Raw genomic sequence first — 70,766 nt, forward strand, 5'->3', positions numbered from 1 at the left:
TCTTAAAGACCTTAATCATTTATTTACAAAGACATGAAATTATTTCCATTTTGAAAAATGGACTAAATCATATAAATGGAGATTATACTTATCACTAACAAAGCAGATTAATCAGGACTAGACATCTGACACATAATAACTTCAATATAATTAATGTAAATTGAAGAAATTCCCCCATGCCAAGTAATACTGAATCCCCCTCTCCAATCCTACCACATCACTAACAAAAGACGAAAGTGTCTGACTGGAAGAAGCCAGGCTTTATAAAAATGCTTGAAGAATAAAATTTCATTAATATTCTTCTGGGTGTTCAGAATCTAAAGCATTCACCATTTTTTTTTAGTTATTCTAAAATCTTAAACTTTCTAGTGAAATGAGAATAGAAAAAGAAAAATAGGAGAAAATTTCATTCTTTTTTGGGGGGGTGGTGGTGGAGGGTGGAGTTTACCCTTTGAACTATTCGCAGTTGCATGAAAATTCATTCCAAATTAAAGGATATAAATAACTATAATGCCTGGACTGTGAACGTAGTTCAGTGGTAGGATTCTTGTCTATCATGCCAGAGACCCGGGTTTGATTCCCGGTCCATGCATTTCCTAAAAAACACACAAACAAGCAAAAACAAAGAAACAAAAATTCAACAAATGCTGTGGCAATAACGGGATACTCATATGGAAAAAATGATGAAATGTGACCCCGCCATACAGAGTACAAAACAAAAGTCTACAACGCCTCTCATTCTGTTTTCCTACTTGAAGCCATGACAAGATATGTAGATTATCATAGGCCACTTTGTTTACTTACCATGATTATTACTCTTCACAATGAATTACCTAAAATCTGAATGCATTGGTAGGCCCTTCCTAATCAGCTACTTCACTCAATTCCTACCAGATTCCAATTAAAAAAGAAGACAGCTCTTGGAGACCATTAGGAGCAATTACCCCTCCCACAATTTATAATTTCCTTATGGGCAATTATGTGATGTAACAATAGAATAATTAGACTTGTTTCTCTATCTGTGTTTGTGTGTGGTCTAGTCATGCCACATCTGCTAAGTTTTATTTTTAAAAGGCCAATTAAAATTGGTCAACTCTACAAATGTCATGGCTAAAAAAGATTTAAATTATTGCAAAGTTTGTGGCACTCAAGACTGTTTTATTTTCTTTCTTCATCACTGGAAAAAAATAATTCAATACAAAGTATGTACTGAGTTATTGAGAACTAGACACTGTTGGGAAATAAATAAGCTAACCTAATGTGGAAGTCATCATTGAGGTTACAGTACCAGAGAAGAGAAAAACATTCCTTATAAACCACATAAATAAATACATATTACAAACTAGGATGCATATGATGAAAGAAAAAGTACCCTCTTCCAAGAGTGGTTATAGCATGATATCAGAAGCTTTCCCTGAAACAGAAACCTGTGAGCTAAGATTTTAAGGAAGAACAGGAGTTAATGATGAAAGAGAAAAAATTCTCAAGGTAGATTCATTTGAACAACAGTAAGTTTTAACTTCCTTTTATGGATGTCAAGGAATTTAGCAACTGATGATATCTCATTTTTCTATTCCCTTTACACGTTCTGCATTCAATTAACCCTACATTTAAAATCCCTTTTGGGGGACCCACAGGTACTCCATTGTCTATTTTTTTTTCCTCCAGTGCAGAGTTATTTGCTTTGAGATCTCCAGCAGTGCAATGCAAGGAGACACTCTAAATCTATTCTATTCTTTTTGCCACCAATGTGAGACAGAAATATGCCATTTTTCCTTTTTTCTCCTTAGTATCAGATGGTATCTGAGGGTTTAAGAAGCACAGTTCCCAGGCCAAACATTAATTCTTATAGATAGTAGAGAATAAAGGTTACATGAGGAAGAAACCTAATTACCTAATAATTTGTGAAGCCCAGCTTACCCACCATAAAATAAGTAATTTACACTGTTAAGATTAGTACTGTATACTATTATGAAAAACAGTCTTAGAAAGCCTTCTTCCAGACAAGAGATTTATGGGAGAAAGGAATGGGGAGAGAAGGGTGTAGTTGGTGTGGGCAGGGGGGATTTAATGACAATCAACATTAAATTTCTGTAATTTATACCAATTATATTTAAGGTTTTATATTATCTGTCAAACATCTCTACCTTGTTAATTTACTTTGAACAAAATGAATGAATATATCCGGTTAAGAAATTTACTCTATTTTATGTTATGGAAATAAACTATTTCATGTCTTCATGTGAAGTGATTAAAGTCTTGAAGCCTAAATTTTTATTGATTTTGAATGTGACTATACCACAATTTAAAAAAAAAATCATCTCCCATTTTCCATTGCATCCTTTTGGATTTATAATAAATTTTAAAACTGAGTTCATTTCTAAATTGTGTACCTTTTCATGATTGTTCCCTTAACTACACAAAGACTTAGCTGAAGCTTAAAAGTTATTGCGTGTTTAAGAGCCTTAACCAATTTAACAGACAAGTCATTTAATCTTCTCCTTTTTCCATGACTTATGAAGGTAGGGGAGAGAAAGGGATAGGAGAGGAAGAGGCAGGAAACAGAGGAAAGGATGACAATTTTCTCCTTCCAATTATATATGTGCATGTATGTATTATAAACTCCATGATTTAAATATTATGAAACTATACTCTTAGGTTTTGTGTTGCTTTTTTTTTTCATGGGCAGGCACCAGGAATCGAACCCGGGTCTCCAGCATGGCAGGCGAGAATTCTGCCACTGGGTCACCACCACACTGCCCTATAAACTTAGTTTTAACAATATTATTTAAGTTCTGTTACTGATGTTTCCACTGTCACTTGAGAAATTAAAAGGTTGAGTGCTCTCAAAATACTATCTCAGTTTTGCAAATAGATAGAACTTCATTTGAGTATATTATAAAATGGGAAAGAAAGTTTCTGTTACTTGTCACATGAAGAGATTTCTATAACATACTTATTCCATTGACTTACCATGGAAATTTTCCTAGAATATTGTGCTCATTAGCAAAGCATTTTACTTGGTTTGACACCTGTCACTTTAATTATATTTTTTGTATTTTAATGAACCCTTGTTATCTTTCATCTATTTTGCCTTTGGATGAATGAACTATGTCCATTTGCTTTTATCTTTTACCTATGATTTGTAAGGTTAACACCCTGTTTTAAAGATAATCTTAGATGATTATATTAAAATTCTTTTTTCCTAATTATGCCAACAATAACTGTTGACTTCCTCTGATGGATGTCATAGAATTTAGTACTGATGATATCCTCATCGTTGCTATTTTCCTTTCACATTCTGCCTTATATTCATCTGGAGTTTAAAATCTCCTTTTAAAGGAAGACTTTACACTTACATTGTCTTACTTTTGTTGCTATTATTACCCTCAATGATCTAATTTCCTTCTTATTATTGGTTTGTGATTTAGAAGTTATGTTGTTTTGTGTTTTATGTATTCTACAATTTTAGATAGTTTCTTTCTCAATCACTACTTCCCTAATGATGATTGCTATTGCTTATTTATCTCTTAATTGTTTGGAGTACATTTGTATAGTGTCTTGTTGGAGAACAGATTTGAGTGATACATTTTCTAAGAATTTGCAGATCTGAGAAGGTTCTCTTCTTGCCTCCTAAAAAGAATAAGCCTTTGGCTCGGGATATACTGTTTGAGTCTATATTCATTGGGGATGTATGAGGACTTGCAAATAACAAAAGTCACAAGTACAGTTTATTTTTCTCATGTAGCAAGGAGTTTGGAGGTGTGCAGTTGCTGACATTGGCTTTTCTGTCACATGGCAATACACATCCTGGCTTCCCCTTTCTCTTCCAGATTCCATCAACTTCCAGTTTCTGGCTACTTCCTCTGGCTTTCTCTTTCTCTGTGATCTTCCCTGTAAGCCTTCAGTAATAGGATTAAGACCCGTCCTGAATCAGCTGAGCCACACCTTAACAGGCATAACTTCATCATAAGGTCCTATTTACAACAGTTCACACCCACAGGAATGGATTGAGTTTAAGAACATATTTTTATCCTGGGGTATACAACTCCAAGCCACTATATTATACAGATGAGCATTTGACACTTCTATTGGGCAAAATTTTGGAGAAAAAAAAACTCCAGCTTTTGGAAAGTGAGACAGGATCTAGAGGCCACAGGACCTTAAGATATTTCTGTGAGGGGCCTGGGCTACTGTGTAATTGTGCATCTAAACTATAATATAATGTCTTAGAATAAGGGCTTTGGGGACTCTGCAGATTTCTTTATTGTCTTTTTCCAGAATCTCTTTTCACTGAAGTTATTTGTGAATGTTTTTGTTTATGTTAATATCAGCCTACTTTGGCTGTTTGTTCTAAGAGGAAATAAGGAAGAAGAAAATTGTGTGTCCTGGGGCAGTGATAGTTATTGAAGAGTGAAAAACCCAAGGAGGTAAAAACTCAGAAAAAAAGAGACAGAACCGTTCAAAGAGCAGTCTCATCCCACCTGGAGATTTCTACTCAGGATCTCCTTTTGGCTCCATACTAGTTTGATTGATAGTTGTGTCCCATTTTAATGAATTCTGTTAGCCCCAAACTTGATTAGTTCTGCCCTTCAGCCCACATTATTTTTTGTCATTCATTCTAAGACAGTTCTAAGTACCTGAAGTGTGCCAGGCTCTGAGCAACTTATGCAAAGATTTATATCCAACTTTAAAAAGGAATTCATTATTTTGTTCTGTAATAGCTGCAGATTGCAGTATAACTTATGAATGCTTACTGTTCTGTATACCTACCATTAAAACTTGGTTTGACAGCGCAGGAGATTATGATACAAGGCCAAATTAAATCTCTGCATCTTGAGTACAATGGAGCTTTCTTTGAAGGCTGGATGTCTCTTAAAGTTAATTAACAAAAGAAAAATAACTAATTACACAAGTCTTGAACAACAAAAACTGTATTTCATCTTACAAGCACCTAAATGGGTAATATAAACAACGAGCTATTTCATACAATGATGCTATTCTTATTGCAATGTCAATACATGATGTGTTGCAAATTACTAGTGGAATTTCTGGGTTTTTTTTTTTTTTTAATTTTTTTATTAATCAAAAAAAAGAAAAGAAATTAACACAACATTTAGAAATCATTCCATTCTACAAATGCACTCAGTAATTCTTAGTATCATCACATAGATGTATGATCATCATTTCTTAGTACATTTGCATCGATTTAGGAAAAGAACTAGCAACACAGCAGAAAAAAATATAGAATGTTAATATAGAGAAGAGAATTAAAATAATAATACTAATAATATATATATATATATATATAAAGGAAAAAGAAAAAAAACAAAAACAAAAGATACAAACACACAAACAAACAAACAAAAAACCATATTTCAGGTGCAGCTTCATTCAGTGTTCCAACATAGTTACATTACACTTAGGTATTATTGTGCTGTCCATTTTTTAGTTTTTGTATCTAGTCCTGTTGCACAGTCTGTATCCCTTCAGCTCCAATTACCCATTATCTTACCCTGTTTCTAACTCCTGCTGGTCTCTGTTACCAATGATATATTCCAAGCTGATTCTCAAATGTCGGTTCACATCAGTGGGACCTTACAGTATTTGTCCTTTAGTTTTGGGCTAGACTCACTCAGCATAATGTTCTCTAGGTCCATCCATGTTATTACATGCTTCATAAGTTTAGTCTGTCTTAAAGCTGCATAATATTCCATCGTAGGTATACGCCACAGTTTGTTTAGCCACTCGTCTGTTGATGAACATTTTGGCTGTTTCCATCTCTTTGCAATTGTAGATAATGCTGCTATAAACACTGGTGTGCAAATGTCCGTCTGTGTCTTTGCCCTTAAGTCCCTTGAGTAGATACTTAGCAGTGGTATTGCTGGGTCGTAATCCATTCTGCCATTCTATGTCTTTTGATTGGGAAATTCAGTTCATTAACTTTTAGTATTATTACTGTTTGGATAATATTTTCCTCTACCATTTTGGCTTTTGTATTATATATATCATATCTGATTTTCCTTCTTTCTACACTTTACTCCATACCTCTCTCTTCTGTCTTTTCGTATCTGACTCTAGTGCTCCCTTTAGTATTTCTTGCAGAGCTGGTCTCTTGGTCACAAATTCTCTCAGTGACTTTTTGTCTATAAATGTTTTAATTTCTCCTTCATTTTTGAAGGACAATTTTGCTGGATATAGGAGTCTTGGTTGGCAGTTTTTCTCTTTTAGTAATTTAAATATATCATCCCACTGTCTTCTAGCTTCCATGGTTTCTGCTGAGAAATCTACACATAGTCTTATTGGGTTTCCCTTGTATGTGACAGATTGTTTTTCTCTTGCTGCTTTCAAGATCCTCTCTTTCTCTTTGACCTCTGACATTCTAACTAGTAAGTGTCTTGGAGAACGCCTATTTGGGTCTATTCTCTTTGGGGTGCGCTGCACTTCTTGGATCTGTAAATTTAGGTCTTTCATAAGAGTTGGAAAATTTTCAGTGATAATTTCTTCCATTAGTTTTTCTCCTCCTTTTCCCTTCTCTTCTCCTTCTGGGACACCCACAACACGTATATTTGTGCGCTTCATATTGTCATTCAGTTCCCTGATCCCCTGCTCAAGTTTTTCCATTCTTTTCCCTATAGTTTCTGTTTCTTTTTGGAATTCAGATGTTCCATCCTCCAGTTCACTAATTGTAGCTTCTGCCTCTTTAGATCTACCATTGTAGGTATCCATTGTTTTTTCCATTTTTTCTTCTTTGTCCTTCACTCCCATAAGTTCTGTGATTTGTTTTTTCAGATTTTCTATTTCTTCTTTTTGTTCAGCCCATGTCTTCTTCATGTCCTCCCTCAATTTATTGATTTGGTTTTTGAAGAATTTTTCCATTTCTGTTCGTATATTCAGCATTAGTTGTCTCAGCTCCTGTATCTCATTTGAACTATTGGTTTGTTCCTTTGACTGGGCCATATCTTCAATTTTCCGAGCGTCATCCATTATTTTCTGCTGGTGTCTGGGCATTTGATCAGATTTCCCTGGGTGTGTTACGCAGCTGGTTGAAAGCTTTTTCTGTGAAATCTCTGGGCTCTGTTTTTCTTTTCCTGCCCAGTAGGTGGCGCTCGTGGCGCTCATCTGTCTGCACCGCAGTTGGCCCGGGAAACCGCGCGTGGAGGTGGGGGTCGCTGGCCGCCGCGGCTTGGGAGAGTGCCGGTCCTAATTGCCCAGCTGGCCCGAAACGCCAAGAGTGACGGGAGGGCCCCGCTATCCAACGTTCCCAGTCAGGCCGGTGAGCCACGTGCGTGGAGGGGACCCCAGTCGCCAGCCGCCCCGGCCGGGAAAACGCGCGCCCCTCGGGTAGCTCACCGCAGCAGATTCTCCCTGCCCGTTCAGCTGTTCCAGAATGGGGCACGCTGTCTTTTTGGTCTCTGTCGTGACTCCGGGAGCTGTTTCGTATTGTTTCTGTTTCTTTAGTTGCTTTTCTGGAGGAGGAACTAAGACCCGCGCATCTTACTAAGCCGCCATCTTCTCCGGAAGTCGAATTTCTGGGTTTTATGAAGTAACTTTTGTGTTTTGATTTTTTTAATGTAATCATTTAATTTTTTTGCAGGGGGCAGTGCATGATCTGGGAATTGAACCCGGGTCTCCTGCATGGAAGACGAGAATTCTACCACTGAACTATCCTCTTGTGCACCCTCTTGTAATCAATTAATTTTTCAAATATTTTTTATTGAGATATCTTCATGCACCACACACGTCCATCCAAAGTATACAATCAATGACTCATGATATCATCACATAGTTGCATAGTCATCACCATGACCATTTTTAGAACATTTACATCACTCCAGAAAAATGAATAAAAAGAAACAAGAAAAAAACCCATACATCACATATTCCTTAGCCCTCCGCAGGGAGGGCATAGGCCACTAGTATTGCAATCTACCCATTCCCCCATTATTTATTCATTTATCTACTTATTGTCTTTTTTTTTTTTTTAACTTTTCTATCCATACCCTGGACAAAGGGAGCATCAACCTCAAGGCTTTCACAATCATATGGTCACATTGTAAAAGCTATATAGTTATACAATCATCTTCAAGCATCAAGGCTACTGTAATGCAGTGCAATAATTTCAGGATACTTCCCTCTAGCCACTCCAAAACACCATAAACTAAAAAGGGATACTTATATAATGCATAAGAATAACCTCCCGGATAACCTCTCAATTCTGTTTGAAATCTCTCGGCCACTGAAACTTTATTGTGTCTCATTCCTCTCCTTCCCCTTTTGGTCAAGAAAGCTTTCTCAATCCCATGATGCCCGGTCCTGGCTCATCCCCAGGAGTCATGTCTCTTGCTGCTAGGAAGATTTACACTTCTGGGAGTCATGTCCCACATAGGAGGGAGGGCTGTGTTTTTGTTTTGTTGATACTTTAAATGTTGATACATTTAAATGATACTTAAATGTCATTTAATTATATGCTTTATTTTCTTTCAGTTTCCAATATACCCATAGCTTCCTGGCAATGCATCATGTTATCATTTCTAGGATCATGAGTTATATAATACTACATAGGACGTAAATTCAGGTTTCTTCATAAAAGACATTGGAAGCCTTGGAGACAATTGATTAGGAAATGAAGGCAGTCCCTGTCACCGAGCTTCAGCACAAAGGGAAAGAACAAGACTATAATTAGAAGAAAGACTCACAGGTGCACATGGACTTATTAATGGTGTCCAAATACAGAATCAGTCAAAACCAGTAAGCTTATTGATTTCAGATATTAAGGGTGAATCTCTTTGTCAGGTGGAGACCAGCTATGTAGGCTTTATCTTTCTTTCTATCACTCATTAAGTCAATTCATTAGTCTGTTGTCTCTCCAAGGTACCACATAATGAGTTTCATTGTTTTGTTTATGTGAGCTGGCTCATACACGTCCTTCCCCATTGGTTTTTAAAGGCTCCTGAAGTACCAGTTTTAATCAGCCCATTTGTGGCTAGGACTTTAATATAGCGACTTGAATAAATGTAGAAAGTAGGAGAATAAGATGGGTTTTGAGGAGATACGGGGAGAAAAGGAAAGCCAGAGGAAATTCCATCAGGTGCCTGTGTTCCTTGAACGAACCAGCAGGTGGTAGCAACACTTCGTGGGAGGACCCAGAATAGCTCTGTAGGAACAAAACAATAGACCCCCAAACTATTCCTTGGTTTAAGAAGAGGTTAGGTGTGGGCGGAAACGTTTCTCCTTGTGGCACGCCCTCGGTTCCTTACCCCGTGCCTTCCCCTCCTCCCTTTTCAAGCATCAGCTTAAAGTACCTTTTTACCACTTCTCATCATGTTGGGTAGGTTCTCTCTGGAGAGCGTGCGAGGTAGGAGGCACCCAGAGGTGCAACGACTTGCCCAGGTATTGTAAGAGCCAGGCAGCGAAATCGGGACTTTCCCCTTTCAATTCCAGGCTTCCCCGCCCCTTGGGAAGGAAGGTTCCAGTCAGAAGCCCAAAGGATGACCAAGACTTAGGGACAGGAAAAGGGAGAAGAGCTTAAGGGTACATCAGAAACCCCTTCGCACCCAGGTCCCTCCCTAGACGCCCCCTCTCTTGCTGCCTACGACCTCGCCCCCCACCCTGTGCCTTCCTAAATTTCTCAGTTTGCTCCCACCGCCCCCTTTCTTTTCCTTCTTTCACTTTCTCTGCGCAGCTCGCGCCCACCTTAGTTCAAACCTGAGTAGGCGCTCCACTGTTTTAGTTCCTAGAGTTAAAGAGGGAAAGGAGGGAGGCGGGGAGGTGCGTGTGTGAGGGTTTGGCCGGCTGCAGGCTTCTGCCCTACCCAGGACAGCAGCCGCCCGCCCGTGGCGCCTCATTCTCCCGGCATCAGAGCTCAAGACCCAGGGCTTTTAATCACGTCTCGGAGCCCCTTCCCCTTCGCGCCTCCTCCAGGCGCGTCGCGCGTGCCATTCCGCCCTGCCCACGTTCCTCCCACACCGCCGATCCCGAGGGAGGAGGCAGCCCCCAACCCCAGCTCCAAGGCGGGGCCCAAGGGGCGAGTCCCGCGTCTCCCCTTCTTTCTTCCCGGTCGCGCCGGGGCGGAGGAGGGGGCTCCGCACACTGGCCGCCTAGGCCGGGAAGGCGGGCTCGACTCCCCGGAAGAGGGTAAAGGGAGGGAGGCCGAAGGGGCCTGAGAGGGGCGGGCCGGACTGGGAGGGAACACAGAGGGGGCGGGGCGGGCTGCTCTCTCTCCAGCCGCCGCTCGGGAGCAGCGGGCGGCGGGACCCGCAACCCAGCTTGGTGACTAGGATCGCGACGCGGGCCGCGCAGGATCTCCCGGCGTCCCGCCCCCAGAGCAGCCCTCCCGCCACCACCCCACGTCTGTCCCCAAATCAAAGCTAACCGCGGTGCGGGGCGGAGCAGATCCCGGCTGCGGGGGAGCCGGGTGTTTGGACCTGAGTGGGGACGCAGGCGGCGCCGGGCGAGCACCGGGGGGTCGCCGCTCCACCGCAGGGCCTCTGGGACGCAGACCTGCGGAGCTGCGGCCGGTGGGAAGGTAAGCCTGGGGATCGCGGCGGTTTTGGAGGAGGCAGGGAGCCTGGGGACCGAGGGTCTTAAGGTTTGCAAAAGTAGAGGGGCCCTCCAGACAGGGCCTCTGCAGATCCTAGGAAGACTCCCGGGGGACTACCGGGTGTCCCTCCCCCAGGCAAGAGCCAGGTTCATGGGATGCAGAACTGGCCAACCTGATTCCCCACCCCTGCACTTTTACCAGCTGTCACTGACACCCCCAATCACCCTCTACTAAGATCGCCACACTCCGATCCCAGGCATTCCTCTGACTCTGGCTTAATGGTGCTGGGTTGAGGGTCTTTGCAGAGGCCTGGCTGCCACTATTCTGTAGATTGCCTATCCCTCTGATTCTAGTGGCATCTCTCCCATCTCTTGGAGCTGGGAGATAGGAGCATGGGGAGTGATCCTACAGCTGGCCCCAGCTCCCTCACAGCATATCCTGTCTCTCTCCTCTGGGAGCCACTCCAGTTGCCACGTTTAAGCCCTGTAGGTGGAGAGAAGGCTCAATTGATGCTCCCAGCCGTAGCCCCAAATTCCACCTAAAGTCTGCTGGGTGCTGCTGCCCAGCTCCACCCACCTCTCTCTACATCTGGGTGCTTGGCCCTGCCTTGCCCCCGCCCACACCCACCAATCTTGGCTGTCTGGCATCTTCTTTCCTCCCATCCCTGGGGGAGCTGGCATGGGCCCAGCATAGCTGATGTTGTAATGTCCCTGGCAGTACCCATGGAGAGAAGTGGCTGGGCCTGTTCCCAATCAGTTAATCCAAGCCCTCCACCCACCAGGGGAAACTTGATTCAGACTCTAGCAGGGGACATACTGGTCCTGAGTTGAAAGATCATTGGAAAAGGAGTTGTGGGACCGTTTGCATACAGTCCAGGGAAACTGTCCAAGCCGAGGGACATTAGGGAATTGGGACTTGCTGTCCAGTGCTGCTCCGTGGAGCCACTTGCTCCTTTTAGAGCAATGGACATTTTTTTTTTTTTTAATTCTCACTGGAAGATTAGTGGCTTGGGAAAGAGGTCTACTTTGGAGTCTGTTGGTTCATTCAGGGTACAAGAAGATGACTGGCAATGACAGTTGTGTCCCCAGAATGCTGGGGAGCAGCAGGCATTGATTGGCTGGGCATGGGAAGGGCAGGAACATTCCTCTTTTGGGGACAGCTGCTCTCCCAGCCCACTACCATCTCCTGACCTAGCCCTGTGCCCCTACCCCTCCCTATTCCATACTGAGAGCAAAGTAGAGAAAAGGTGGAAGAGGGGTGGCAGGGTTTGGAGAACCTCAGGTTTCCTTTTCTTCACTTCCCTGCATAGCTCCCTGTGCCAGCCCAGCATCTCTCCAGAAGTAGCCCCTGACATTCACTCCCAGCCTGCAGATTGGGGATAGAGGCAGAAATGAGGGTGAGGAAGAACAGTTCCCAGGCCACCAGCCTGAGGACTATTTCTGAACCAGCAGTGACCTGCGTGCCCTCACGTGCACACAAACACACCTGCGGGCACATAGCATCCCTGCTCCCACCTTCTTCATCTCAGGCACATCCCCTTATACACCCTGTCATGCAGACACGTTCTCAGGCTTTCACTCTCAAAGGCGCTGGTCCTGGCACTGACGGGCTTTCTTCCACGACCTTTACTTGCTCATCTCTCAGGCACATTTGCTTACTGCCCCCATACCCTCCCTTATGCTCTTCTCCAGAGCTTCGAATGTCCTCGATCTGTACAAGCTGGTGGTCAGTGCAAGCCGATGTGGCTCATTCTAAATGGCTGTCTGACTAGACCCAGACAGACATTGCCTGCATCTTAAAAGCCTCCCCCACCTCCACCAGCTGGAGAGGGAGGTACATTTGTCTAAATCTGTGTTCTCTGGAGGATAGTCTTTGGACAGAACAGTCCTCTGCTAGGCAGGCCACGAATTGGCTTCTCCATCCAGGGCAGCAGGGGATAAAATAGTCTCCCTGGGAATGCAGGGCCAGAGGACAGCCACCTCCTCACCATTTGCCCTGGATGCCACCGTAAAGCCTGTCGCATCCTTTTCAAGGCAGGAGGCCAGAGTATGAAGAGGGAACTATTGAGAGGATGTCCAAGGTGGAGATTAAAGGGTAGAATACTAAGCTAAGTGAAGATGATCCTGGCATTTCCGGGGCATTTTAAGAGCTGCAGCACGAGACAGAGGACAAGGCCAGTGGTACTGACCCCTGCCATCCTGACCGTGTGGCTAACAGGTATAAGGAACAGCCCAGCAGCCACACGACACATAAAGGCATAGGCCTAATTGCCACTGAAGCCTTCTTTTTTCCCACTGGACTCTGCAGCGTGCTTCGCCCAGAAGCCCACTAAAATCGTTCAGGTTTGGGCTCACCTTTCAGTAATGCCCCTGCTTATGAGCTCCCTAAGCACTGCCCCTTCTTCCTTCTTTTCCTTTGAAATCTCAGCCTGTTGATTGCTATTGTGTGAGAGAAATATAATATTATCAGGGGGACAATTTGAACTCCTGGGGAGAGAAGCCTAAAGAAAATTCAAGGATAAAAGTTATTTTGCTTCTATTGTCAACATTCTTTCACTCATTCATTCCCAGCTCCTGCTTTCTCTCCATCACTGCTTTCCTCTAATAGATTAAAATTTCTACGTGGTTTGAAACCTAAGAGGGTAAGGGAGGATGGAGGATGAAATATAAACATACTTGTTTAGTTTTTAAATATATTTTCCTTTTTTAATTTAGATCTTAATTATAAGATTTTGGCATAATTATACAAATAAGTTCTGCTTGTTGAAATCAGAAAAACGATTCAAATATGTATAAGACAAAGTTAATAATCCCCCCACCTGCAATCCACTGTTTCTACCTCCTACAGTAGCCAATTTTATTAGCCCAGTATATCTCCTGCAATTCCTTCCTCCAAGCTAATCTGTCTTACGTTATTCAATTTTTGTTAAAATTACTTTTTGATTGAGGTGCATAAATTATATTAAGTAAGCTTGATTTGTTCATAAAAGTATTATATTTAACATTTTAATTTGAGCACAGTTTAAATATTCTCACAGACTTACTGATTTAATTTACTTTTAAACCTTTCATCTTTTTATAGGTAATAGAATTTATAAGCAATGAAATTTTAAAATTCTAGAATCTTTAATTTTTTTTGATTTGTATAAGAACAAACCAACAAAGAAACCTTGATGCCTAAGGATCAGTCATATTTCTTGTAAACCAAAGAAATGTATCAGGCTTGTGGATCTAGTATCCCCACTATATTGAAAAAATATAAAATGATATATCCAGAAAAGGGGCTGAGACTAAGTTAAATGAAATCATTGAATGCAATTTTTGCCACAAGAAACTTTGTCTAATCAGTCTCATTTTCTGAGCTACCATTTTTCCATCAATATTTCCGCTGTTTCTTGTGCTTAAATGTTTTTAAAATCTTATATATAGATCTAAAATTTTAATATTTTCCTGATCGAGATAAGTTTTCTGCCTTTTCATACATTAGAGGATTTCTAAACACTGACCACTTTCTTTCATGAACTGGAGAAGAGAGTGGAATTTCAAGTGGGCTAGGAGAAAGAGGCATGAGAGACCCAGTTCTGCAGAAGCCTCTTCCTCATGTGGCTGTAGGAATGAGCTGGGTGTTTCCAGGCTGCTCACCAAGACCAAATGCAGAAAGATGCTCTATGTGTACAGCCAGGGAAGGCACCTCTGAAAATCAAATTCTAAGTCCTGCTTGTTCAGTTTTACAGGTATGTGGAGTAGCCATGCTCTTGTCGCTTAAGTTTCTGCCTTTGAAATTTGCTTCGGAAGAATCTGCAGCGGTATGAATTAGTTCTCAGCAATTTATTCCATATCTTAAGAAAGTGATCTCCCTTCCTTACTTTTATTCTTGCAATGGAGATATGCTCAGATTATATAGGCACATGCACACACACACACATATATACACGTACACATGCAGTTATATATATATATATATATATATATATACATACACATACATACGTATATATATATATTTATAAATTTATATGATTTGAATTTTTCTGTTTTGTTTGGTAAGCGAGAACAGACCTAATTGCCTTGTCAGACTTAGCAGCAATTTTTTTCTGAAGAAATTGTTTATAGCCTTCAACCTTCTTGTTTTGAATTTTAAAAAGGTTCTCATCAGATATCAGAAGTACGCTTCTGGGTACTCTGAGATCCTCCACCATTTGTTTGTAATAAGTATCTTTGTTCTTAGTGAAATTTCAAAAAATTACTTGTGTCAAGCCACGTGCAATGTCACCATTTTATTCTTCACTTTCTGGTTTGTCTTGAAGATGGAAGCCGAGGGGCTTTAATATGTTTCACAATTGCTTTTGCTCTTTTCTGGATCTCCTAGAGAGAGGCCAGCTTCATGTTTCCATTGAGATGCACGTGAAGACTTTGTGTGCACACCACAAGTGACTGTGCTGCTGGTATGGGGAGCCATAAAGCAAACCTCTTGTCATTCCTCATCCTCAAAGATGTCCCATATGGCACAGCTGATATCGTCTGCACCTTTTCTCTCTTGTTTTGCTGTCTCACAAAACGAATTCATTGGACTGTTACAAAAACATTTATTATTCCTTCCCATGATTATTCGTCTAGTTATAAATATAGAAGACTCAGTGCTTATGATTTCTTCCTCATACAGATTCTATAACCCATCCACATTCTCACTGAAAGGGGATATTTGAAAGAACATCTTCTGGACAAAAGGTATCATAGCATTCATTGTATAGAAACCTCCTGCTGGTATTTTCAATTTTTGATAACAGAGTTCCGGAAGCCTATATAACTCTGGAAAGAATCTGTTCTGCTTTCTCCTGGTATCAGTCATGTTTCCAAATTAAGAGGGTTTGGAAGTTGCAGCCCACAACGTGAATTACTTCAGGATATTTATTAAACTGCTCCTGGTGATGGTGTCAGGGTTATAGAAGAAAAGAGCTTTGCATGCTTCTTACTTTGTAAAGCATTTATTTAATCTGAGAATGTTTCTAATATCACTGGGGATAGTATTTGCAAATAAACTCTGTTTCTTGGGAATAATTTATCATATAGAAATGCTTCTTACATGCCTCCATATGCTGTAATTCTCTAGTTCACAAAAAAGGGGAATGAAAATATGAAAAGTAAATTTAATGAGTATTTGACATCTGTCCCCTATGTATCAGCCCATACATATGTAGAAATGGTGTTCCTTCCATGATAAAACTGCATAGAAATGACACTGAAGGCTTCATCTTATGGTATAGCCAGTGTTACCAGAACAAAATTAGATTAGTGGTAATCAAATTATGAATGGCATGTCTTTCAGCATTAAATATAGTTTGTTTGAATTCAGTTTCATTGTGAAATGTGTAGTTTTCAATTATACTGAAAACCACAAAGCCACATGTATCCAGCAGGAAACAGATTCTAATTTCCCTTCCAATTTGTCCTCCCCCCACTCCCTGTCCCCATCCTATATCTTTGGAGGTATCAGGACAACATGCCTTTTGTTTTTCTTCTCAACAGAAATATATGGATTCTTCTGCTCTCGTTCACATGACTTACAAACTTTTGAAACTTAATCAAGAGGAGAGAACGATCAGCACCAATTTCTAGATCAACTCACAGAGAAGGTACTGAGCCTGTTTGTCTTTAGTGTGTCTTCTGACGCAGCTGTGCATCTAATTCATACATCGCTGAGCTGAATTGGCATTCCTTCTAGAGGCTTGGGAAGGTGTTATGTAAAAGGGTAGCTTATTATCTAGTCCTGAGAAATCATTTTAAGAACACGAATGACATTTTGATTCATTTTATTAAACAGCTATCTACATTTCTTAAAGGAAATATTAATTATTGCTTTAATTAAATAGTTAATGTATAGGCAATATTTTTAAAATGCAAACAGTGAAAATAAGTCTCCCTTTCATTAACCTCCAAATCTTTTTCCTTTCTTCCCAGTTTTTTAATATTCTTCCATAAAATTTCTGTTAAACATAATTATATATGCATGTGTGTGTATGTATGTGTGTGTACATAGAAACACGTATGTATGTGCATACCCTTTTAAAGTTAACAAATGGAAGCATATTATATACTGCTTTGCACTATGCCACATTCACTTGGAAATTATTTTTATATCAATACATAAGCTGTAACCCCATATTCCTTTTTAAGGATGCACCATAATGTTTTTAACTATCTGTTTATTGATGGACAGTTTACAGCCTTTTCACTTACAGACAATTGTGCAATGAATATCCTTTTTCAAACATCTTCGCAAACTGATAAAAGTATAAGGTACCCGAAAGATTCTTAGAAGTGAAACTTCTAAGAATACTTAGAAGTTTCTAAGAAACTTCTAATAATTTGGTAGATATTACCAAATTATTCTCCTGAGAGAATATGTCAATTTCCATTCAAAAGCACAGTGAGAAAACCTTTCTCTGTATCTTCTCTAACATGACATCTTATCAATCTCACGGGGAAAAAATGGCATGCCACTATTGTTTTAACATGGCTTCCTTTAGCTGTGAGCAAAATAGAAGCAACTGTTCATATGTGTAAGCAATTCTTTTTCTATAAGCCCTAGGCAAAACATCTCTTGTGGGGAGCTGGGTTGGGGGTGGGGAGAGGACTTTTGTTCACAAAATGCATGCCAGACCTATATAGCTCTATCCCTTCTCTGCTCTGTCTCATATATCAGCACAATCTCTTTATTCCTTTGTTATTTTTGCATCTGGTCTTGCACCCTCCCTCGCCTTAATGCCCCGCAGCTATCCTTCTACAGTCCCTCCCGCTTCACTGCCTCTCTGAAAAAGTCTGCAGTATGCAGGTCTGACAGAGGGAGGGGTTAGTGTTGGGGGTGGGGGGTGGGCTCCCTGCTGGCTGTTATCCCACAGATGGGAGGAGCTGGAGCAGTTTGAGAACTTGCAGGAGATACAGGGTGAGGTGGTTGGAGCCTGGGCTATGTATGAAAAATGCAGGTTCTTCCCATCCGCCCACTTGGTCTTCTATGTCTCTCTAGGAAGCAAGCTTGGCTTGTAGACCCCCAGGTGTGCAATAGCAGCAGCCCTGCCTGGGAGCAGGGTGGTGGCTGGGGCGATGTTGGGCGTCCTGAAGATGCCCCATGGCGACTGAGGGGGCTGCCGGGTCAGGGAGCAGAGCGGCGGGCATGGTGCTCAGCCTGGGCGTGCTGGTCCTCGTGTCCTCAGCTCTGGCTCTGGAAGGTAAGAGGGAAGGGAGACAGGGAGCTCTTCTCCCCACCTGCACCCCTACTCCCACCTGCCAGTAGAGACTCAGGACTAGTAGGAAATGGGAAATATTCAGAAAGAGTGAAAATATCAACAGAGGGACAGGCATGGAGAAGGGTAATCTGGGCCTTTATCAGGGGGTTCAGGGGAAGGGTCCTGATAGAAAGCAGTGTCCCTCCTGCTGGCAAACCAGATGTACCAATGAAGGGAATCCTTTTTTTTTTTCTCCTCTAATCGGAATCGGGTGGGGTGTTAGCATTGGTGGCTGGAAGCTTGGACATTGTGTGGCAATTCTTATCTCTGTGCAGAAGTGTTGCTGGACACCACAGGAGAGACATCTGAGATTGGCTGGCTCACCTACCCACCAGGTGGGGTGAGTGCCACTGCTTTAATTCTGAACCCATTGTTCTTCCCTACCACCTGTTCCCAAATGTGAGATTCTGGAAGGTAGAGACTGATGGGATAAGAACCCCTCCCGCCCCCTCAGGGGAGCAGGACTTCAGGAGACCCCCACCCTGCTTTGCATATCATTTGATTTTAAATAGCACTGGAAGGGGTGTACCCCAACCCCCCAAGCCCTGAGCAGCCAATGCTATCTCTTGGCCCTCCCTGCAGTGGGATGAGGTGAGTGTCCTGGATGACCAGCGACGCCTGACTCGGACCTTTGAGGCATGCCACGTGGCAGGGGCCCCTCCAGGCACTGGGCAGGACAACTGGCTGCAGACGCACTTCGTGGAGCGCCGAGGAGCCCAGCGGGCTCACATCCGACTGCACTTCTCCGTGAGGGCATGCTCCAGCCTGGGAGTGGGCGGGGGCACCTGCCGGGAGACCTTCACCCTTTACTACCGCCAGGCCGAGGAGCCCGACAGCCCCGGCAGCATTTCGGCCTGGCATCTCAAAAGCTGGACCAAGGTGGACACAATTGCAGCAGATGAGAGCTTCCCCGCCTCCTCGTCTTCCTCCTCATGGACGGTGGGTGCGCGTGGAGCAGAGCAGCGGGCCGGGCTGCAGCTGAATGTCAAAGAGCGCAGCTTTGGTCCTCTCACTCAGCGGGGCTTCTATGTGGCCTTCCAGGACACAGGGGCCTGCCTGGCCCTCGTGGCAGTTAAGCTCTTCTCCTACGCCTGCCCCCCCGCGCTCAGGGCCTTTGCCTCTTTTCCCGAGACGAAGGCCAGTGGGGCCGGAGGGGCCTCCTTGGTGGCAGCTGTAGGTACCTGTGTGGCTTATGCAGAGCCAGAGGAAGATGGAGTGGGGGCCCAGGCAGGAAACAGCTCTCCCAGGCTGCACTGCAACGGGGAGGGCAAGTGGATGGTAGCTGTGGGCGGCTGCCGCTGCCAACCTGGACACCAGCCTGCGCGTGGAGACAAGGCTTGCCAAGGTGAGAACCTACCCCCCTCGCGCTTGCCCAAGATTTCTCTGCCTCTTTCAGACCTCTCCTGATCATCCCCTACTTTCATTTTATCCCCAGAGGTCTGTAATAAGTTATTTTAGGAAAGGATTTTTTGTATCGTTTGTTTAGCCTAATTTTATTTCCTAAAGTGCACAAACTGCTCCCTTCCACTCATCTGAAATTTCTGGAGCCTTCCATGGCAGTTGCTGAGGATCCTAGGGCCGTGAGAAAAGCGATAGAGGTCAAAAGGAGTTAAACTCCTGGGTTAGCTTGGAGTGGGGTCCTGACATGGGCTTTTGTCCCTTTTTGTCCCTGTTCCTGCATATGGGTGGAAGCAGGCAGTGGGTCCTGCCACCGGAGGCTGCGGAAGTGAGCCTGCTGCTGAGTGGTGGCAGCAGGCCGAGGGGTGGGGCGGGCTGCAGGCGGTACCACGGAGGGAGAGTATGCAGTCGAGCAGGGGACACCTACATCTGGTCCCTGGCCTTCCTCTATTCACCTCTAAGCTTCGCTTTTAACATCAATGGAAATACAATCTCGTTCCAGCTAAACGGCAGAAGTAATCTCTGCCTGAGGGAGGGAAAGCAGGAAGAGGTGGGTGGGGGTTAGATGTCCTGAGGCAGAAGGAACAGGCCCCAGGAAATGGAGAGGCTGCCCAGGAGTGGAAGGGGTGAGGGTGACACCTCCCCTCGCTTTGCCTCCTCAGCTTGCGCAGTGGGATTCTATAAGGCCCTGGCAGGAAACGCCCCCTGCTCACCGTGCCCTGCCCGCAGCCATGCCCCCGACCCTGCAGCTTCCGTCTGCCCCTGCCTCTCAGGCTTCTACCGGGCCGGTTCCGACCCACCAGAGGCCCCCTGCACTGGTGAGTCCCACTCCAGAGATGGAGATGAGAGTGGTAGTGGGGCCAGGAGGGGGGACACCTGAGGACAGTGGTTTGCATTTAAAGTGACTTCTCTTTCCCCTGTTTCCTTGCTTTCCTCCCCCTGCTGCCCTGCACCTTGCTCCCTTGCTGACCCCGTTCTCACCACGCCCCCTCCTGCCTCTCTCCCCCCAACATGCCTCCTCTGCTTTTTGTTTGTTCCTCCATCCACATGCTCTTCTGGTCCTTTCTCTCTGAACCATCCTCCGCACCCTGCCTCCTCCTTCAATCCCTCCTCCTCCCACCCCACCCCATACTTCCTACCTTCTCGGCCCTACCCTCTGGCCTCCCAGGCCCTCCTTCAGCTCCCCGAGAGCTTTGGTTTGAGGTGCAAGGCTCAGCACTCATGTTGCACTGGCGCTTGCCCCAGGAGCTGGGGGGAAGAGGGGACCTGCTCTTCAATGTCGTGTGCAAGGAGTGTGGAGGCCACCAGGAGCCCGGCAGGGCCACCTGTCGTCGCTGCAGGGATGAGGTGCACTTTGACCCCCGCCAGAGGGGCCTGACTGAGAGCCGAGTATTAGTTGGGGGGCTCCGGGCACATGTTCCGTACATCTTGGAGGTGCAGGCTGTCAATGGGGTGTCTGAGCTCAGCCCCAACCCTCCCCGGGCTGCAGCCATCAACGTCAGCACCAGCCATGAAGGTGAGCCCTTGCCCTTGGCGTGAGCACCTTACCTCAACTCCTTAGCCCACCCTTCCTCCTCCTGCTCTCAGCTCACCTGTCCTCTAATCCACAGCCCGAGCTTCCCTAGGGATGCTCCTGCCCCCAGCCCTTGGGCTCCCTCTATCAATCCCCCCACTCCAGTCCCCTCTGCAGTTCCTGTGGTGCACCAGGTGAGCCGGGCATCCAACAGCATCACGGTGTCCTGGCCGCAGCCTGACCAGACCAGTGGAAATATCCTAGACTATCAGCTCCGCTACTATGACCAGGTGGGCAGAAGTGGGGCACCGAAGCAGGGTAGGGCAGGGGAGCTCACCGTCCCCCACAGTGGAGGCTGGAGAGGTGCAGCATGGGGCTACCAGGAAGGGGCTCGGGCTGTGGCAGACCTCCCCCCAGTGCCGCCGAGGGCCCTTGGGTGTACGAGCAGGGACGACAGGGGCCAGGATGGGGCTGGGCAGGGAGTGAGTGGCTGTTACCCCCAGGCAGAAGATGAATCCCACTCCTTCACCCTGACCAGCGACACCAACACTGCCACCGTGACGCAGCTGAGCCCCGGCCACATCTACGGCTTCCAGGTGCGGGCGCGGAGTGCTGCCGGCCACGGCCCCTATGGGGGCAAGGTCTATTTCCAGACGCTGCCTCAAGGTGAGGGGAGGCCTCGATGGGGAGGAGGAGGCTCCCCAGGGTGTGGGGCGGTGGTGAGGAGCAGCCAGGCCTTGAACCCTGACTCAGCATGCTCCCGACCAGAGCCACGCAGGGAGAGGAGAACCTGGGGAGAGCGTTTGTGGCTGAGCAGCTATAACCTTAGGATCCACTTGGGGGGATGTGGGGGGACAGGTGCACACCTGTCAGCCTTGGTGGCTGTTTCCTCAGGTGAGCTGTCTACTCAGCTTCCTGAGAGACTCTCCTTGGTGGTCCGCTCTGTGCTGGGAGCCTTGGCGTTCCTCCTGCTGGGGGCCATCACGGTGCTGGCTGTCGTCTTCCAGAGGTGAGGCCCCGCCCCGGCCCCTCCCTGCCTCGGCACCACTCACCCCGCAGCACCACCCAAGTCCCAGTAGCCCCAAAGGCCCCTGAGGAAGTGTCCCCTCCCCCATCATCCCTATTCCCACAGCCTCTGCCCCTCCCACCAGGCCCCATGCAGAGGTGGAAAGAAGGGAGTCCACACCTCCCTCACCCCATAACTAGAAGGCCTGTGAAGGGGCAGCCAGAGGGAAGAAATGTGAATGTCTTCCAGAACTCTGGTTTTCCCCCCAGGAAACGGCGTGAGACAGGCTACACGGAGCAACTGCAGCAGTACAGCAGCCCAGGTGGTGGGGTGAGGGAGGGAGCGGGGCTGGGAGTGGGGGAGAACAAATAGACGGGGGGTTTGGGTCTGAGCGCACACCAGGCAGGAGTTCAGGTCCTCCAAGATTCCCTTGGCACCATGTTCTGGAAGTAAGGGAGTGTGTGCAGGTTGTACATCAGTCCAGCCTCACGCCACCCCGCTCATCACAACCCCACACCTCCACAGGACTTGGGGTGAAGTATTACATTGACCCGTCCACCTACGAGGACCCCTACCAGGCTATCCGAGAATTTGCCCGGGAGGTAGATCCTGCTTATATCAAAATCGAGGAGGTTATTGGGGCAGGTACTTCAAGGGCACAGGGCAGGGGCTGGGAGGGACCAGGGCACCCTCGTGGCCCTCCTCTGGCAGGGCACTGTGAGTCAACTCTTCAGCGCACACTTCTTCTCCCAGGCTCCTTTGGAGAAGTGCGCCGGGGCCGACTGCAGCCCCGTGGACGGCGGGAGCAGGCTGTGGCCATCCAAGCCTTGTGGGCAGGGGGTGCTGAGAGCCTGCAGATGACCTTCCTGGGCCGGGCTGTGGTGCTGGGCCAGTTCCAGCACCCCAACATCCTGCGGCTGGAGGGTGTGGTCACCAAGAGCCGGCCCCTCATGGTGCTGACAGAACTCATGGAGCTGGGGCCACTGGACAGCTTCCTTAGGGTCAGTTTGGCTTGGGAGAAGGAGGAGAGTTCTTGGGTCCAGGAAAGTTTGAGCTTTCCCAGGAGATGGAGACCTATAGCTTTGTTCCCTCCCACTCCACCTCCTAGTCTCTGTCCTTCATTCCCAGTCCATTTTCTGATTCCCAACATCCTCCCTCTCCCCTCCCCCCACACCATGCTGAGATCAGCTGTGCAGTGTGTCACTGACCTCTGTCCTCTGCCCCTCAGCAACGGGAGGGCCAGTTCAGTAGCCTGCAGCTGGTGGCTATGCAGCGGGGAGTAGCTGCCGCCATGCAGCACCTGTCCAGTTTTGCCTTCGTGCACCGTGCTCTCTCTGCTCACAGTGTGCTGGTGAATAGCCACCTGGTGTGCAAAGTCGCCCGGCTTGGCCACAGTCCCCAGGTAAGAGTGAGGCCTTGTGGGGCTCAGCATCCTACAGCAAGCACTGGAGGATGGGCTGGAATCTGGGATGGGTGCATCAGGTGGAATTTCTTTGGAACCATAGTGTCTAAAGGGGTGGAAGCTCACCTATGTACTGGGGTGATAGAAGCCTGGGTAAGGGAGATTGAAAGAGTTCATATACCAAAGCCATTGGAGAAGAAAGGGATCTGGGGAGGGCACAATCCAGAAGCACCTCCTGTCCTTCTCATGACATAGAAGTTACATATGCAGACTCGAGTCAGAGCAGATGGATAGAAATACTAAATACACGACTGCCAAGCTGTGTGATCTTGGACAAGTTTGTATTTCTCTATACCTTATCTTCTCATCTGTAAAATGGAAAGAATATAATCAACCCTACAGGGTTGTTATGAAGATTAAATGATATGCTTCGTATAAAACTCTTAACACCCAACCTAGCACATTGTAGTTGCTCAATAATGCAGCTATTGCTGTTATATTACTTTTGGTGCTTTTCACTTCCCTCTTCAGAGCCCAAGTTGTATGCTTCGCTGGGCAGCCCCAGAGGTCATTACACATGGAAAACATACAACATTCAGTGATGTGTGGAGCTTTGGGATAGTAATGTGGGAGGTGATGAGTTATGGAGAACGGCCCTACTGGGACATGAGTGACCAAGAGGTGAGCTCTTCTCCAGGTCATTGCTGATTCCCCACCTCTGATCTCTGCCAATCTACCAACCTCTGCAGACTCACACATTCTACGACTTCTGTTCTTTAATTTATTCATCTTGCAAGATCTCATGGCTCTCATAATGCGTATTTTTGCATCCCCTTCCAACTTCATGCTTCACATGACTCCTGCCTACCCCTTTACCTAGGATTGTACTCCTTCCCACTGGTAATAGCTTTCCATCACTGTATTCTTCTGATCCCTAGGTACTAAATGCAATAGAGCAGGAGTTCCGACTGCCCCCACCTCCAGGCTGTCCTCCTGGACTACATCTGCTTATGCTGGACACCTGGCAGAAGGACCGTGCCCAGCGACCTCACTTTGACCAGCTGGTGGCTGCATTCGACAAAATGATCCGCAAGCCAGACTCTCTACAGGCTGGCGCAAGCACCAGGGACAGGTCTGGAGCTAGAGCCCAGGAAAGCCAGGGAGGGTGGTTGCAAACCAAAAAAAAATAAATTGAAGAGAGGGTGCTAAGATGAAGAGGGGACCCTGATCTGCTTGCCCCTTCCCCGTTAGACCTTCCCAGGCTCTTCTGAATCCGGTGGCTCTGGACTTTCCTTCTCTGGACTCACCCCAGGTCTGGCTTTCGGCCATTGGACTAGAGTGCTACCAGGACAACTTCTCTAAGTTTGGCGTCTGTACCTTCAGTGATGTGGCTCAGCTCAGCCTAGAGTAAGCAAGGAGGGTATGGGTGGGGATGGATGCTCTCAGCTTTAGGTGAGGGGTCATGTCTGGGATCTTGGAGAAGTTGGCCCAGATTTGATCACACTCCTTCCCCACCAGAGATCTGCCTGCCCTGGGCATCACCCTGGCTGGCCACCAGAAGAAACTGCTACACAACATCCAGCTCCTTCAGCAGCATTTGAGGCCACCAGGCTCAGTGGAGGTCTGAGGCCAGGGCAGAAAGCTGTGAACTGACAATGCCTTTGACACAACCCTGGACACGGGCCCAAGACTGGACGTGGGAGATGTGAGCCAGTCTCCGTCTTGGCCATCATCAGAGGTGTCCAGCACATTCAACCCAACCCTCTACCCATGTCACTCTTCTATCCTCTACCACCCTCCCCCACATTAAAGGGAAAGAAGGGACTTTGCAATTTGGAGGTGTGATGAGCAAGTCTTCAAAGAAGGGCTAGGGAGGAGGAACTGAGGAGCAGGGCTGGACAGGTGATAACTGTAAAGCAGAGAAGCACACAGAGGCACAGAGAGAGCAGGAAATGACTTTATTGGAGGATGGAAGATGGAAAAACTCAACCTAGCTTCACCCCACCCCCAAAGTCATACCTGTCCCCCTCCCCTACACACCCATCCACAACCCCAGTGCTTTCCCCTACCACAGTCTGGAGCACCATGGGAGGGCTCTATCCCTTCCCATTTATGACACTGGGGTATAGACTGGTTGCCTGAGAAGACAAGTCTATCCTTAAAGTGCGTTGCTCTGATAGTGCAGTGGTACATTTGCAAGGGGGTGAAGAAGGGGCAACAGGCCAGGGTCCTCATACATGCTGTACCCCCACACTTGCAGCAAGCCTCGGAACACCTCACTGGTTTCCATTTGTCCCAGAGCTGAAGAAGTAGTTGAGACCCAGAACACAGTTATTTCCAACATGCATTTCTTGGCGCTCATCTATTCCCTTGCGTGCCCCCCACCCCGGACCTGAGAGATTACAGCTCTAGTTTTCTGTTTTGTTTTGTCTTGTTTGATGATCTCAGGAGGATGTGAGCAAGTTCTGGGAACTGAAACGAGAGCATTTGCTCATATCTGATATTCCCAGCCCTCCCCATCCTCCAGCCCCCTGTTGATCACACCCCTCAGGTCTCTTCTAAGGGTCCCTTGCCAAAGTCTTTCCCAGTTGGTGCTGCTACGGGAGGTACTTCGAGAGACTGAGGGTGTAGGAAGGGACAGGTGGGGGCGGTCCAACTCCAGTTTTTCCACTGAGCTTTTGTCCAAGTTGTCAGGGCCCAGTCTGTGGAAGGCCCGAGTATAGCGCCGGATACGCTGGTGGTTGAGATCCTGCCTGTCTTCCACCCTGTGGGGTACAGGAAGACTTGAGAGACAGCCAGGAATTGACTGGCTGATCCAAGACCGGTGCTGCTCTCCCCTTCCCCTACCACCACCATTATTGTCTGCAGCTGGTGTTGACAGAGGGGAATGCCTGCCCCTCAACAGCCAGGTGTCAGGAAGCTGCATGTTCTTGTCCACCAAGCTCTGCAGATGCATGAAGGGATTCAAGCACCTGGACCCTTTCTCTTCGCAGCACTTTCAGCATGGGGCCTGGGGAGCATGCAGGCCTCCACAGGGCCCTGGGAACAGGAGGGTATCTAAGCAGTGGGACAATGTGTGGACACGGCTGCTCAAAGGACCTCCAACCCCATGCTATCACTCACCGCAAGTACCAGCGGTCACCTAGCCCGTACTCGCGCCCACAGATCCCAGAGCGGGGCCACAGGCAGCGAGGCAGCTTCCGCTCCAGCATCACCGTGGTGGCCACAACCTGCATGTGGGGATAGAAGGCAAAGTGAGAATGAGGCTGAGTACAGACTGAGAAATAAGACGTGGACTGAGAAGAAGGTTGGAGGAGAGCAGAGGGCACTTGGCAGAGGCAAGACAACTTAGTTACAGCAAGGCAACTGGGGAGTCATAGTTTCTCAGAAGTGATGAACAACACCTCCAACCTAGGAAAATTGATGAAAAGGGTAATGGTGAGTGGAAACTTTGGTCACCCTCTTCTGTGGGTGATAGCTGATATGGCTTGAGCCCCACAATTCTTCCCCAAAGACTATGTCCATGGAAATACCAAGCTGGTTCTATAGGAGTTTGAGAACCTTGTTTCTGAGAACAGAAAGGAGAGCAACGCAAATAGAAAGGGGTCCTGAGGGCTTTAGGATATTTTGACCCTACGGACATATTGACCATTTATAAATAAACACTCTATTTGGAAATCGACTGATAGGAGTAATTTTCACAGAGCAAATATTTTCCTGAGCGAACAACATTTAGCCAATTTAGCTTTTAATTCAGTTATCTACATATCACAGTTTAAATGCCTTCCAATTTTTAGAATTTCCATTTTTATCTTGCTGAAATTATTTTTGTTGAGATAATTCATTTTCTAAGTATATTTTATCATGAGGATTTGAGTCATTTAATGTTTTTTGTCCCCATCATGCTGATCTAACTGAGGATATCTTTTGTTACCAGAGGAAGTTTTTGTGACCATTATTTTTGACAAGTCCAATTTTTCTGGGTCAGATTTTATAGATTTAAATATCGTCAAGAAGACTTGATACTCCAGTTTTTATTCTGTAACAAAATTTACTGCATGCGGTTTTAGTCACTGTTAGCTTATGTCTTGTTGATTATTCTAGAAAAGACAGAGATTTTAAATTTTTTCTTAGCTAATTGTTGAGAAAACTATGAGGAATCCTTTCAGCTGTTCAAGTATTGCTGGAAAGTGTTGGTAGCACAATTCTATATATCTGCATTCTTTTGTATACTAGTAAAAACTGCCTAAACACAGGCAGGGTCAAAATATCCTGCTTCTTTTGAGCTTGGCCAGTTCCTTGGCAGGAAGGGAACGATTTGCACACACCCCACCAGCCACCAGGGGGCTCACCTGTGCCCTCCACAGTTCATCCCGCTCGTGGGCTACGCGCCAGTGCGTGTCACCCATCATGGCGATGAGGAGGTTGAGCATGAGCAATGCGGCGATGATGGCAAAGGCAGCATAGGTGATGCTATACATGAAGGGCAGATCCACATCATAGTTGGCAGGGCCATCAATGATGGTGAGAAACAGCTCAAAGGTGCTGAACAGTGCCATGGGGTAACTGTAGAAATGGCCCAGCTCACTGGAGTCCTCTGTCTGGAAGATGATATAGAAGGCTGCTCCACCCAAGGGGGTGAGGGTTATCAGGGCAACCATATAAGTAACCAGTGGACAACCAGCCCTTTGCTGCCCATTTCAATCCTATTACCCTCTAATATTATCCCCCAAGCTTCCCATACTTTATACTTGGTGGTCTTAATTTCTCTTATTTTCCAGAAGGCTTATCTTCCTGAACCTAAGGGCCAACTCTCCCAATTTTCTGTCCCCTCAGGATTCTAACATCCCGTCCTCTTTAACATAAAGAGCACTGCCTGCTCTTTATCTAGTAGCATTTTAGTGCTTTATAGTTTCTTCCAGGATCTTGCCCCCATGGCCCCCATCCTGTACTGATTGTTTACCTGAGGCAAAGCCCAGGATAACCACAGCCATCAGCCAACAGAATCGCATCAGGTCTCCAAAAATCATCTAGAGAAAGGAGGAAGGAGGGAGAACATCTACACACCTGTCTCGGAGCAATTGTACCCTCTAGCCTCTAACATGTCTCAATGCTCCATCCTCTAGAAAAAGACTGTCAAACTATAGCCTGAAGACCAAATAGTAAAAGATTGTGAAGGAGGGGGAGAAGGGAAAGGAACAGAGACTATGTGTGTTCCATAAATCCTAAAGTATCTACTTCACACAAAGAGTTTGCTCACTCCTACTCTAGAACCTTTCTCTGGTAGCAAAGGTCATGTGGCTGAGGACTTAGTAAACTTGGGGTGGGAGGAGGCACAAACCTTCTGGATCATGATGGTAAAGGGCCCCAGCATCTGGAATCCTCGAGCAAAGTACATGACATTGCACCAGCCCAGCACCAGGGCAAAGGACATGGGTACCACCTCCCCATTGGCGTTGGTGAGCCGCATTACCATGGTCACCAGTACCATGCAAGCATAGGTGATCCTGGGGGGAGTAAGAAGGGGAGTGTGAAGGGGGTTGGGATTATCCTGGGAATCCAGCCATAAGAGTGCATAACTGATAGAGTACTCAGGCACTCAAATTCAACCTGTATAAACACAAAACACAGGGACATGCAGACACACACATACACATCTCTGGAAAGGGACCTCTGAAGTTAAGGTTTTCTAGAGGTAAAAAATCCAGGGAGTGGATGGGCCACAGTGGCTCAGCAGGCAAGAAGGCTTGCCTGCCATGCCAGAGGACCCGGGTTCGATTCCCGGTGCCTGCCCATGTTAAAAAAAAAAAAATCCAGGGTGTGAAATTGGAGTACTAGTGAGGGTAGGGGTGAGGGTGAGAGGAAGGACACTCACATGAGGACATGGAATGGCCCCCCAAGGATGGTCTGTCCAAAGAAGCGAGTGACCCCAACCCTGAAGATATCTGAAATCTAGAGAAAGGCAGGGAGACAGAAAGATACTTGTGTTTTGGAGCTGAGGCTGTATCCCTTGGGCAGACAGCCTTACCCAAGATCCCATCTATACCTCACCTCCACAAGCAGAATTATCACAGCCCCAATGACTGTCACCATTTCTCCCACCAGTCGGATGTCATCCCCGGGGGTCACATAGGCCTCCTGAGAGGAGAGAGGATGGTCAGAGCACTCAGGGATGACATGCAAATGCACTATGTGGTCTTGTAAATCAGTGTCCTTTGCCCAGGAGTCCCCAGCACAGTCAAGTTACTTTTAACTTACTAAGTTTGGGTCTTTTCAGTTTTGGGCCTTAGAGTAAAAGGGTAAATGTGTTTCTTTGTGTGCATTTTGAGTTTGTACCCAAGTATAAACCTGGGGTAAGGGAGGAATGTGGATTTAAGGGCAGGAAAGTGATACATATTAGAGAAAGGGCAGAGAGCTGAATCCTGCCCCAATGTTCTGCTGCTTCTAGGGTTTCACCTGAAGTCGCTTCTGCTGGTAGAGTGTCTTGTCTCTGGGGTCAGTGTTATTACTGGTCCTGGGCTTGAGAGGGCGGTAGACACAGCACATGGTGAAGCAGATGATGTATAGTACATATATGGTAGCCAACATACAAAAGTATGGACGTCCATATCTCTTCCACTTGAGGCTCACCAGCTCCTTCACTGGCGTCTGGTCCAGGATTTGGCGAGCCTGAAGCAGAAAAAGAATAAAGCAAGCAGGACAGAGACTCAAACATCCCTTACCAGCTGCTCCCTGCCATGAAGACCCCCTACCTCTCGCTTCTTTGTGGTAACAATAAGTTCCAGTAGGGATTGCTCATCCCCTGAGGAGTCAATCTCCGTGAGATCATAGAGGGTAGAGGTCAGAGGACCATATGTCCACTGTATGTGTTTCCGCTTCTGCATCAGGTGTTGGAACATCTAAGGAAGATGAAGATAAGTCACCTCAGGTAACCAAAGAGAGCACACACAAGAGTGTGGGTGGGAAGCATGTTTAGGAGCCAAGGGAGTGACTATTAGGTTGCTCTTCATTCTTCACTTAAATCAATTTTTGGTGGGCAGAAGGACCCATCTTCACACTGACCTAGCACTTCTCCCTTTCACCTCTAGAGCTTGGAAGGGGTGATCAGAGGCTGGAGGGCTGGTGCTCTGCTGGCTGAATAGGCAGGTGGACCTGGGTATTACAGACAATCCCAGAGAGGGATCTAGACTCTATAAACCTGCAACACCTCAGGGGAGAGAAAGTTAGAAGAAAGGGATAGTTAGAGAACAGGAGAGAAAGGAGCTAGAGAGAAATTCTATTTAGGATGGCAGTGGGACTTAAAAGTCAGTGAAGCGGGTTCACGTCTGTTTTCTCCTATGGCCAGCTGTGTAAGATGAGGGTCATTGGAAAGACACTTAGGGATTAGAAATGTGTCCCTCACCACGGTGTTGCCCTCTACTCCAGCCAGCTTGAAGGGGGTGAGACCCTGGTGATTAAGCACGAGGTCCAGGGACTTCAGGTGGTCCTTACGCCCATCATAGGACAGCAACAAGTTGTACATATGACAGGCAAAGGTCTTGTTAGGCTGCAGGATGAGGATATGCAACACTGTGTTTCCTGGGGGGAGGACACGGGATGTTATGTCGTCACTGGCCTAAAGCCCCCTATGTTTCCCAGTCCCATCCTGTCGTCTGTAGGGGGGTGTCCCTGCTCTTCCCCTTATACCCCTCCAGGATCCCACCTTCTTGTCCTTTCCCCAGAAATTACCTAGGGAATCCTGGGCTCGGATATCCGCTCCATGTTCAATGAGCAGCCGCACAATCTCCTCATTGCCCACACAGGCAGCAAAGGACAAAGGATGCTCCCCTGGAGTACAGAGGAATCCAAGGTATGAGAGAGCAGGATGAATGGGCATTCCCCCACCTGACTACTTCCTCCTTCCTCTATGACTCAGATCTGGGCTCAGGGGTACTTGTTGAGCAGAAGCAGAGGGAGGGAGAAATTGGCCTCTAGCCTTAAGTGCTAGAGGAGCTGACCACTCCCAGAATACTGACCCGATGACGCTGAGGGCAGGGCTTTCTTCATCGCACCCTCCCTCAGTCCTACCCCAATCTTCCTTTTCTCTTGCCTTCTTCTCCACCTTCCCTTATCCAAGATCTATCTTTTTCCCCACCCTGGCCTTGGGTCTCACCAAAGTAGATGAGGTTGCAGGGACTGCGGCGGAAGGCCACTCCTGTAGCTCTTGCAGAGACACTGGCTCCACGGGCAAGCAGGGCTCGCACCAAGTTCACATTCTGGTTCACGATAGCTATGTGCAGTGCAGTCTGACCTGGCCCAGAGAGAGCCATCAATCATGGGGTCTGTTCCCAGCATCCTACAGGGGCTCTCTGCCAAATCTACTCATGGTTCTCTGCTTCAGGGCAGCCTAAGAAGGAGGCCAGGGAGCACTTGGATCTAGTAGGGTTCACAGGGCATCCAGATTCTGCCCATCTCTTCCCTTTTTCTCTTTCCTCAGTATTTCAGGTAGGCAGGTATTCTGATGATGTGCAGTTATGATTGATGGGGAAGAAATGGGATGGAGAAGAGAATAGAGTAGGGAGGTACAGAGTGCCTCTTTGATTTCCCAAATCAACCATACATGGAATGACTTGAAATTTTCATTACTCTAATGTCCATCAGGTCACCCCTTCCCTCCATTCTGGGCCCCATGGCCCCTCACCCTCATACAGCTCAGATGTCATGGGCTCAAAGACCAGCTCCGGGGCCGCCTCCATCAACACCATGGCAGCCTCCAGGTTGTCATAGAGGGCAGCTATGTGCAGTGCTGTCTCCCCCATTGCTCCTGGCATTCACAGAAAAAAAGAGTCATATGGCTTCTCTGGGGCATAAGAATGGGGACAATACAGATGCAAGGGCCCATCACACAAGGTCCTAGGAACTGCTGGGAGCCACCTGGGTGGGGCTGAACCAGAAAGGGATGGTTGCTGAGGAGTCTGCCTCTCACCTCTCTGGTGCACCTCACAGGCCTCATATCTGAGCAGCTTGGTCAGAGCCTGGATGTTGTTCTCTTTGGCAGCTAGAAGGAAAGGAGACTCCCAGATCCTAAAAAGAAAAGGGGTAAGAAATGTATCAATTGCGAGCATGCCCAGTAGTGAAGCGAGGGGTGATGGCTTTGGTCTATCATCTGCAAACATATGCACATGCAGAGCAATGAACCCCAAGATCCCTGACTTAGGGAAGTGAGACCATTACAGTGCGAAGCGTTGCTTGACCTCTTTTCTCCTAACCAGTTAATTAACCCCAAACAACTTTTTATCCATTTAGCTTGCATGGGAGAACATCAGTGACTTGTTTCCTATCTACCCGGGTGCTGAGGATAGAATATGCCTGTGAATATATTATCTGTTTATACTAGGATATGGAAGGAAAGGGTTTTACTTAAACTCATTCACCTCCTGACCTATTTGACTCTGTATAACCCTGCTTTAGCCTCTGTAGGTATCCTGAGATGGTCCTGAGATTGCCCTTGTTTGGTCTAACTGCCACCATTTCACGTCTGGAGAAGTGAATAGGAAGAGGCTTGTACATTCTCTCCTGTGCATGATGCTCTGCCTGTTAGACCTTCTTAGCAGAGCCCTTGGATCCCTGCACTTTCTCTTGTATAACAACCTTTTCAAGGCTCAGTCAAGCTTGACTGGTTCACAGCAGCCTCACATGAGAGGTTATGAGAAATATAGACTCTCAGGCCCACCCTTGGACTGAGTGAATCAGAATCTGCAATGTCATAAGATCATCATCTTATTCTTATGCATATTAAAGTTTGAAAAGCACCACTCAATCCACTTGTTAGTTGAGTGTGATCTCTGCATGAGAAATATCTGTAGTAATAACTCAGTGGTAGGCTTAATGTCCATTTTCAACCAGCACACATTAAAAAGGAAACAGTGATCTCCAGTGTTTTCAAACCAGCTGTCTACAGGGCTTTAGATGCTACTTTATTTTAACCATCAGCACCTATGAAGATACACACTATGACTAATAATGACAGATGCAGAGAAGCCAGAGAATCTAATATAGAAGGGTTATTCATTGAATTTCATCAATGTGGATGTGTCCATTCCACTCTTCGAACTTCTTTGCATTTATCCAATTCTGGAATTAAGGATCCTTTTTTTCCCAGTCTCCAAATTGATTATATTCTGTTCCCACTTTTCATCTGTTTTTCTCTCATTTTAAGCAAAGTTGTCTTCTCTGCCTTCCCTCAAATCATCACTTTAGTCTTATTCCTACCATGAACTAAAAACTTTTTTTAATCAGAGCTTAACCCAACTAAGACATATGGGATCCCTTTTGTTCAACTTTTACTCTTAGCCCAGAGCCATTTGGTCTTTCTATGGTAATGCATGAAATAACTCTATCCATAGATGGCTAACTATGTGACATACAGATAAACATAGACAAGAGCTCACAAAGAGAAGCACAAACAATGGTAAGAAATCTACTACAAGAGTTGGGGGTGGGAGAAAGATCAGAAGAGCAGAAAATTTACACATTTTCCCTAATGGTAACCCCAGCTCCGCCCATTCCTCCATACAGGTGGACACCAAGCCTGATGATTCAGTATCCAAAGTTCTCTTTCCATTCAATCCCTCTCCCCTTATCCCTGCTAACCTTCACGTATTCATGCCCTCATTCTCTTGTCAGAAATTAGCAAAATATTCTCCTAATTAGTTTTCTTATGTTTTACCTACAGCTAATCACAATGCCATCAAGATAATCTTTCTAAATGGCAGATGCAATTATAGTAGTTCTCAGTTTACAAAAGGCCTATAGGTCCTTCAATGCCCAAAGATAAGGAACAAGAGATTCTTTACAGTCTTTGTGCAATTACTTTTCTGCTTTTTCCCCTGTTTTGGTTTGTTAAAGCTGTCAGAATGCAATATACCAGAAATGGGTGGGCTTTTATAAGGGGATTTATTAAGTTAAAAGTTTACTGCTCTAACACCATAAAAATGTCCAAACTAAAGCATCCAGAAAAAGATACCTTGACTCAAGAAGAAAGCTGATGTCTGTCGCTTAGGAAGGCAGTGACTGGTATCTGCTGGTCCTTATTCCTGGTTCCACTGCTTCCAGCTTCTGATTCTAATAGCTTTCTCTTTAGGTATCTGTGGGGCCTGACTTAGCTGCTTTGGGGCAAAACCCTGGGTTCCATCTCCTAGTTTAGCATCTCATGGAAAGGCACATAGTGATGTCTACTGGGCTGTGGTTCCTATCAATTTTCTGTCAGCTCTGAGCTCCTGGTATCTCCTAGTGCTTCTGCATTTCCAAATGTCTCTGTCTGCTCTCTCTGTCAGCACTCCAAGTATCTTAAAATGTCTGTATTTATGTTGGCTCTGAAGCAACTGTGCTTTCTCCCAAATGTCTCCCCCTTTGAAGGACTCTAGTAAAATAATCCAGACCCACCTTGAGTGGGCAGAGTCACATCTCCGTTTAATAAAAAATCCACATCCACAGTTGAGTAGGTCAATCTTCATGGAAACAATCTAATCAAAGGTTCCACCCTGAACAATAGGTCTGGCACCACAAGATTGAATCAAGATTGAAAGAAAATGGTTCTTCTGGGATGCAGTGGCTCTGTTCTCTCTAAATGCTGGGGTGAGGTTTGTAAAACTGGGAAAATTTGGGGAGACCACCTTTTTCTTGGCTCCACACTCTCCAAATATCAGGGCAGTGTCCAGAATCTCTTCCATCTCTGGGGCACATGCTCAACCCCCTCAGAATAGTAGCAGCAGCAAGACTCTCCCCAGACCTCAAGGAATGTACTCCACCCTCTCTGAGGCCTGAGGCAGCAAAACTCTTTCTGACCAATGAAGCGGAAGGCCCACTCTCTGCTTCTGGGGCAAACTCATCCTCTCTAAGTATTTGGATAGGTCCACTCTCCTGGCCCAAGATTTCCTGCCTCCAGACCTTAGCTTCCATGGTTATGTCTCTGAAGTCATTTTCCCTTCAAATTGTCCCTTTTCTGTCCCTTTTAGTTAAGACTGTCAGTAGTTTCATTTACACAGATCCTGCAATACACTTGCTGGTTTTCTATTTAGTGTGCAGGAATCATAACCATCAGATAATAGGACTTTCCACAAATCCCTTATGTATGACTCTGTCTCCAGTCCTGGCTTGTCCTTTAATAGCTGACTGTTCCATGTTTGGTTAAATCCTCACATGGGCGTTCTCTGGGGTCTCACTTTCTGGAAGCCCAGAATTTTCCAGATTATCAATTTCTTTATACCTAAGAGTTTAGTTCTCAGTTTATCCCTTTCCTGTTGTATTTCACTATAAGCTGCAAGGAGAAACCAGGCTACATTTTCCACATTGATTTTGGAAATCTCCTCAGATAAGTACTCTAGCTCATCACTGGTAAATTCTGTCTTCCTTGCAACACCAGCAGTCAATTTTGCAAATTCTCTCCCAATTTAAAACAAGGATTATCTTCCTTCCTGTTTGCAAAAATACATGCATCATTTCAGTCTAAAGCCTCATTGAAAGAACATTTAGCATCCATATTTCTACTAACAGTCTTTTCAAAGCAATCCAGGCCTTTCTTATTCACCTCTTCACAGTTCTTCCAGAAGCTTCCCCTTTTCCATGTAAAAAGCCATACCAACATGTTTGGTATTTGCAAACCACAGCAACCCACTTCTCTGCTACCAATTTCTGTTTTAGTTTGCTAAGGTGGCTGGAATGCAATATACCAAAAATGGGTTGGCTTTTATAAAGAGGATTTATTAAGTTCCATGTTTACAGTTTTAAGGCCATAAAAATGTCAAAACTAAGGCATCCAGATAAAGATACCTTGACTCAATGTTTGTCACATGGCAAGTTTTTGTTGGCTCTCCCAGCTCCTGGTGTCTCCTAGGGCTTCTGTATTTCCAAGCATCTCTGTCTGTGTCAGCTCTTTCTGTTGGCAGTCCAAGCATCTCGAAATGTTTGCATCTACATCAACTCAGAAGCAACTGAGCTTTCTCCAAAGTGTCTCCCTCTTTTAAAGGTCTCCAGTAAAGTAGTCAAGATCCACCTAGAAAGGGTACAGTCACATCTGCAACTAACCAAGGCCACACCCACAACTGAGTGGGTCACTTTCCATGGTAACAATCTAATCAAAGATTCCACCCTGAATAATAGGTCTCCAACAAGACTAGATCAGGATAGAAAGAAAATGACTTTTCTGGGGTACATAACAGTTTCAAATTAGCAAGACTCCTCTTCCTACTTACTCCCTATACCCAGCATTCAGGTTTCACCACCCCAGAGTACACATTCTTCCTATACCTGGGTCTGTAGTCCTTTTTCCACCTAGAAGCCAACTCCCCCACCCCAATCAAATATCCATTGTATATTCTGTATTCTCTATGCCTGGGTATATGCCTAGCATACAGTAGACACTCACTAAACATATATGTAGAATGAATGAATCAGTGGCTGTGCCAAAAGGTAGTTTGACTTTATTGTCCCTGCTATGATCTAAATCAGCTCCCCCAAGCCAAATTTAAGCAAACATAAAATCTAAGTATAAACGATATGCTTGAAATGCAAACACAGCTGCAAAACAAGTTTTATACACACACACCCCTTACCACTGTCGCTACCTTTCCAACAATTTGCCCAATCCCTTCCCCCCCACCTCAACACACACACACATAGATATTCCAAAGTCAGTGCTGGAATAAAGAAAAAACAAACAACAACAAATAAAACTTTCCCCAACATACACCCTCACCCTCCCCAAGAAGTTTTTTCACCTTCTGCTTTAGCCTTATATTGTTTTAGCATTTTTCAGTATGTATTATAATTACTCTACCTTTTCCTCTACACTATGAATATTTGAGTGCAGAGATCAGTCACTTTTTCATTTACTCGTCTTTGTAGACTTTCTCTGTCCTACTCCAACTGTCTTTAGATTTTGTGCCCCATTTTGACTAAATATGTGAAAGATTAATGGCAAGACTAGAAATGAAACCAAGGAGTCCCAAGTCAGGATGCCAGCGCTTTGCTCTCCAAGAGGTATCAATGGCAGGCCCAAAACTTTTCCTTTTGGTCCCTAAACGTTTGTGAAGCCTGTAAATGTCCCCACAAACCTCCATTTCCTATGTATTCCTTTTCTTGCCTCTGTTGACTGCTTAGTAAATCTGGAAAGGACAAGGAGTCATGGTCCAGCCTATGGTTGTCAGATTTAACAAATGAAAATACAGGATGTTGTGTTACAAATAAGGTATCAGTGGCTGAGAGAGTTCAAATAGAGTCGAGAGGCTACTCTGGAGGTCACTGTTACACAAGCTTCAGTTAGACATTGTTACCCATCATAACTTGCCAAACCCCAACTGAAACTATCCCAGCCAATCCTAAAGAACACCTAGGGCATTATATAAGATTCTACAAAAATTCCATGCACTAGGGTAACTTTCCAGAAACCTACAACCTCCAGATGAGTCCCTGGACCAGTTAAGTCCTGAAAGACAGAGGGCCCAGCCTCTCCAGTACATCAGATAATTCCATCCCCCTGACCCATATTATTGGCAGCCCCTTTCAACATGAAAAAGTTAGAATGGCCTTAGCCTAAATACCCCTAAAGAGTGTGAGAAAGATCAAAGGTGATGATGGAATTATACAGAAAAGGTAGGGTTAACAAATGAGTATGATTGTTGAATCATTATACTGATATTTCTTTTAGTCTCCAGTACTCCAGTATCCTGAGCAGCTAGAAGTAAAAACCAAAAATTGTGGAATTGTAACCCATAACAAACTCTGAAATCTGTTCTACAAATAACTGTTGCGAAGTGCTTTGAAATTTGCTTTTTTGTTTATATGTTATTTTTCACAAAAAAGAAAAAAAATTGTGGTGATAAATGCACAGCTGCATGATGATACTGTGAACCAGTATTGTACACTTGGATGATTACATAGTATGTGAATAGATATCAATACAAAATAAGTAATTAAAAAATATAGGCGATGCAAGGGTAGTTCAGTGGTAGAATTCTCGCCTGACATACAGGAGACATGGGTTCGATTCCCGGCCCGTCGCACTTCCCAAAACAAACAAAAACTAACCAAACAAAAATTCAACAAAATGGTGCTGCAATAGCGGATACTCACTTGGAAAAAGAATGAAATGTGATCCCTGTCATACAGCATATAATATATATATACATATATATATGTGTGTCTGTGATGTTAATCTTGAATTTTAGACAAACAGCAAGTAATTATTTTTAGTACGAGTATGGTCCACATAGCATTTGAGGCATAATTATATTAACAACTTATTTGTCACTTATCTGAAATTTAAGTGAATGGCCTGTATTACCTGGCAACCTCAGCCAGACCACATTGTAGAGTGAAGAACAATCTTATGACCCACCCCAGTAAGGTTATAGAGAACTAGCCTCCTCTGGTTGCCAAACACCAGAATCCAGTGAAAGGAGAGAGGATGCCTAGATGGGTTCTGAAGGATTCAGGCAGATCAATTACTTGCAATAGTAATAGCAGGCCACAAGAGGGCAGCAGAGAAAGTCCTAGCTCACATTCTTGGCAGCAAGGCAGACCCCTAAACACAGGGCTACCCCTGAGCCCCATTAAAGAAAGCAAAGATCAGACATATCTGAAAATCCTTGTGCTTTCAAGTGGCTTGTTTCTCCAATAGCGGCCCATCAGAGAAATTTAGATCTGGGCGAAATCCCACACACCTTTCCCAGGCTCCTGCCAGATACTTGCCTAGGATGGGAGGAAGGGGTGCTGGTAAGGTATCTTCCTATGAGAATGATTGGATTTTATCTCTTCCAGGGAAAATTTTACTTTATTCAGCAGAACACTTAACATTACTAGCAAAATGTCTTATCTGCAAACAGTGATTAAACAGTGGTCCTCAGGCAGAGGCTGTCACCCTCCTACCAAGGGAAGGGAGTTCTGCTGACATCTAGTAGGTGAAAGGCAATGGATGATGCTCAACACCCTACACAGAACAGCTTCTCCCAACAAAGAAGTCTCCTGCCCAAAATGTCAATAGTGCCAACGGGAGGAAACCCTGATTTAGAGATAGAATTATTCATTGTCAATTTAAAAAGGATTCTTTCCATTAAGAAGAATTTAAAATTCCCTGTACATGTTTGTTTACAGATCATTAATATTTAACTAAAGGGGCAACAAATGGGTGAAGCCTTTTTATTATAGAACAAATCGGAAATTATATGAAAGGTGTTTCCCAGTTTTAGTATGCTATATTTACTGGACTAAATTGTAAAATTGAATTACGATTAGCCTGAACAAAACCCTACTATCTGGTTCCTGGCACAAAACCTAGCACATATTTTTTGCTGAGTAAACATATCAACGATCTCTCCCTCAGGATTCCCTCTGGACCCCCACAAGTGAGGATTTCTGACTTCCATTCTTCCTGTTGCCCTCTGCTCCACTCTCTCTGCTCTTCCTCACTTATTGTGGGTATATACTTCTCTGTGTGCACATTTGTGCAAATTGCCGGGGTGAAGTTTTGGATGTGGTTGCTGAGCAACAAGTCAGGGTCAATAGAGTCTTGAGGAGAGTTCAAATGAGAATTTTGGAGCTTTAAAGAACCCTGAAATTTAATCTAATCTATGTATTTAATAGATGGGTAAAGAGGACTGGGTCCCTGAAGTGACTTACCCAAGCAGGTCAGAGAAGGAACTGGACCTAGTATCCCATTTACTGTGCTTCTCTGTCCTTGTTCTCTATGCTAACCAGGATTTGAAGTGGGGTTAGATGAGACAAAGGTGACTGTGTCCGCATGCATGTTTCCCCATGGCCTCTCGGCAAGGACATAACTTAGCACAGCGTACCATATGGGAAGTGGGGGGTACACAGTATGGTAGTTCAGAGCGTGGGTCCCAGGTAAATACACTGTTTTAGGAGGAAATTTACAGTCCTGATTTCTGCCATCACCGGGAATTGCCTTTTTATTGTTGTTTTATCACACAATCCCATTTGTTGAATTTGCTTTACAGGTCCCAAAGCAGCATCTCATTTACTGCTTTGATCTTGAAAACCCCATAATATTCGGTGAAAAGATTTCCCATTTTTTTAGAAAAGGAAACTGAGGGAGCATAGCCAAATTATTGTCAGATGATAACACAGAGTGTCAAAGACAGAATTCTCATCTGAGAACCCATCTTCTGGCTTTTACCACTAAATTATGTAGTAGTTCTGGTTTTATGGCTCTTCCCAATTTTTTTTTCAGGGTTGGGGGTGGGGAGGCCCGGGTCAGTGACCACATATAAAGGAGAGAAGAGTCATGTGTGGGGAGATGTCATCAGTTGGGCACTCCTGAGGCCAACTCCCTCCAGTTCAGGTTCTTGGAGGTGGGACAAGGAAGCCAAAGCTCTGGCAAGAGCGGCTGTTTAGAAACTTGGAATCTGGCCACCTTTCTAATCTCTGCCATTCCTTTTATGCATGTACGTAGACATCTGTGCATGCAAGTTAGCATGTGTGTATGCACCTAGTAAGTGAAGCAGAGAAGACATAACATATTGGAGAATTCCATAACTTACTTTTTTACATCTATTTATAATAGTATCTGACCACAGATACTACCTTCTCATGAAGCTACTCCGAGAGAGAAGGCACTAGCATGGAGAGAGATGTCAGGTCAAGAGTTTTTATGAAGTTGCCCAGAATGCCCCCATCAGCTTCTTCCCCTAAGTTCCTATCACACTTTGTTTATACCCTCCTTATGACATCCCCCAAGCTCACTTCTAATCCACCTATATGCATATTGCTAAATTTTGCTCAAGAGAGTATGAGCTCCTTGAGAACAGGGGATGTGTCACATTCATTTTCTGCAAATCTAGTGGAAGTCCCTATGTTTAATAAATGTTTAATAAGTTGACTATCAGGAAATAAGAAAAATTTAAGTTTAGAGTTCAGTTGGTAACCTAACAAGGTAGATTTAAACAGAAGGTTTGTGTGACTAAGGTATAAGGAAAGTCTACCATAGTGAGAGGAACTTTGAGTTCCTGATCATCTTGAAGAGACTTAAACCTTCCCTTCTCGTTGGGCCATCCTCATCCCTATAGAATCCCACTGGTATCTCACCTGAAGTCCCCCTCTGAGCCTCTGTCATAAATTCTGACTTCACCATTTACTAGGTCTGGGCCTGCCTCATTCATAAGGTGATAATAGCACCTACCTCCCCTGAGATTATATGAGACAATGTAAGGGAAGATAACTAGTAGTGTCTGGTTCTCAAAACATTATTTTCTCATTCTTCCATCAGCTTATCTCCTCACCTGTCTGTACTGTTCTTTTTGCTCCATGTTTATCTAGTTGCCTGCATGTCTTTCCTTTGTCTGGTTGACTAGAAAATTCTCTTTCAGGCAATTTGTGTCCTTCTGGGTAATATCCACTGAAAGGGTAATTGATACTCCAGGCACCTGTTGCCCCGAAAGAAAAGGGCCAAGAAACTATGGAAGCAGACCAGGGAGTCAGGGGATGGAGAAGGAGTCTCTAAATGGTGATGTCAGACCTTCCTACCCCTGGGCTGCAGAAAAGAACATTGGTGGGCCTCAAGGAGAAATGGAGGCCAGAAACTGCCCATTCTCAGTAGGCTAAGACAGGAACCAGGCATCCTAAACTGTGTGCTCCAGTCCCAGGTCCTTTCCTGTCTTCACTTTCACATAGAGCCTCCCCATAGAACCTCCACCACACCTTCCAGACCCTTAGGCCTTCTTGTGCACTGTGCATGGCTCCCCCAGCCCCAGGGTCCTAAGAGTGGGAAGGGGATCAGTGGAACCACTCATGGCCTGTTCTCTAACAATAATACCACTGTTACCCCAAGATGTCATCATCCAAACATGTACTCTAGCTCCCACCCTCCCAGGCCTGGGGGGAGAGAGGTAGGTGGCTGGTGTGCAAGAGGGGATGCCAAAACTCAGAGAAGAAGCACATCCTTAGCTCAGAATCCTTTAGCAAAAGAACAGACACCAGGACTCCATGCAAGCCCCAGCCTCCCGGTAAGGCTAAGACAGTTTCCTGCTGCTAGAGTTGAAGAAAGACCCTAGGACACAAAGACTTCAGACTCTTCCCGGTGAATAGACCTATTATTTGCCTTCTTAGAGGCCCAGGGAAAGCCCCAACGTGGAAGACTTCCTTCTAGATTGCCCAGCCACCTGCGTGGGGAAATCCACTAGAGAACTTGGAGGGAGACCACCCATGGAGAGAGCCTCAAGTTTCCTCATTGCCCCTTCTTTTTAATTCCTAAGTTTAAGCTGCTCTGAGGGGCAGGGGGTGTACCGTCAACTGAATTTAGGGACATTTTCAAGGGCTAGAAGTGACATATGAGATTTCTTTGGGGCTCAAACTCTATGGCTGCTTGAATTCCCCAGTCTGGAATAACAATGGTTCTACACATCTGGCATTTTGGTCTGTTGCTAATGTTTCTCATTCCCACCACCACCACCGAAAAGAGTGAGAAACTCCTCCAGGTGCCAGTCCAGGGCTTGTCTTTGTATCTCCCCACCCAGAGTGTGGGCCTGGATCAGTGTCTGAGGAGATAAATCAATAGGAATCATAATCATTATCACATGTGTCTTGTTTTATAGCAACAAGTGTCTGTAGTTTCTTCTCTGCTTCATTCATTCCCACACACATACATATATTCACTGTGTTTCTCCCAGAGAGACTGTTCCAGGGACAGGGAGAGAAGAGATATAGAAGGCGTCATTCCCACTCCTCAGCACCTCTTGGGTGGGGGGTCTGTGATGCTATGGAAGGTCTAGCAAGGGGCCTTGCCTTTAGGGAAGTACTCACAAGAGGCTAGCAGAATTGAATTGGATCTTACAAATAGTGAACACATGTGCCCATCCGTGTACCTTCCCCTCCCACCTGGCATCCAGGCAGTGAGAAGCTATCCGCACAGACCTGCACAAGAGACAAAATGCCCCCTAAGAGCTAGCCCAGGACTAGGAGCCTAGTCTGTCCGGCCAAACAGGGATGGGACTGAGAGAGTGGTGAGGGGTTGAGGGACGAGCTGGGGAGAGGGAAGCACCAAGCCTTACCTCTTCTGTTGCAGCAGGTTCTGCTCATCTCGGCGCTGAGCCCATGACTCGTGTCTCTGAAGCCATCTGCAGAACTTGCTCCCTAACCAGAAAATTAACCCCTTCTCCTTGGGCAGCGACCACCCCATGGAGTGGAGGGCCAGCTCCTTGGGGGGCTGAGGCTGAGGCCACAGCCTGTCTGGACTCAGCCTTGAGGCCACATTGTCCCCTCCAAGGGCCGGCCTGCCCTTTCCCTGTAGAGGTCCCGTCTCCAAGTCCAAATCCGCCGGCTTCCGCAGGAGTCTCCTCTGTGGCAGCTCCAGCTATCCAGATAGTCTGGAGAGGGTTGGGAGTTTGTTACACTTGGCAGGAACTGGGACTCACTCCTTAGTTGGGAGCTCCCTCCTGGAAGTGAGCGGGAGCTGTGGAGACACTCCCTCCCTCCTCTGTAATTACCTGAGATTTAAAGAGACAGGTCTGCAGACCTGCTTGCCTGTCCCAGACTTGCATCAATTCCTTCTCTACCAGTGCCCTCTCCCCTGCCCCAGGCCAGTCAAGAAAGGGGAAGCCTTCCCAGAGATCAGAGAGGCCTTCCCTGGACTTTGGGTCAACCAGTGGCCTTTTATAGAAAGGCCTGGACATGTCAGGCTAGCCTGAGAGGCTCTGGGAAGTGAGAGAGGAGGGGAAGCAGGGAAGAGAGTCAAGGTGGGCAATTCATGGGACTGAAGCCCCCCAGCATTACCTTTCTCAAGGCTCCTGCCCTTTCCCCCTTCACTTTCTGTCCCTCTGCCCTACTTTTCTCCTGGAGACTTAACTATTCTTGACCATTCTAGTTTAATCTCTAGAAGGCAAGAAGTCTGCCTGGTCCAAAATAGGCATATAAATATTGAAGGTTTTTTTCTCTCAGATCACTCTCTTCTCAGTCCACTCTCTTCTCAGCCCTCACTCATGTTCAGTTCCTGAGAGCAAAAGTGGACAAACTTTCTGGAAAAGGCCAGAGAGTAAACATAAATATTTTCAGGCTTTACAGGCCACTCACAGTCTCCGGCACATACTCTTCCTCCTTCTTGTATTGTTTTTTCTTTTTTAGAACCTTTAAAAAATATAAAATACATTCTTAGCTCACAGGCCAGGACATACAGTCCTGCTACTGGCTGCATTTGGCCCCCTCGCCATAATTTGCAGCCCCCTACTCTGGAGCTCTAGTCTCCCTCCACAGGACCATATGTATGCGGTGGGTTGCCAGATAAAATACAGGATGGCCTGGTTATATTTGAATTTCAGATAGACAATGTGTACCAATTTTCGTGTATGTTCCAAATATCATATTTTATTTGGCAACCTTTGGGAGGGGGGCAATGCTGATTTACCCCCTACTATGTTCCAGGCCCTATATCAAAGCCTTTTTCTGAAAATGCCCAACAAACTTCTGAGGTCTTATTATTTGCATTTTACTGATTAAAAAAAACCAAAGCTCAAAGGGGAAAAGTAAACCACTCACAGTCACATAGCCAGTGAGTGACCGAGGAAAGCTTCAAGCCTACCCCTTGACTCGGGAGCCCCCTTTCTCCTCTACCACACTCCCTCTTTTCAACTGGCAAACAGAATTCCAGAGAGGTGAAGTGGCTTGTGCCAAGCCAGGCGGAAGAATAATGACATAAAGTACAGGCCTTCTCTTGTCCCACTATGTAGAATTCTAACACAATAAAAGGGGGAAGTTGTTATTTAACTGTTGCAATTGAAATTTAAGGAAGCTGAGGCCCTAATTTATCCAAAGTCCCACTGCACGTCAGGGGGCTCCTGGCTGTTTAAATTCACAAGGGTATGTGGGTTGCTCCCTGGTTTACAAGCCTCTGATGGTTCCTACCTGTCCCCAGGGATGAGGGAGGGGAAAAAGGGAGAGAGTGTGTCTGTGTTCAGTGGGAGAGAGAGAGGCTTAGATGCAGGGCAGGAGTGTCTCTGTGGGTGGAGCATAGAAGGGCCACCTTCAATGTAAAGGACTGGCCCAGGTGGAAAGCTACTTGTGTTCTGCTTTTGGGCCCCAGGCCAAGCCTGAGCACCCTGAGCAAACACTGCTGTTCAATTGGCTGCTTTCTCCACTCACAGGTCAGTGGGTTCGTGGAGGGTGGAGGGTGGAGGGTGGAGGGTGGAGGGTGGAGGGTGGAGGGTGGAGGGTGGAGGGTGGAGGGGTAAAAGCTAAAACCTAAACCTTGAACCTAGGAACTTTGTGCCCTTTAGACCAGCATTTACTGCTCACCCACCCCGCCTTCTCTGTCCATTTAATTCTAGGCAAAGACCCCAATTTAGAGCATGGTTGGTGGCAGCGAGGGGTGGGGGTGGGGCGGTAAGGCAGTGAGGTACTTATGAAAGGGAGGAGGAAGGCCACTGGAGATGGAGTCATTTGCCAATTGTCTTTTCCTTCCTTAGCTTCCTCCACCTGGTTTTTCCTTTGCCTGGATCAGCCAACAGATGGAAATTGAGAATAGATTTAAAATAGGCATGATGGGAGTGGGAGGTAGGGAATAGTTTACCCGATAGAAGTTTCGGCCAACGGTGTGCTCTCAGTTCTTGGACCCAATGTCACGGTCTTGGGTGTGGGTGAAAGGACAATGGACAGGTAGACCATGAGGTAGGTGACATTTTCCAACTAATAGAGGAAGACTAATATTTGTGCCCTCTCTCCTTTCACCCCCAGACTCACACATCTTAAAGCTATTTTCCCTGTACCTTCCCAATATTGCTGGTTCCTAGGGGTAGGAAGGTAAGGACAGGGAGTTCGGGAAAGTCTCCCCGTATTTCATCTTCTTTTGAGAGAACAGTGGCATGGCTTCCACCCCCATTCCAAAGCCTATGCCGTGACAAGCTGGGGCAGCACCTCCAGACATGGGAAGAATGGGTTCTGCACCCCAGAATCAAGAACTTGAGTATACAAACATAGATTGGAATTTCTGGGAGGGCAGGCACGCTGCTGGCACCCCTCTGTGAGACTCTCCATTGTACCTTCTCCCAGGCCTCTTGCCTAAGCTGCAAATTGAAGAAGACTTCTGTGACTTTAGGCAAGACAGTCCCTCTCAGTGTTCTCGTCTGTGGACTCAATGATGCTGACATCTAGTTTACCTCTGACCTCACAATGGTTTCACATCAAGCCCCTGGGGAGAACTAGTAAGGACCTAAGGGGAGGACTAACTGGGGAAGCAACCGGGACTTCACTTGGAAAGGGCCAAGAATGCCCAGAAAGGGGTTGTTCTAGTTCTTTCTGCCTCACGCTGAGCCTCAAAATCTAGGCAGAAGTTAGGTCTACAGGATGTAACTTAGTCGTCCAGGGGGCAATGGTCAACCAAAGTATGACCGCCCTGTCGGAAGGCTGCACCCAGCAGGTGCTGGAGGCAATTAGGAAGATTGTATGTGTGCGCATATGTCAGGACGTGCCGACCCAGAGCACAGCCCTGGTTTGGGGGCATGTGAGCTGTTTGATGCTGATTTCTGCATTTGGGGCAGGATTTCTCAAACTGGGCACTCCTGATATTTTAGGCCAAATAATTCTTTATCTTGGGGACTATCCTATGTATGCATTGATGCATCGTTGAATGTTTAGTAGTATTCCTAGGCTCCATTCACTAGGTGACTTTACCCACCCCCCACCCCAAGCTTGTGTCAACCAAAAATGTCTACAGACATTGTCAAGTGTTCCCTGGGGGGCAAAATCATTGAGAACCACTGATTTATATATGTCTATATACATTATACTTTAAATGTAATATATTTTTCTGGCTTTGTCCATTTTCTTATTTTCTGTCCTATGTTTCCCTCTATTTTTCTTCTTGTACTGCCTCTGTTTCCGTGTTCTGTCTCTGATCTCTGGTGTTAGCCTCTGTGCTAGTATGTATGTGTGTATGTGAATCTGTCCTTGGTGGAACCTTGGATTTCTTTCTTTTTTTTTTTTGATTGCTACCTCTCTATTTCTCAGTCTAGCTTTCTCTGTCCTCCATGTCTGCTGCCTGTGCCCCTTTGAAGGATGTCCCCTTTCCTCTCCTGTTATGAGCAGGTCTGGTCATAGGGCAAGGAACCGTGAGGATGGAACCAGCACAGGGCAGTGAGGTCAGAACGACTGCTCACTTGGCTTGGAATTTGTCCCAGTCACTGAGTTCATGAGCTCTTGTGTGCAAACTCATAAAGCCCTCAAAAGAGCAAATGACAGGTCAGCAGGTGAAAACAAACTCCATTCACACACACAGGCACAAACACTGCCCTGGCCTAGGGCAGGATGGTTACTGCTCAGGTGTCCAGCTGGGAGTCAGGTGAACTTCAGGCTGAGGTGCTGCATCATTAACTGGAATGGCAGTTCCTGTTAGAAATCCTCTGAGATCCTTTTCAACTCAGACGTCCTGTGATTCTGAAGAAATATGTCACATGCGGATTAAAATGACACTTCAGCTTGCATAGGCCAGGAAATCTAAATCGTGGCAGAAAAGTCATGTACTTTTAGTGAAAATGTAACTTCAGTCCTTTACCCCCTTTTCTCATTCACTTTCTAATTGTAGCTCCATCCTCACGTCCCACACCTTCACTCCATACAACTCTCCATCCTCTGCCCTTCTAAACCCTCAAACCAGGCTGCACATTGTAAGTCAAACTTCAGACCCTGCATGTTTATTTGAAAAGAGCTAGGAAAGGGCCAAGAGGAAGATGGTTGGAGGATTGAGTTGGTGGTGGAAACAGGACACAGTGGGGAGAAAGCAGAGACCACGAAAAACAGCATGACCTAGTTTCACTAGGTCAATATGCATTTGCATGTTATTTGACATGTTAATATGTGGTCTATTTTATGTCAAAGTTAGTCAATATATTATAGCAATGTTTTCAAATGAGATAAGTGTGTGTCTATTTTTTTTATCTCATAATAGTCTATAGATGCTAAATTTCTTTTAGCAGAGGCCCAAAGGATATGTTTGGACATGTATCCTTCCCCTCTCTTATCCATTTCCTTCCACCCTCTGCCAGTTCTTATCTTGCTCTCCACTCATCCTTCCCCACTCCCTTCCACTTTATGCAATGCAAGACTGTTTGTACAGCCTTAAAAGATCATGCTCAATGTGTAGCTCTTCGCTCACCCTTCTCAATGATTTTGAGCATCTTGTTTTCCAAATCCCCAGTCTGGAAGGTGACAGGGAAGGGGCAAAAACTGGCCTGAGGAGAAGCGGGTGCTGGTTTTGTAAGATGAGGCCGGAAAGTTTAGAGGAAGTTGCTGGGTCCCGCGGACATACAGAGCTTCTGCCCTGATTCTGACCCTCTCCTGTGGCCGCAGCAGGGTACAGTAATGACTTCCAACCCCAGCATGGCCCCTACGCAGCTGCTGGTGGTGGGAAGGAGGGTGTCAAAGCCTGCAGCTTTTCTCTGGGCAGTCCTCTGCTCCTGTTTGTCGTGTTCCCTCTGGCCTATTTTTTTCCACCTCCTTCTTTGTCTCTCTTCCTCCCCAAACCCCAAATCACCTTCCAAAGCTGGATCCCTCTGCTTTGCCTCTCTCCTCCAATCCCCGTTACCCCACTACACCTGAACCAATCTTCACTCTTGCAGACACAAAAGTTCTCCAGGAAGAGAGGCTATTATAGTGTTCACAGCCCCAAGAAGCTTCACAAATATGCCTACTATATGGTAAGTGGGATTTGGCTTCTGTGAGAGACGAAGAACATCATTTTGTAAACAGGACAGTTGCATTCTAATCTCCTCCCGCCCCTGCCTTTTTTTTTTTTTTTTTTTACCAGAAATCACTTCAGGGGCCTGGGGAAAGTCACTTACCTTTCAGTTTCCTCATCTGCAAGACTAAGGCTTTCAGTTCTTATAGTCCCCTAGTCCCTTCTCCTCTCACCTCCTCACAATAGCCCTCATAACCTCCCAGGCCTAGGAAAGGACTGAGCTAGAAATATCCTCATAGCAGAAAGGAACATTATCACTGTATGATGTGTGAATAAAACTGTTTAAAAATGAACAGAGAGAGGGTGGGCGACGATAGCACAGTGGCAGAGTTCCCGCCTGCCATGCTGGAGACCTGGGTTTGAGTCCCAGTGCCTGCCTATGCAAAAAAAATAAAAAAATAAACAAAGAGAAACAACGGCTAAAGACAATGTGGAGAAAGAGATGCACCTATTCACTATCGGTAGGGTGGTTCCTATGAACACTGTCGGGAGGTGCCGCCTCTTGGAGGGCAGCGTGGTGGCCCCACAGAAGGCTGGGGTGGGACTGCCGTATGATCCTGCAACCCCGTTGCTAGGTATAGACCTGGAGGAACTGACAGTGGTGACACAAATGGACATTTGCACACTGGTGTTTATGGCAGCAGTGGTCGTGATTCACAGCGGATGAAGGTGGCCTAAGGGTACAATGACTGAGGGATGGAAGGGGGATCTGTAGTGTTTGCATTCAACGGGTGACTGGGCAGCAGCAAGAAGCATGAAGCTGTGAGGCATGCAGCTAGATGAATGAACTTTAAGGATTGTATGATGAATGAAATGTCAGAAATGAAAAGACAAATATTATAATGCCCCACTCATATGGACTAACTAGTATATATAAACTCGGAAAATTGAAGCTGAGATCATCAGTTATCAGGTTGGGGCCTATTGTAAAGGTTCCTAGAGTGTAAGTTCTTACAGCAGTCATATTCAGGAATTGTAGTGGTTATTTCTAAATTCTGAGATACTGAGCTATTTGTGTATAACTGGGTAGTTCCCTGAAACTTCAGGTATTTATGTGACATCTGAGACCCTGAATTAGAGCTCTGAAGCTATCAAAGTCAGCAGTACCCCATATAGCAACTGTTTAAAAAGTTGAAACACTAATCAGACTTCAACTAGACCTATGAATGAAGCTGATATGGATAGGACTAAGGTAAATCAGAATACAGGGTAAAGGTTGATATGGTACATATTTTAAAACTTCAACTTCTGTGTGAGACCAAAGGAAGGGATGTTTTATTTGGTGCAAAATTCATATTTTGGGTAGTGCATTATCTAATTTAACTTGTATGGTCAGTTTATTTCAACAGCATAATTTCATGGAATCTTGAATAGGGCATAAGATTTTGTTGGTTTATACAGGTTAGTGTGGTGCCTCGGTGCATCCCAGAGTAATTTCAGCAGAAGAGAAGAAAGTATTTGCAAAGTCCCCTTAGGGAACCGGGAAAAAGGGAGGAAAAATTAGACTTCCGCCTCTGAGGAATTCTTGATATTCTTTGCAAGCAGTGGGGACAACCAGTTCAATAGGCTGAGCCCTTAATCTTGGGGTTTGCCCATATGAAACTTATTCCTGCAAAGGAGAAGCTAAGCCTACTTGTAATTATTTCTAAGTGTCACCCTGAGAAAACCTCTTTTGTTGTTCAGATGTGGCCTCTCTAAGCTAACTCAACAGATGAATTTACTGCCCTCCCCCCCTACGTGGGAAATGACTCTCAGGGGTATAAGTCTCCCTGGCAACATGGAACAGGACTCCCAGGATTAACCAGGATCTGGCATCATGGGATTGAGAAAGAGTTCTTAACCAAAGGTTTAAGAGAGAAATGAGACAGAATAAAATTTCAGTGGCTGAGAGATTTCAAACCTTCTAGAGGTTATCCTGGAGGTTATTCTTATGCATTATGTAGATATTTCATTTTAGTTTCTGGTATATTGGAGTGGTTGAAACTGTTAAACTGTATTCTAGTAGCCTTGATTCTTGAAGACAACTGTATAACTATATAGCTTTTATAATATGACCATATGATTGTGAAAACCTTGTATCTTATTCTTCTTTTATCCACGGTATGGGGAGATGAGTAAAACAATAAGGATCGATAAATAAATAAACAATAGTGGGGATAAGGGGTTAAAATTGGGTAGATTGAAATACTAGGGGTCAATGAGAGGGAGGGATAAGGGGTATGGGATGTATGAATTTTTTCTTTTTTCTGTTTTGGAATGATCAAATATTCTAAAAATGTTTATGGTGTTGAATACACAACTATGTGATGATATTGTGAGTCAATGATTGTATCCTGTATGGACTGCATGTGTGTGAAGATTTCTCAATAAAAATATTTTTAAAAAGAAAGGACCCTTATCTCTCTCAGTTTATCTGTGTGCCTTTGTTTCTGAGTCAGACAAGCAAATGCTCCACAGACAAAGCATGCGGGAAGACCTCGGGATCCTTCCACTCTATACATCTTCTTGCCTACAACAGCAGGATTCTGTGGTGCAAGCAGTTCTGGGTGGGGTGCAAGTGCAGGTTCCAAACCATGGTGACTCCCAGAGTTCCAGAAGCCAAAGATAGGGGTGGGAACAATGTGAGAAGGCAGGAGTGAGAGTCCCAGTTCTCGACTCTGGGGCAGGGTCCCCAATCACTGGGCTCAGGTCACCAGCTGTTTCTACCAGTTGCCATTTGAGCCAGCGGGTGTGGGAAAGGGACTCAAGCCACCAGAGAAAGAGTGAAAATCATTGGCTTGGGGGTCAAGAGACAGGAGCTAGCTGTTATCCCGAATCAGACCATGGCTATTAACAAGCAAACCCTTTTCCAAAAACAGGTACTCAATCTGGTGACCTTAGCCTTTTCCAGAAGTACCCAGAAATGGCAGCAACTTACCCTCAATTTTCCCTGAATTTATCTACATGCATGTTATTCTTTTTCTTTCCCCACTCCAACAAACTCAGTGAAATAGGGGGAAATTATTCCTTGTGTTAAGTAAATAGATTTTGAAAATCTATTTACTTAATGCAATTACTCACACAAACACCCACCACCTCTGTCATTAGAACCAAGCAAAATGTCAAACTTGTCCTAAAGAGTGGTGACATTTGTTTAATGAGTACACACACATACACACACACATACATACACACACACACACACACACATAAACCTTGGACTGGGAAACACTTGGAGCAAGCAGGTGTGCTTCCTGCTGAAGGCCTGCTCCAAGGAGCGGAGGCAGAGAGGGCAAGGGGTAGAGAAGGGAAAATGTGCTGAGCGTGGGGCAACCGCTGAGTGTCTGGATCTAAGAAGTAGCCCAGTGGGGAGCCTAGGGGTTCGGGTTGGAAAACCCCTATTCATGACTGATCTCTTCTTCCCAGAGCTGGGGCTTTTGGTTTTACCTCCCATGGAGCAGAGACAGGGAGAAGGTGAGTAGACCTCCCTGTAGACTGTGAGGCAGAGCCAAGCTGGGGCATGAGGGGCGGGGCAGATTCTATGGAGGACACCTGAGCAGGGTGCAGTGGGAGGCTTATGGGAGAAGCAGGTGGTCAGGAGTCAAGGGGGCCAGGAGCTGGGTATGCAGGGAGGGAGAAGCCAAACATATGACCTCCCGACTGCAGTTGGGCAATTGTGGACCTAGTCACCAGGAATGGGCGGCCCCTAGTCAGCCATTCCAATATTAGGAATTAGGAAATAAAGAAAAAGATTTTATCTACTTTGCAATTCCTCTACCCTCCTCCACCGTCACACACAATTCCAGGGACATTGTGCATCCCAAGTATTATGGTGTATAGATGTTGGTCCTGAATGTGCCTATCTAAGCCTTTCTTAATTTATTTCAACAAGAGCACACTTATATGTGAATGGGGCAGGTCAGGAGGGGGATTTTGGCATTTGTTGGGTATAAAATGATAGACATTTGTTAACTGGGCATGTGGAACATTCACATCATCAGAGGGCCACATGACATACCCTGGGGGCAGCTCATCTCCTCAGCTCTAGTCTACCACCCCTCACCTCCAAATCATTCTCCTTATTTAGCTGAAGTTCCCAAATCCAAGTGCTGACTTTGGAATACTATTGGAACCTGTGAATTTCCAACTGCTGGGAAGCCCAGGAACCATTTTGCTGTCAGGGCTGTGTCCTAAAGTTCTTCTGTACAAGCCATAGTACAGAAGGAACCATCACAACCCCAGACTGCCTTTCGGGTCTACATTGAGGGCCCCAGAGTGTGATTTTGAGGATGATTTGTATGCATCTCCACGAGGGTATCTAATGGGATTTATAAAAATATGCTTAGCGTTAGAAGCTTTCAAGTGCCCATGTGCACAGCTTCATGCCAAAATGCCTCGGAGCTCCTTTCTCTTTGTCCCTCCTTATTAAGGTCTTGTTTATAGGGCAGTGTCCCTACTAGCCCGGGTCTAGATTTGCCCCCCTCTCCAGATGGACAAGGGAGACAAAGCTCTCCAGGAGCCAGAAGTCCTGGGTTGCTGTCCTGGATCTGGATCTGCACTGGTGTGAGACCTGTGACCTCAATCACACAGCTTCTCAGAAATCAGCTTCCTTGTCTATAAAACGGAGAGGGTAATCCCGTCATGTTGCCTTTGCCGACTTTTAGGATTAAAGAATATAATGGACATGAAAACACTTTATACGCTGATGTGTTGTATAAATACCATTCATTGGTTTTATGATCTTTGTCTGGGTAGGGTTGTTTGTAATCGGACATATCTAGGAAATAACTTTCCAGTAAAGAGATTAGAGCTGGCTTGTTTCACTGGCTCTGAAACTTCTCGTAGAAGGAGCACAGACCCTGGGGTCAGAAAAATTGGGGTTCAAATTCAGACCTTGCTAATTACTGGTTGAGTGATCTTGGACAAATTATTCCACGTCTGTGAATTTCAGTTTCCTTGTCTACAAAATGGGCAGTTACAGTCTCTCAACGCAGCCCAGTAACCTATCCTCTCTGGGCCTGAGGTGACATGTCTTTAAAACAAGGATAATAACAGTTCACTTGCAGGTTCATTGTGAGAATTAGACCAGATAGTAAATGCAAGTCCCTGGCACATGATAAAGATACAGTAATAACCTCCATTCTTATTCCCTCATTTCTTCCTTCTGCCATTGTTCTTGTTAAAGTGCTGTCTGTTCCAAGTGAACAGTTTCAGTGAACAATTGACATTCCTAGAGCAAATTCCCCCTATGGGACAAGAGCAGATCCAACCTGAGACTATTAGCATTTGCACAGATTAATGTGCCATCGTCCCATAGACCTCAGCTCCATCCCTTCCACTCCCATCCTCAGGATCTAGGCTCTCCCACCCTGATGTGCCTGGGTATTAGGGTAAAGGGTAGCTGTGTTCCAGTAGCCATGTTTCTTGAAAATGATTGTATTATGACAGAGCTTTCGCAATGTGACTGCGATTGCAAAAGCCTTGTGTCTGATGCTTCTTTTATCTAAGGTATGGACAGATGAGTAAAATATATGGATAAGAAATAAACAAATAATAGGGGGAACAAAGGTTAAAATAAATTGAATAGATTTGAAATACTGGTGGCCAATGAGAGGGAGGGGTAAGGGGAATGGCATGCATGAGGTTTTTCTTTTTTCTTTCTCTTGCTGGAGAGATGCAAATGTTCAAAAAAAAATGATCGTGGTGTTGAATACACAACTGTGTGATGATACTGTGAGGCATTGAGTGTAACTATGTCAAGAATGTTTGTATGTTTATTGTTTACAATAAAAATATTTAATATATATAATATGAATATATATATAATATATATTTAATATATATATATTAAAGGTAAAGGGTAATTGCTGACTGACCTGAGGCTCATAGGGTATTGGGACAGACCATGGGTCCTCAGAATTATCTCTACCAGGCCCACAAAATTCACCATGGAGGGAAATAGAAGGTTGAGCAGACAGAGCTCTCCCTAGGTAAAGGAAGAACAATTGTACTGACCCTCCCTTTGGGGCTGCCTCTCTGGACACAGTTTTAGGAGGTGGCGGAGAGGAAATAAAGTCTATGGGGAGAATGTGATGGATGAGGACTAAGGTCCTCGGACAGAAGGTTCTGGCCATTCATTTACAACATAGTCTCTGATCCAGGTCAGGAGAGAGGCTTGTAGGGACAGGGTCAGAGGTTTTGTTCATGGAGCCCCAGGTTTGAATATAGCAGTCTCTCCCTTACCTTCTTATCCCAGACTTGAAAGACAGTGCCTGGGTTGGGTTGAGGGAGAGCAGAGGGGAGCAAAAGAATAAGAGATGGACTAGATGCAAGCAAAGCTATTGTAAAAATAACTCCTCATATCAGTAAAACATTAGTGACCCAAGAGTTTTCACATGCATGATTCTATTTTGTTGTTTCAACCTTGTCAGGTAGTAGACAAGTCAGAAATTATCACCAGCACTACCAACTGTATACCATTAATACCATGGCAGAGCTGGAAATTAAAATTGGGTTTACACTTGCATATGTTATCTCTCCAAGACAATGTCTCGTCAGAGGGCACTGCTCATCAGATGAGGAATTAGTGATTCATTTGTCATTGAGGCAGAAGCTAATGGAGTTGTCTTTATGCTAGCCCAGGACCTAGCACATGAGGATTGGAGGAAGTGGGTGATAATGATGTTCCTTGAAGGAGCCTGTGCCATTCCACTCAGTTGACTCCATAGTTTGGGTAGGAAAGCATTAGGAAATTATCTGAAGGACAAGGAGAAAAGCAGTGGAAGGAATCTCAATAAGAGTAGACTTTCAAGTGTCATGTATGCATACACATATATGCACACACATATACACAAACTGATCCCCTCTCACAGATCCATGCTGTTCTCGTTTGCTAGCTGCCAGAATGTGATATACCAGAAACAGAACGGCTTTTCAAAAGGGGAATTTATTATGTTAAAAGTTGACAGTTCTAAAGCATGAAAATGTCCAAATTAAAGCAAGTCTATAGAAATGTCCAATCTAAGGCATTCAGGGAAAGATACCTTGGTTCAAGAAAGCCAATGATGCTCAGGGTTTCTCTCTCAACTGGAAATGCATATGGCAAACATGGCAATGTCTGCTAGCTTTCTCTCCAGACTTCTTGTTTCATGAAGTTCCTCCAGGGGCATTTTGCTTCTTCATCTCCAAAGGTCTCCAGCTGTGTGGGCTTTCCTGGTTCTCATGGCTCTCCTGTGGCTCTGAAGCTTTTACTAAAATGATTCCTCTTTTAAAGGATTCCAGTAAACTAATCAATACCCACCTGGAAGGAGTGGAGTCACATCTCCCTCTAATCAAAGGTTACTATCCACAATTGGGTGAGTTAAATGTCCATGGAAATAACCTAACCAAGTTTTCATGCTACAGAGCTGAATATGGATTAAAATAAACAGCTGCCTCCTCATGATGGATTAGGGGTAATGCATGGCTTTTCTAAGGAACATTATCCTTTCAAACAGGCACTTGCAGAAGTCAGTACACACATATATACTCCGTCCTTCCAGCTGCATCCCAGCCTTGCAAATTCCCTGCTTCCCCAGGCCCAATTGGCTATATTTCCCACCCTCTCAATCCCAGGAATAACAAGGAAGAGGTCCAAGCACTGAAAAATGTGTCCCACTCCTAACCCAGGCAGCTCCTGCCTGGCTTCCATCCCAGAGTAGAGAGAGTGGAGCACCCTTAGTGCAACACCACTCAGGGTTACCTGGCCACATAACTCTTTCCTTGAATATTATCCATCTTTTCCTCATCAATCTTGAAGAGTTACATCCCACCCTCCAACCCAAGTCCAAAACCTTGTCAATAAAACATCCGCAAACATCTTGGAGGGGGCATAGTTTTATGGATCCAGGGATGCTTTTAAGATTAAAACCTACGCATCACTTCCCTGCCCCTGGCCTAAGGGGCACAGGGGAGCAAGAATTTTCTGCTTTTTATGTCCTGAAGTACCTGAGTGGAGGGTGGCAGGAGAGGAAAATTGTAGTCGTTTTGGGGACCCAAAGAATTCCTCAGGTAGGAACAGCACAATTTCTTTCATTCTTTCCTACCCCTGTCTCTGCAGTCCAATATATAAGCCTGACAATCTTCTTGGAAGGACAAGAATATCTGTGAAAGCTTTTAACTCTTTAACACATAATTCAATTATCACATCTACCCTGTGGTATAGTATTATATAAGCATTTTTTCTTTTCCTTTCTCCTTGGTATCCTGAGTACAATTATGGATTCCTGTAAATTGCCTTGAAAGCCTCTTAGAGGTGCTACCACATACCAGTGGGTACAGTAAGCTTTGCTGCTGAGGTCCACCCCCCTTCTTCTACCTCCTTTTACTTTTCTTCCTCCTCATTTTTTTCTTCTACTTCTTTCTCTCTATTTTTCAGTCCCTCTCTCTTCCCTCCTCCTCTCTCTCTTTCACTCATCCTCTTTCCTTCTTTTTGACCCACCCTCTCTTTCAAACACACACACACAGATGTTTATTTGAGCTGACAAAATTTTCCATTATTCACTTACATTTCCTTTTTTGTATGTTGCCCTACATATAGGTATTTCTTTATCTATACATACATACACACAGAGGCAGATGTATGATACTCCATTTCCTTGGTATTTATTCCTTTCAAAGTATTTTCAACTATATTACAAACCAAGTATTTTATTCATAGATTCAAACTTAGTTAATATTTATTACATACTACATTGTAACACATGCTACAGGAATTTTGGAGGAGTTCAGTGATGAACAAAATGGACACATCGTTGCCTTTGTGGAACATATAGTCCACTAAAGAAGACAGAGATCTAAACAAATATTTACATTAATTTGTGGGCAGCATAGTTAAAGGAAAGTACAAGGTGGTCTAGAAACAGGGAGCATGTGGACTCTAATCTAATTTATGGGACAGGGAACCACCTGCCCCCATCCCTACCCCCAAACCCACACATCACCACAGTGTGATTTTTAAGCTAAGACCAATAGGATGAATAGAATGTATAAAGATGAATAGGGAAATGGATGCATGAGGATATAAAAGTACATGAATTGGGAAGAACCAGAATAAGGGGGATACAGCACTATCTGGGGACTAAAAATAATTCAATTTAGGGAAATAGACAACAGAAAGAGGGAAACAGAAGAGGGGGAAGGAGAGGTAGCCAGGATTGAGTTCCTGGAAAGGCTTCCAAAAGGCAGCATTTGTGAGAGGACTTGGAGTTTACCACAAGCATTTGGGCTAGAGTAAGAACTATTGATTTGAAAAAAAAAAAAAAAAAAAGAAGGCAGGCCATGGTGGCACAGTGGCCGAGTTCTTGCCTGCCATGCCCGAGACCCAGGTTCGATTCCCAGTGCCTGCAAAAAAAAAAAAAAACAATCCAGGGATATAGACTGCCCTGGTCTCCCTCTTATAGGGATCATCAATCTTTTGGTCCGGTTTAGGATACAAAAAAGGTGAAAGGGGAGATGAACAATGAAAGTGGTGAGAAATCCCAGACCTAGCTTCAGCCAGCCCCAGGAACATTGCCTCACACATGTGTGAAGCTCACATGGACGTGCTGTCACTGACCACAGGTGCCAGCGGTCCTGCCGCCCATACTCACACCCCCAGACCCCTGAGTGCGGAGGCAGGCGGCCAGGCAGAGCGCGCTCCAGCATCACCATGGCAACCACCACCCGGAAGGCGGCGGCTGGCAGAGAAAAACTTAGAGTCAGCCACGAGGTTCGCCGAGATCCCTACACGCTGAAAGGGGGAACCAGAGTCAGCGGGCAGGACAGCCATTCTCTACCCCTAGTCTGTGCCACGCTTTACACACAATTCATTGGAAAAGGAGAGATGATATTTTATGAGTGTTTATAATAAAACAGTGATCCTACATTGCTTCTCAGTTTCATGGAAAATGAACCACTCCAGATTAACTTCATATCCTCTTTTAGAGGAAAGCCATAGACAAAATGTGTTTATTTAAATAAAATGATTACATGAAGTTCCTACAATATTGTGGATGAGATGTTGATACTACTAGTCAAAGAAATTGCAGCAAATTATATAACTTGATAAATTAATAAATTAATTAAAGAGAATTATCTCTGGAAGAATAAGAGGTTGATTAATGATTGTAGAAACCTGAGAGAGAAATTGCTAGCAGCATGTCACATGATCTGTCCTTTGCTCAGCCCTCATTAATTACTTAGAGAAAACATAGAGGACATGCTTATCAAATATGCCTGTGACACAAAACTGGGAGGGATATGCGATATGCAAGGTGACATAAGCAATATAAAACCAATCTCACCAGGCTAGAATGCTGGTGTAAAACCAATGTGAAATTTAAGAAAACTAAAGGTAAGGGCTTGTATTTAGTTTAAAAATAAAGTATCTGCATGGGTACAGGAAAAAGGTGAAGGAGCTTATCTAAGTAAGTCAGAGAAAAAGATGCAGGAGTTCTATTTCACAAGCTTAACAAAAGCTATCTGTGCATTTTCTAAAAGGCCTGACTCCACTTCAGTGGTATTAATAGTATAGTGCCCAAAGCAAGGAAAAGTGTGACCCCTGTTTATACTGCATTTCTCCAGTCATGCCAGGGGTCATTCTAGCTTGAAAGGACCTGGCCTATTAAAGCAGAACCAGAAAGGTACAATCAGGAGGGTTAGAACCAGGAATTATTCACGGAAAGAAGCAGCAATCCTGAAAATAGCCCAAGTCCTAAGCTCATGTTCTACTCCTGTCTTTCTCAGCACTCCACACTGGCCCACCATTGGTTTCCTCCCATCTCAGGACTTTGTCTTTCTATTCTCTTTCCCTAGTTAACTTTTCTTCTTCTTGCCCTTTAAAAGACGTTCAGGGTGGTGCAACCGTGTCTTAGTGACAGAATTCTCATTTGCCATGCTAGAGACCCAGGTTTGATTCCTGGAGCCTGCCCATGCCAAAAAAATAAAAAATAAAAAATAATGACAGTTTTTCCTCTTGTCCTATCATCTGTCCCTTCCTCAACTCCCTTCTTTTGGTAACTCGTCAGTCGTTTAGGGAATGACTCCTTCACCACTCACAGTCCAATGCTTAGAGTAGACTGGACCGCACACAGTTCTGGTTGGTTTGTCTATTTCACACCCCAAACCCCAGTAGTCTTTGATTCAAGGACGGGCTTGTGCATTAACCTTGTTCCAATGAGATGTAACTTAGACTGGGCTCCTGGAAAACAAAGAAGCTCTTTTAAAGGCTACAGGATTGTACAGCATCAGTAATCACACAGAATACAACCTGAATGGAGCCCTTGGAATTGTGCAATGCAGTGAAGCTCATTTTCTTGTGAGTTTGGGGCTTCTAGAAATTATCTCATCCATGATGAGAGAGCCTGCCTTAGAAGACAGCCAGCGGAGAAGAGAGCAGAACAAAGAATCTGATGTAATGTGTGAGACAAAGACCAGGTCTCTGGCCAGACACCCTAAAGCTAATTTAATCCTCTACACTTTCCAGTTATGAGGACCAATACATTTTCTCTCATCTTTCCCACATTTTCTCAACTTTTCTTCAAAAAATGTTCAAATTCACGAGTTTCAAAACTGAAACAATGAACAGCTGTCTACCCTTTGCCAAGATTTACCCAATGTAAATGCATTGTGACATCTCCCCCTTTTTAATTTTTGCTGAACTATTGGAGAGTTAAGTTTCAGACATCATAAAAGAATACCCTAAATTTCTCCTAAGAATAAGGACATTTCCTTACATAACCAAAACATAATTATTAAATGCCGGATATTTCACATTATACACTATTGTTATCTAATGTACAGTTCACATTCACATTGCACCAATTGTTCCAATAATGCTCTTTATAGGAATATTTTTTCTGACCCCAGCTCAAACATGGCATATAGATAATATTTCCCTTCAGTATTCTTCAATCTGGAAAGGCTTAAGCCTTTCTTTGTCCTTCACAAGCTTGACGTTTTTGAAGAGTACACACTAGTTGTCCCTCCATTGGTTTTTCTGATGTTTTCCATGATGAGAGTCGGATTGCAGATGAGAGTCAGATTACATATTTATGCCAGCAATACTACAAAAGTGAGGTTGTGTCCAAGCGAAATGATTTTAACCGCAATTTTTTATATATTAACCCCTTCGGATAAACTGTTTCTTGAGTTTCGTGAGTTCAAGGAGCAAAATGCTAAATGGCACCAAATTAGTCACGAATCTGGTGCTCAGGAGAGAACACACATCCAGCAGGGAGTTCGTGCGATTGCAGTGTGCTCAGCTCCTGCACATTCCACATAGAAAGCAGCTCCCTCTCCATCCGAGTCCACACTGACCTCACCTTTTTCTTCCCACCGTAGCTATGTCAATGAGCATCATTCTTCTCTCTAAAGCAGAAAAAATAAGTCTGCTTGGAACATTACTCCCCATTTCAGTCTGTCCACAAATGAAAACTTTACCAAAAACACCTTCATTGTCAAACATAATCATTTCTCTTTGGAGGAATTCTAGTCTTCAAAGGATTTTCAGAATTGGGATAATTAGAGCAGCAGTCAATTCCTCACCATATATATTTTTAAAAAAAGAATTATGGAAGTGTTATATTTAAAGACATCTATTCCATTGTGTATTTACAGCATGCTTGTATTAAGGGAGTGTCTCATTTAAGAAGTTCACTCTCCAGTTATGAGGCCCGATACATTCTCCTCCCACCCTCCACATTTTTTTTAAAAGTCTGAATATGGTTTTCTGTCCATGTAGCCAAGAGTCTTAATTCATACAAATGCCAGTCTTCATCCTTTATCCTGTTCCTCTTAAATGCTAAATTTTACTCATCTTTATGATCTCATCTTAAATGCCACTTCCTAAAGAAAGCAATTCTTAACTTTTCCATCATATTTCCCTGTGGCAGTCTCTCTTTCCAATTTCTACTTTTCAATGGCACTCTTTAGTACTGTAAATGTAAAGCTATCTGTGAAGTCATGTTTTAAATGTCTGTTTTCCCAACTAGATTATAAGAGGGCATCTGTGTGTTCATGGTTGTACCCTCAGCTCCTAGACATTTCTCAAAACATACTAAGTTCTAAATACTTATTTGTTGAGTAAACTGAAAGACTGAAAGAATAAATAACGATTGTATTAGAATATTTGAATCCTGCTCATATGGAAAAGCATGTTCTGTGCTATACCAGAGGAAAAGATAGGAGCTGGAGGGTGGCATTATAAGATGATAGATTTCATCTCAATGCAGCATGGAAATTTCTAATAAGAAAAACTTTCATAATATAGATACTCTCCCGTCTTCAGCTCCTATTCCTATCCATGAGATAATTAATTCCTAATCAGTATTCAAGAAGATACTGAATGCCCTCTAATCAATAAATGATGATTACATTGAGTAAGACCTGCAACTAAAGGACCATTAAGTTTGATTCCAGTATGAATATTTTATTTGTCTATGACAATACAAAGAAAAGATTATAGAAAACAGGGATTATTGAAGCAAATGGAAGATAAAGAGCAAACTAAAACAATATACAAGAAAGAGTGTTTCTCGGTCCTATTGGAATCAGGAATGGCTCCTGGGTCTACTTTTTTTCCCTATGACAAATGCCAGTCCTATTCCCATTCTACCACTTTATACTTTTTGCATTCCTTCCATCTATCCCCATGTACTTAGGTTTGCATAAGTCTCTGCTGAAGAGACAGCTCCCTTGGATTGTTCTCTGTCTCTCCTCAGAGTGGATCATTGTGAATTTATTCCACTTTGATATTTTCTCCATCGCTTGCCCCTTAGTGAGACTAATATATATACCAACTCACATGGGTCTTCTAGAGCTCATCTTGCTCATGGGCCACCCACCAGTGTATGTCACCCATCAGGGTGATGAGCAGATTGATCATAAGCAGCATGGCAATGTCAACAAAGGCAAAATGGATGGTACTAAATATTAAGGGTAAGCTCACATTATAGCTGGCAGCCCTATTAATGATGTTGAGGAAAAATTTGAATGTGCTGAACAGTGTCATGGATTAGTCCTAGAAATAAACCAAGTTTCTTGGATCCCTTGTGTAAGAAATGATATAGGATGCTGTTCAACCCAGAAAGAGAATGGAGATGTGGAAACGGAGTAATCACAATAATCATGGGCCTTGTCAGTACCCATTCTGCTTTTGCTACATACATTTCCATATAATAAAACTCATGCCCATACATTAACACCATTAACACATGCATAAACGTGAACCAAAACCTAGCCTGGTCACTGGACAAGGGGTCAAGGTGTCAAGGTGTGATAGACGAAGGGTGGTGGTGATGATGCTCATTGGAGAAGCCTGTTCCATTCCTCTCAGTTGACTCCATAACTTGATCAGGAAAGCATTAGGGAACCAACTCAAGGAAAAAGAAGAAGAGGAGTGGAAACAATGTTGAAGAGAGTAGACTTTAAGTGTCAGGCAGGAACATGTATACATCCTGTGCCAGTTTGAAACTATTATGTACCCCAGAAAAGCCATGTTTTAATCCTGATCCAGTCTTGTGGGGAAGGCCATTTATTTTAATCCTGATTCAACACTGTAGGGCGGAAACATTTTATTAGATTATCTCCACAGTGATGTGGCATGCTCAATTTGGGGTGTGGCCTTTTGATAAGATGGAGATGTGACTCAATCCATTCAAGATGGGTCTTGATTAGTTTACTGGAATCCTTTAAAAGGGGAAACATTTTGAAGAAACCTCAGAACAGATGAAGATGTTTGAAAAACAGTTACTTCAGCACTGACAGAGACAACATGACACCCAGATGTTCGGAGATGCAGAGCTCAACAGATGCTGCCATGTGCCTTGCTGTGAGATGTTAAGCAAGCCAGAAACCAAAGTGTGTCCGGGAGGAGCTAAATGAAGGCCCACAGATACCAAGTAAGGACTCCCCCATTCTAGCTTGCTAGGTGCCTGAATGCAATATACCAGAAATGGAATGGTTTTCAAAAGGGGGGACTTAATGAGTTGCTAGTTTACAGTTCTAAGGCTGAGAAAATGTCCCAGTTAAATCTATAGAAATGTCCAATCTAAGGCATCCAGGAAAAGATACCTGGGTTCAAGAAGGTGGATGAAGTTCAGGGTTTCTCTCTCAAGTGAGAAGGCACATGGCGAACACAGTCAGGATTTCTCTCTCATCTGGAAGGGCACATGGCAAACATGGCATCATCTGCTAGCTTCTTCTCCTGGCTTCCTGTTTCATGAAGCTCCCCGTGAGGCATTTTACTTCTTCATCTCCAAAGGTCACTGGCTGGTGGACTCTGCTTCTTGTGGCTATGTTGTTCTGCTCTCTCTGAATCGCCTTTCTTCTCCAAAATGTGTCCTCTTTTATAGGACTCCAATAAACCAATCAATACCCACCCAAATGGGTAGAGACATGTCGTCACCTAATCCAGTTTAACAACCACTCTTGACTGAATCACATCATCCAGGGAGATGATCTGTTTACAGTTTCAAATATACAGTATTGACTAGGGATTATTCTACCTTTATGAAATGGGATTTTGATTAAAACGTGGCTTTTCTAGGGGGTATACTTCCTTTCAAACCAGCACACTCCCACAGAAAACAGAAGCTGAAAGCAATGGAGCCCAGGAGCAAGGGACCAGCAGATGCCACCCACATGCCTTCCCAGCTGACAGAGGTATTTCAGATGGCATCAGCCTTTCTTGAGTGAAGGTAACCTCTTGTTGGTACCTTGGTTCAGACATTTTCTCAGTGCTAGAACTGTAAAGTTGTAACTTATTAAATTCTTTTTTTAAAAGCCATTCTATTGCTGGTATGTTGCATTCTAGCAGCTTAACAAACTAATACACATGCACACATAAATGTATATAAACACAATTAGGCCTATTCTTACAGACGCATGGCATTGCAGAGGTCAGTACAGATATACATAACAGTCCTTCCAGCTGCACCCCAGCCTTACAAAAGACCCTGCTCCATCAGGCCCAATTGGCCATAATCAATGCCCCCTCAATCCCCAGGATAACAAAGAAGAGGTTCAAGCAAAGTTAGAAAGTCATCTCAGTCCTACCCCAGGTATCTCTTGCCTTCCTGCCATATCAGGAAAGAGAGAGAGGAGGAGCACTTACCCAACCAGTCACCTTAGTGCAACAGTGCTCAGTGTTAACCTGGCCAAATAACTCTCTCCTTGTACATTGCTTGTCTTTTCTTCATCAACCTTGAAGAGACAGGTGGGCCTGGCTCTGAGAAGTAAATGGTCATAATCCCCCAAGTCAAGGCATTGTTCAGCTTCCCTGTGAGTGATCTCAGCTGTGCTTGGGGCCTTCTAGACATCATGGTTTCCCTTAACTCTCCAACTCCATTTCTCTGTTCTGTCTTTGCTAAACTGTTCTCAGGACCTACAAAATCAGCCCTTCCCTCCAAATCGGTTTCGCTTTTGCTCAGCTTCAGTGCCCCAGCCCTTATTGGTATTTCTTCAAGAACAGCCCAATGGGAGGGATGCTGGCCTCTGGCCTCCCTTTACATGGCTGCAAGGAAGCCATCCTCATGTGCAACCTACATTCCTTACCTGAGCCCAGAACTTAGTCAATAAAACACTTTGCAGACATCTGGGAGGTGATGATGACAATATCCATCACCTCCCTGCCTCTGGCATAAGAGGCATCTGGGAACAAGAATTTTCTGTACTCCGCTTTGAATATCAGGTTGGAGGGTGGAGCATGGAGTGGCGAGGGAAAAGGCAATCGTTTGGAGGATCAGAAGAATACTTCAGACAGGAACAGAGGGATTTATTTTACTTTTTTTCCCAACCCTGTCTCGGCAGCCCAAAATAGAAACATGGCAGTTTTTCTGGAAGAACAGAATATCTGTGAAAACTTTTAACCCTTTAACACATAGTTCAATTGCCACGTCTACCCTGTGGTACAGTGATATCAAAGCATGTTCTCTTTTCCCTTCTCATTTTGTGTCCTGAATGTGGATTCTTGTAGATTGCCTAGGAAGCCTCTTAGAGGGAGTACTGCATACTAGTTCAGAAAGATTTGCTGCTGGGGTTTGTCCTCTCTTCTCTTCCTCTTACTTTTTCCATCTACTTCTTTCTCTCCCTTTTTCAGTCCCTCTCTCTTTCACCCTTCCTTGCCTTCTCCCTCCCTCTCTCTCTCTAACACACACATACACACACACACACACACACACAGAGGTTTACTTGAACTGACAGAATTTTCTAATAGTCACTTACATTTCCTTGGGATTTGTCCGTTTCAAAGTGTTTCCAACCATATTAACAGGACATCTTTAGTAACATCCCACACAATGACAGGTATTTTTAGCATCTTTGACAGGCAGAAATAACCTGCTATGGGATCAGTAGGATAACTTGGAATACAAACCAAGTTATTTACTCATATATTCTGTTAATAAGTATGTATTACACACTATATGGTACCATGACTTTATTGAGGCACTGGGAATTCAATGAGGAACAAGATGGACACTTTGTTTTTGGAGAGCTTATAGTCTACTAAAGAAGACAGAGATTTAAACAAATATGTACAATAAAGTGTGGTTAGTATAATTAAAGGAAAGGTACAAGGCAGTCTAGAAATAGGGGGCATGTGAACCTAACCTAACCTAAGGACAGGGAACTGCTCCCTCCCCCAATACACATATCATCAGTGTGTGACCTTTAAGCTAAGACCAATAGGATGAATAGAATTTATGAAGATGAATAGGGAGCCACGGGATGGATGCATAGGGATATAAAAGTGCAGAAAATATGAAGAAACAGAAGAAGAGGAATACAGTACTATCAAGAACTAAAAATAATTCAACTTCAAGAAATAGACAATAGGAGGAACAGAAGTATGAAAGAAAGATGGAGAGGGAGCTGGATAAAGTCACAGTATTTGTGACAGGAATTGGATTTTATCAAGAGCATTTTGGCTGAAATGAGAACTATTAATTGAAAAGAGAAAGATAACACAAACAGAGAGCAGTTTGGAGCGTACTGCTAAAGGTAGGAAGAAGATAATGGTGACCCAATACAGAAGACTGGAAAATGTGGAAAGTGTTTCCATTTGCTAAACCTTAACTGAAGAAATGCCAAAGGCATCCAGGGTTTCTCTGCCACATGGGCAGGCACATGGCAACTACTGAAGGCCTTCTTTCCCAGCTTCTGGTTTCAAACAGCTTCCCCTGGAGCATTTCCTTTCTGCACCTCCAAATGTCTGTGTCTGCACTGGCTCTGAACTCTCTTTTTCAGTGAGCTCTCTTAAGGACCCCAGTAAATTAATTAAGACCCACCTTGAATGGGTGGGGCCACATCTTCATGGAAATAATCTAATAAAAAGATTCCACCCACCACTGGGTGGGTCACACCTCTACAGAAACAACCTCATCAAAAGATCCCACCCACAATAAGTCTTTGGCCACAAATTGGATTAAAAGAACATGATTCTTCTGGGGTACATGACAGTTTCAAACCAGCACAGAAATGGAGAGAACAATGAAATTTTTAAAAAAATATCATATTGGTGTGGACAGTCTTCAAACTACATTGCTAAGCTGAAAAAAAGCAATAACTACTTTTTTTCTCATTTAACACACTATTTCAGGTGTTTTATGAAGAATATATACATATCTATGCTTAGTTGTCTATAGAGTATTATCATAATGATAAACAATAAACTTATTAAATGTTCCTAAAGAGAACAGCTGGGGGTTGGAACAGAAGTAGGAAATCGTATTTTTCCTGTAAATCTTGTGCCATGTGATATAATATATAATCAGCAACTATTTTCAAAGGAGATGTTTAGGAAATAGAACCCACATGATTTGAGAGTAAAGGATATCAGAATTATTACAGAGTGTTGAGGATGACGTCTAGGATTCTGGTTATGGCTAATTTGCATTTTTTGCTGCCACGTCAGGAAAATGAGTGAAGAGGCAGATTTACTGAGTAAGAAAAGCTGTTCATTTGGGATATTTGAGTTTGAAGTATCTGTAAGATATCCATGTAGAGCAGTCTACTAGATAGGTTTCTATGCACTCCATGCCTGGAGCTTAGGGGACAAACCTAAAGTGAGGATAGTGAGATCGGAATCATGGATATGTGTATGGCAGAAGGATCCATGGAAGTAGATGGACCTGCTCAGGCAACGAGGGAAACACCAAGCTGTGGCCTGAAATATTTCATGAGCTAAAATATTTAAGGGATTGACAGAAAAAGAGAATCAGTCAGAGTGGTAGGGAGGAATCCAGTATGTATGGCACTAGAGATGCTGAAGAGAAGTGGAGAATGGTCAGCAATGTCTGGATGCTAAAGAGACATCATAAATATGAAGGCTGTACTAAAACTAAAATAACTTTAAAAAATGATGACAAATGTATATAGAAAGCAAGGACAAATCTCAGTGGATAGTAGAATTAGTGGGAGATAAGCAGAAAATTTAGACTGCTCTTAAGATGTTTGGCTCTGAACATGTAGTACAAAGGGCAGTAGCTGAAAGGAGAGGTGGAGTTGAGATAAGGTGTTGGCAATTTTTTTAAGGATAGAAAAGAATACAGCATGTTCACTTGCTGACATGTAGAGCTAGATGTGAGAGAAAGGTTGAAGATACACAAATGAGAAGTGTTAGAAGAGAGAGAGTGGACATGGGTGTCTGAAGAACAGAGAAAACCAGATCTCAAACACAGATAGGAGTTTAGTTTTAAAAATATTGAAATTGCTTTCATTGTGAAAAATATATAGAGAGAGGAAACTAATGAGTGTTTGAACACTTTGTCAACATACCACCTATGTGGACAACTGTGTGTTTGCGTGAGTGTGTGCACGATTGTGTGATCAATCTGTTCAGCATTCAGCTGTGCATTTGTGAGGGTGTCTGGGTGAATATGTGTCTGGCTTCATAAATCCCACTTATCTCTTTTCTAGACCAAAGTCACAGACACTTATTATGGCCTGATGGTAAGGGTGATAGGTGCACAAAAGAGAATTAAAAAGCAGAAGACAAAGAGGATGTCTTTTCATTAGTCACTTTAAAGGGTGCCCTGTATACCTGGCTCCTAATTTCTCTCCTGGAGAGGAATGGCTTATTCTCCACCATTGCAGTTTATCCCACAACTCAGTACAGGGTCAAAGGAAGACGGAGGGTGAAGAGAATTCTGTTGTAGGAGGCATAGCAAGATTTCTGCTGCCTTCAAGCAATGGGTTGATTAATTTCTAATTAGCTACCAGACCTATGGATTAGGGAGGTCCTATAGGAGAACTTATTGTACCATCCAAGCATATAAAGGTATCATTTCCATACATATATTCCTACAACCCTGTAAATAAGATGCAAACACTTTCAGACATTGAGCCTCAAAAGCAAGGAGCATGGGGGAGAAAAGAATGATCTGAAATAAGTCTAGCATCTCCACCTTATGTCTCTAATTTCCTAGTCCAACTTTATTCCAAAGGATACTTTCATTTCCACAAGATGTGGGACCTCCAAGAACCCAGAAGATATGTGGGCCCATGGATGTCCCTTGCCTACCTCCAGAATTGCTTATATAAAGGGAAAGACATGACCCTGTAGAAATTATCCTTTCCACACATTCTCATAATGAGCAAACATAGATGTTAGATTCTGCATAAGTAGGTGTCTTCATCTCTGTTTCTTAAACAAGACCCAACTCAAAACAGGTCAGGAGTAACTAGTTTATGTTAGGCTTTATATATCATTCTTTAGAAAAGGAGAGATGATATGAGTGTTTATAACAAACAGTGATCCAGTAAATGATAATGAGTCACTCCAAACTAATCTCATTTTCTTTTTCATAGAAAAGGCTAAACATGATGTGTTGATATAAGTAAAATGATCAAATAAATTCTCTATGATATTGAAGAAGAAATGATGCTACTGTTCAAAAATATTGCAGCAAATTAAATTCCTATATTCTTATAAGGAAAAAAGACTGTAGAAACATGGGAGGGAAATTTCTAGTGGCATGTTTCACGGTTTGTCCTTTGCCCAGCCCTCATTAATTACTTAGAGGAAACACAGAAGACATGCTTATCAAATATGTCTATGACACAAAACTAGAAGGGATATGTAATATGCAAAGTGACATAAACAATATAAAAATGATCTTACCAGACTAGGATGCTGGTGTTAAATCAATAATGTGAATTTTAAGCAAACCAAATGTAAGGACTTACATTTAGTTTAAAAATGAAATATCTGCTTCAAGTCATGTTTGAAAGATTCAGATGTTCTAAAGCTTATAAACTTAGTGAGGGTGAATTATATATTTGCTAAAAAACCTGACTCCATTTATGTTTTATTAATAGTACAGTTATTAATTATTAATATTAATTATCCAAAACAAGAAAAAGCAAGATCTCTGTTCGAATGCATTGTTCCTATCTTAACAGGACCATTCTAGACTGAAACAGACCATGATCTGTTAGAGCAGAAGCAGAGAAGTGACTTCATGATTGGTTGAAGCCAGGAAGCTTTATTAATTGAAAGAGCTATAAGTCCTGAAAACAGCCAAATTTTTCAGCCTCACATTTTTCCACTCCTTGTCTGTCAGTACTCCACATTGGCCTCCTCAGGGTGTCTCAATTATACCAAGTTTTCCCCCACTCAGGACTTTCAATCATTCTATTGTCCTTCCTTGGATAACCTTCTTCCTGCTTTTCCTTGAAAAGGATATTTATTGTTTCTTGTTACCCCGTCATTCTACACTTCTTCTGGTAAATGAACTCAATTTTCACTTAGGGAGTCACTCCTTCACCACTTTCGCTCTATTGGTTAGTGTTCTAGTTTGCTAGCTGCTGGAATGCAATATACCAGAAACAGAATGGCTTTTAAAAAGGGGAATTTAATAAGTTGCTAGTTTACAGTTGTAAGGCCAAGAAAATGTCCCAATTAAAACAAG

The 70,766-nt window shown here is 44.3% G+C and overlaps 2 protein-coding genes and 1 long non-coding RNA gene across 12 annotated transcripts; 2 read left to right on the top strand and 1 right to left on the bottom strand.

Annotated features, from left to right (window-relative positions):
- Positions 1-9,334: 9,334 nt before the first annotated feature.
- Positions 9,335-25,566, top strand: EPHB6 (EPH receptor B6). Of its 5 annotated transcripts, none has more exons than XM_077148202.1 (19): positions 9,335-9,393; positions 15,206-15,270; positions 16,069-16,175; positions 17,567-17,768; positions 18,101-18,165; positions 18,408-19,170; positions 19,886-20,041; positions 20,392-20,739; positions 20,902-21,026; positions 21,240-21,402; positions 21,631-21,745; positions 22,012-22,064; positions 22,268-22,387; positions 22,496-22,743; positions 22,971-23,144; positions 23,676-23,825; positions 24,083-24,276; positions 24,396-24,551; positions 24,663-25,566. In XM_077148202.1, the coding sequence occupies exons 4-19, from the start codon at positions 17,669-17,671 to the stop codon at positions 24,769-24,771; spliced, it is 3,039 nt and encodes a 1,012-aa protein (XP_077004317.1). In that variant the 5' UTR covers positions 9,335-9,393; positions 15,206-15,270; positions 16,069-16,175; positions 17,567-17,668; the 3' UTR covers positions 24,772-25,566. The 5 variants fall into 5 exon arrangements, with proteins under 5 accessions (XP_077004317.1, XP_077004327.1, XP_077004306.1 ...); XM_077148212.1 differs by lacking the exon at positions 9,335-9,393 and adding an exon at positions 10,205-10,528 and having other exon boundaries at positions 20,914-21,026; XM_077148191.1 differs by lacking the exon at positions 9,335-9,393 and adding an exon at positions 10,207-10,528.
- TRPV6 (transient receptor potential cation channel subfamily V member 6) lies at positions 25,082-46,269 on the bottom strand. Of its 6 annotated transcripts, none has more exons than XM_077148260.1 (16): positions 43,187-43,299; positions 35,955-36,177; positions 32,110-32,207; positions 31,825-31,947; positions 31,297-31,434; positions 30,873-30,971; positions 30,547-30,722; positions 29,897-30,043; positions 29,601-29,813; positions 29,196-29,282; positions 29,020-29,096; positions 28,486-28,651; positions 28,108-28,174; positions 27,497-27,765; positions 26,268-26,374; positions 25,082-25,909 (listed from the first exon to the last, which is right to left on the bottom strand). In XM_077148260.1, the coding sequence occupies exons 2-16, from the start codon at positions 36,077-36,079 to the stop codon at positions 25,636-25,638; spliced, it is 2,166 nt and encodes a 721-aa protein (XP_077004375.1). In that variant the 5' UTR covers positions 36,080-36,177; positions 43,187-43,299; the 3' UTR covers positions 25,082-25,635. The 6 variants fall into 6 exon arrangements, with proteins under 6 accessions (XP_077004375.1, XP_077004384.1, XP_077004358.1 ...); XM_077148243.1 differs by lacking the exon at positions 35,955-36,177 and adding an exon at positions 46,166-46,269 and having other exon boundaries at positions 25,090-25,909; positions 43,187-43,501; XM_077148252.1 differs by lacking the exon at positions 35,955-36,177 and adding an exon at positions 45,033-45,054 and having other exon boundaries at positions 25,090-25,909; positions 43,187-43,501.
- Positions 45,131-51,056, top strand: LOC143673581 (uncharacterized). Its single transcript, XR_013170467.1, has 3 exons — positions 45,131-45,271; positions 48,740-48,817; positions 50,542-51,056. It is a non-coding gene; the product is annotated as an uncharacterized LOC143673581 (long non-coding RNA).
- Positions 51,057-70,766: the final 19,710 nt, after the last annotated feature.

The sequence above is a fragment of the Tamandua tetradactyla genome, chromosome 1, assembly GCF_023851605.1.
Source record: "Tamandua tetradactyla isolate mTamTet1 chromosome 1, mTamTet1.pri, whole genome shotgun sequence".
NCBI lineage: Eukaryota > Metazoa > Chordata > Mammalia > Pilosa > Myrmecophagidae > Tamandua > Tamandua tetradactyla.

What these genes read in the sequence shown, in the direction of transcription:
- EPHB6 (XM_077148202.1), top strand. Translation starts at nt 17,669, where the DNA reads ATGGCGACTGAGGGGGCTGCCGGGTCAGGGAGCAGAGCGGCGGGCATG. An exon ending in TTTCCAGACGCTGCCTCAAG is followed by an intron (nt 21,403 to 21,630) that starts GTGAGGGGAGGC and finishes CTGTTTCCTCAG; the next exon opens with GTGAGCTGTCTACTCAGCTT. An exon ending in CACTGGACAGCTTCCTTAGG is followed by an intron (nt 22,744 to 22,970) that starts GTCAGTTTGGCT and finishes TCTGCCCCTCAG; the next exon opens with CAACGGGAGGGCCAGTTCAG.
- TRPV6 (XM_077148243.1), bottom strand. Translation starts at nt 43,314, where the DNA reads ATGGGGTGGTCGCTGCCCAAGGAGAAGGGGTTAATTTTCTGGTTAGGG. An exon ending in TTACCATCATGATCCAGAAG is followed by an intron (nt 28,175 to 28,485) that starts GTTTGTGCCTCC and finishes TCCTTTCTCTAG; the next exon opens with ATGATTTTTGGAGACCTGAT. An exon ending in TATCCTGGGCTTTGCCTCAG is followed by an intron (nt 27,766 to 28,107) that starts GTAAACAATCAG and finishes TGGGTGGAGCAG; the next exon opens with CCTTCTATATCATCTTCCAG.